This window comes from Caenorhabditis briggsae (genome assembly GCF_000004555.2).
Source record: "Caenorhabditis briggsae complete genome, chrX, whole genome shotgun sequence".
Lineage (NCBI taxonomy): Eukaryota > Metazoa > Nematoda > Chromadorea > Rhabditida > Rhabditidae > Caenorhabditis > Caenorhabditis briggsae.
The window spans coordinates 958,493-1,019,440 of NC_013491.2; the positions used below are offsets into that span (position 1 = coordinate 958,493).

The window sequence follows — 60,948 nt, forward strand, 5'->3', positions numbered from 1 at the left end:
TGTTGCTCTGTCTAGCAAACTAGTAGTGTGTGGTGATGTTGGTCCCGTTGCTTGGTGTCAAGACGACTCCTCGTGGCGTCTCACTTCTGGTTTCAAACATCCTATTTTTAAAAGATACTTGCATCACCAGAGCACTAATCATTCAGATTTATGGTTTCGCTCTTTAATTGCGTTTTGTAAGAGACTAGATATCAAAGGGCTAGCCGTTAAACCCGTCATAGAATGGCCCTGTAACTTTTTTTTTCCTGTCAAAGATATAAAAATGTGGCTCACTGATAAATTAGTTGTCTTAAATGTTGAAAAAAATTCATCAGTAGATATATTTCTTACATCGTGCAGAGATGCCAGGAAATTCAGCTCAAGCGCCATAGTGTGGGGGCCATTCTTCACTTATTACAGGATATTGAACAATCCAAGTATGTAAATTTTTTGTAATCAAAAATTAGCTCGAGAAAAAAAAACTGACTTTTCTTTCGAGTTTTTCATTATTTATAACTCTGAACTTTCTCGGATAATGCAAGCCTACCAAAAAAAATTATTCATATCCGATTCAGTGAAACAAATCATTTTCGATATTCCCTGGAGTGTTCTTTTGCATTGATCTATCTAGGAAAATAACGAATCCTTTTGGTAACGCAAAAATGCGTTTTCCCAAATATAAATTATTTTTGTCTTCTCCCAGATCCCAGACCCTATTTGTCAACAACACAGCTTGAACCAGGCGGTTTTCCCTCACTTCTGGAGACGTGTGAGTTCTATTTGTCATTCAACGGTAATGGTGACTATTCGTTAGCGTAAGATGCCGAGGTCACCCGTTGTGAAGTGGGCAAAGCGAAATTCCCTCCGAGTGAAAAATTAGTTTTTCAAACTTTCAAACTGTATATGTGTCCGTTCTTGTTTACATAGTAGTTTTTGTGAATAAATCGTTTTCTTATTGAATCTGTCGAATAATGATAGAATAAAAAATCTAGGACCTTCAATTTTTTAAGATTTCTTCATCTTCTCAATTTTCCTATGTGATCTGCTCATTAGTCTTTCATGTTAAGAGCTCACAGGTGACATTCGACCGTTACCCTTTTCTTCAATAAAAATGTATGCTATCTCATTCCAATCCTTTCAAACAACCACATCATCTGGTAGGCATCTGGTCCAATGAATTTTTGATTGACAGTAAAACCAATTTACGCAACACACTCAGATGCCGTACTGCTCTCCAGTATCCTGCAGTGATCGGTGTACCGGAGTTTAGTACCATATTCTCTCTTCCTCATTTGGCTGTGGAACCATTTTTCTCTAGATCTTATCTCCCTGTGGAAACATAAATATTCTGATAACCAGGTTAACTGGACACCTCAATTTTACTTTCTGGTATATGCTTTGGTGTCAATTCATCATCGTGACATAGATTGTTAAATGGGGTATTTAATTCATTAAAATTTGTTCCGGGATATTTTAGGATAATCGTGATAATCAGCGAGGCACTCATTCAACATTTAAAACGCATTTTCCGTTGTACCTGAGTACTAAAAACTATAAGTTGTGATAGATTCAGGAAGTTGGCATAATTTTAATGAGTTACAGTGCCCATTTTTTCGACGTCTTTTCCAATTTTAAGACCTCTATCTAGAAGTGTTTAGCTTTAGTTTTTTTCCATTTAATGGTATTCACTATCGTGTACTCCTTATTGATCTTTTTTAATGCTGAACGAAAAACATTTACTGCGATTTTGCACAGAGGAAACCGAATTTTGTTAGGGAAGCAGGATTAAGGGCATTGCTTCTTCGTTTCAACAAAGCATTTTAGTACAATTTCAAATTTAAAAAGTCAGAAACTTTGATTCCAGTGAGCTTACTGAAACTCACATTAGTCTATCCATATACCACCTGCAAACCTTGACTATTTATTGACCGTACCCTCTGGGAAAAAGTTATTCTTTAATCTAAGAGACTCCTCCACATAAACGGCCCGCATTCCCACCTGGACAGCCCTCCTCTCTTGCTAATCTCGGAACCACTACAGTCATTTTTTTTGTGTTTCCTCACTACAGCTCGTCTTGACCCGGACCTGTCTTGCAAATAGTCGTTTACATTCATTTTTTGTAGCATTTTTTGCTGGGAATTCCCAAAATATCTTTGACAAAAAGCACATGTTTTCGGTAGCATGAAAAATGTTGATAATTTGATTTTCGAAACTTAGGAAGGATTGAAATTTTAGTTCTTGTTTGTAGGAATCCGGTATTCAAAAGTAGTACACTAAAACTCCAATTTTGAAAACTGGTTTTCTTTCGTCAAAAATAGCTTCCTCGATTTGAGTTGCTCCAATGGTTTTCAACGACCTATGTTCTCAACACAAAACTGCATTGATTAGTCATTTACTGTGCTCGCCGCTCTTTCGCTGCGTCTCTCTAATAATATAAACTATATCTTTGTCTCTCATCGTTTGGCCTCCTTTACCCCCGGCAAAGGTCGCTCACACAGCGCGCATACCTTCAACATACACATACAATCTACCATTCTCCCATCGCCCTTCTTCTCCTACGCCTTTCGTCTGTGTCTCTCATTTCATGTGCACTATTTTCTCGGTGGGCCGTCAGAGGCATCCGTTTTAGTGTTACATTGTGAAAAGAAAATTTTGTTGCAAACGCGCTCAACTGTATTCTGAATATTTTTGACTTGAAATAAGGAAATTTTTCCGTGAATCATCATCTCTATATTCCTAGCTTCCAAAATTCTGGCAGTACTGGTACAAAAATATGAGAGTGAGGAAGAAAGATGAAATGGAGCAGAAAACGTCATAGAAGATTTAACTATGAAGTGGCTAGGCGGAGAAAGGTATTTTTCTTAAATCATGTTTTTTTTTGCTTCAATTCAAATGTAAATTTCAATTAAAGCTTATACTTAGTATTTTCATTTTTCAGCTTTTCCAAATGGACAGTAAGAAACTTATATCGGGTCATCAGTTCGCTGTTCTCAAATTGCAAGACTCTTGCAAGAGCATCGTCAAAGATTTCGGGTTCTCTGCGGTCTCTCCAGCTGCGATCAACAAATTATCTGCGATATTGAGAAGTAAAATGACGGAGCTTTCACAGCAAACACGGTTACTAATGGAGCATGGTGAGTTTCTGAACAAAACTAGGACAAGCATTCATAAAACGTTTTGCAGCGGGTCGTTCACAACCAATCGTAGAAGACGCAATATCAACTTTAAAATGCAAAAAGATCAATATGGCGGATTTGATAGAATACTCGAAACAAGTCAGAGGAGAACGATTGAATTCGGTGAGTATTTTCTGTTTACAGCAACCCTTTGATGAAAAATTTGTCTTTCAGCTACCAGTATTTCCCACCCCCGACTATGAGCTAGCAAAATCAGCTGAATATTTCTTCCACGCAATGTATGGCGCAGTACCATCTGATAGAGAGCTTGAAACACGACCAGAGCACATTCCACGCCATCTCCGTGCCTTGCACCCAGATTGGATTGAGGATGAGAATCGAGCAGTGGTTGACAAAGTCACCAAAAAGGTTATCAAAACTGCAGAGGACCGTGAGGAAGAGGAGTTTGACAAGCTGAAGCGAATCAACACCTATCGTCGAAATGAAACTCCAGAAGCTCAGTTGGCCAGAGAAGAGAAAGAACGTAGAGAGAAGGAAGAAGCTGCGTATGCCAAGAAGCGAAATCGCGAGCGGTACGCGTTGGGAATCACTTCGATGAAAGACACAGATCTCCCAAATTTCGAGGATATGGATTATGAGGCGATGGGATTCTTTGCCGATATTGCGGAGACCAAAAGAATGGAAGAAGAGCGTGTGATTGAGGAGGAAAAGGCAAAGGAGTTGTTGGCTTTGATCCGACCAAAACCAAATGTCACAACATCTTCGTTCGTCAAAGTCACATCGGACAACTTGGTCAATAGCGGATGGCTTGGCACATCAACATCTCCTCCAGTTCAGACATTTGTATCAGAAGTTTCCATGCCGGTAAGTTTTTTTGAGTAGGGAGAAGAATCTCATAACTCAGTTGATCTTGACGTAGTTACGATTCATGGGAAAGTCGAATAATTAAGAAGGAAGAAGTGATAAAAATCATCAATGTGTGAGCCCAGTACTACCCAGAAACTAGAAAATGAGCACGAATCTGAAACGAACAATAGTGCAAAATAATGAAAATTAAATAATCACTTTCACGACAAAAATAGTCGATCAATGCAGTTTTTTCGGAATTTTATTGTGAACTTTCTGCCTTTAGCATATTTGCTCGCCACGAGTCAAATAGAACTCATTGCGCAGCAAGCATGTGCTAATGCCAAAATGGGCGCTACGAAACTGACAGGGAAGAAGAAAAGCGGGAAGAAGCATGGAAATTGCTACGACCCCAGTCAGTGCAGCTGTCCTTTTTTGTCATCCCAGGCTGGCCGTTATTGATTTTCGTTCTTTCGCTAAACAAATTCTATTTTCAGGTCTTCAAACCCGAGATCATCCCACAAGAGCAGATCGTCACTTCCTCAGTAATCACCACTGAAGATGTTGGTCCAACTTTCAAGATGTCAGATTTGGTCAAAAGCAAACCGCTTATCAAGTTGTCGGGAACTGCTTCGAATCCTGGCTCAGCACCGACTTCAAGACCCGGAAGTGCCATGAGCGGTACAGTAAGCAGCACAACAGGAATGACAACAGGCACACCAGTCAAGGTGAAACTGGCAGTGGGACGTCCGAAGAAGCCAAAGCCAGAAGGTGCTGATGCTGTCGTTAGTGTTCCAAAGCCAAAAGGACGACCACCGAAAAAAGCAACGCTTGAGAAAGTTGGTTCATTCATTAATTTTTTTCAAAGAATCGAAAAAAATTGTTTATTGGTAATATCGAAACTAAACTCCATTGTTTACAGCGAAAGCGACTCAGTGAGCAAATCATCGCTCAACAACAAGAAAAAATCGACAAGTTCAAGGAGGAGAAGCCGGAAAAACCTGAAAAAGCTGAAAAGCCAGAAAAGAGAACTAAGAAGAATTCACTCGCCGAAGAAATTCGTGACCAGCTTCTCCGTGCCAGGAGCCAGATGGTTTTGCCAAATTCTGCGCTTCCTCCACCTCCTCCTGTTGTGATGCCGGTTGTCGAAGCGCCACCACCAATAACTCTCCCACCTCTCATCATTCCAAAATTCAATTTTGACGCCATTGCAACAGATGTACCAGAAGTTGGAGCCACAATGGAGATTGACGCGGCACCAATCTTGGAGTCACCGATGATGGAGATCGAGATCACCACCGATGACCCGAACGCTCCACTGTCTGCAGTTTCTGACATCATCCCTCTAGACTTTCCAGAGGTTGGTGAGAAGAAAAAAAAGAAGGAAAAGCGTGATAAGAACTCGGAAGAATACAAAGAGTATAAAAAGCTCAAAAAGGAACGGAAACGAAAAGAACGTGAAGAGCGCAAAGCAGCCGAAGCTCAAGAAAATCCTGAGAAAGTTGAGCAAGTTGTGGAGGCTTCAGTTCCAGCCACAGTCACGGCTCCAGCCGCTGCTCCAGCCGCTGCTCCAGAAGAGACACCTGCAATGGTTACTGGTGAGTTCTTATACATTTATATCTATTGTATTGCTGGTTCGATTCAATTTCTTCTGTGTATACTGGGAGGCACGCAGTTGTCGGAACTCTCTCGTCTGTCTTTTCTTATATCGTTTCGATGATATTCAATTCAAAAAAGTCTATCTTTGATCGCATGTACTTGCCGACATGATTGGGCCGTCCGGCAGGTGATCAGCTTCTACTGTAGTCTTGTTTTCCTTTTCTATCATCTTTTCTCACCCCGGTCGTGGACTTGTATAACACACTCTGCTCAATGCTGTCATAACGGGAATGATCATATAACGCTTCTATTTCAATGGTTATGAACTAACACTGTGAACTCTTTCGTGCTGTTTTTTCATGCAAGAAATCGTTTCTAGATCAACACAAAGGCCTGCGTTTCCGGATCAGACTCTACTGATTGTTGGAAGAATCGAGAACCTCTAATATACTAATTCGTTAAAGAGTCAGAAAGTGAAAGAAAGATAAAAGTCCAAGTTTGGTTTTTCCTGTAGGCCGTCAATGTTTCTTTTTGCTGGTAGGTAGTTTTCTTTTTTATGCATCTGATTGTAATGCTAATTTTGTGGTGGTTGGTTTGCAAACGAGTGTCGTGGCGTAATCTCATAAATAACGAAAATAGTATCTTCCCTTTCAAAGCAAGATTTGAAATAGTAATGGTTCATTCCAAATCTGAGTTCAATATAACATATCCTTTCAATTCGTTTTATGAGTTTTATGTGAATCAAGACGAAAAAAGATTAGTGGTCATCTATGTCAGATAATCCATCGGATGGTCTCCTTTTCTTCTTCCTCATCTTCCTCCTCTATTCCATCCCATCTCATTCGCATTTTCGTGTCTTGTTACTCTCATCAGTTTTGCCCTCATCGTCTATTCAAAATTACTTTTTATTCAACCATCAGCTCAGCATGATGTAAATACACAGAAAATAGACACAGCTCTCGCCCCATCCTCTTGCTCCTCCTCCCGAAAAAAACCGATGTGGAAAAAGAGCAATACTGAGGGATAGAGGAAGAAAAAAGAATGAGACACAAAAATTGTAGGAAGAAAGAAGTGTAGGATGAAAAAAAGAAACAAAAATACTTTTTGCCTTTTCCCCTCCTCGACCCCGCTCTTCTCCTCTCCCATCATTCTTTTGCTCATTCTCCGCTCCATTATGATCCCGAAATTGCAACAGAATTTACTGTAGCTCGAAACAATTTTTCTCGAACCATATGACTCATGACTTGCTTTTCTGCCGTCCAGCCACCAACACAAATCTTTGAATTGTTTCCATTCAGTCATTTTTCATTCACTCGAAAAAAAAACACTCACAAGACACTCACAAACCTAACTCCCACATTTCACACTCATTCTTTTTTTTATCAGCTTACTAATTTTTTTTTCATTACATAGATAAGCATCTCAATTTTCTTTCTCTCTGAAAATTTTCGCAAGAATGCTTTTCCGTCTTTTGTGAAAACGAAACGTTTGGTAGTCATGTTTAAAATGCAATGTAAAAACCGACGAAAGGAAAAAGAGGTGAAAAGAATAGAAACAGCAGCTAATTATCGTGTCGTAGAAAAACAAGGAGGACGGAAAAATCCATCGTTTTTGTCTCAAAATGAGAAGAATCACTTTTTTTGCTGTTGTGTGGAGTGATTCTCAGAGTGTAAAATGTTTGGATTTATGACTTTAAAAAAGTCTTATGACAATTTAAAAGGTCGAATTTGCTTTTGAATGAAAGGATTCAGTATAAAAGTTCAGTTTTGGGAAGCAGAGCGGTAATTCAGCTATCATCGTTTCCGGTGAGAAGATATGAGTTCATTCACTTTTTTTTAACTGTTCGCCATTTCGCACACCTTTCAAAAATTTACTGATAAGCTTCTGATTTGCAACCCATCCAATACTTTTTGAGAACTAAAATTTTTGAGTCATTCTCTAATTTAAACTAGGAGATCCAAAAGGCTAACGTTCTTCAACCCTATCAAAACATTGACCATTCGGTTTTCCAATAGTTCAATTTCAAGTCACGTGGAAAATGTTCTCTGACAGTAGGAAATTTGTCCGCCACCACTCAGTCCTCAAATAAAAATATCAAATTCAGCACAAGATGTGTGTAGTGGTCCACATAGAGATATCCAGTGTGAGAGAGGAAAAAGATATTCATTCGGTTCCCAATGCCCATGTCCTTCTTGTTGGTCCTCGCTCCGTTTTTTTTTTGCGACGTCGTTTTTTGCCTCAATCTTGTTCTTCGAGGTCCCAAGTATGTCTCTTTTTCACGTCTTGTTTGTCATTGTCTCCTTTCCATGCAAACCAAGACCCTTTCGTATATAGCAATCCTTGGACACTAGGTATAAATGTTTTTTTTTCCGCGTTAACCGTTGGATTGGGAAATACTAAGCCCGTCAAAAACTTGAGCCATTTTCATATTTACTGCTCCAAAACGAAATCATCTTCTCAGTTTCCGTCTTATTTCCAAGACCTCTCACATTTCTTATGAATGGGAATTGGAATTGGAATTGGACGTGTTGTGGAGTATAGAATAGAAGAAACAAGAAGAGTGAAAGGGCATTGTAAAATACGGCCATCCGTTTCCATGTTTTCTCTTTTGCCCAAACTGAAAAAAAGTTGAAGATGTTTGTTGATTCCTTGTGGCTAGTTCTGTATGCCTTCAATTTTTATGAACCGTTTTACACTGCAATTTTGTTTCAGATCCCACCACCAAGAATCCAAAGCTTAAGCTGAAAATCAAGTTTGGTGCCAACTACCTCCCAACAACTTCGTCACCAGCCAAGGAGTCACCAATGCGCCCAGATTCCACCAGTTCTGCAAACCGACCACCTTCATCAAAAGGTCACTATCAAGACGAACCACCAGCAGCTCCACCAGCGAATCCATCAACGTTAAAGTTCCGATTTAAGAATCTGTTCCATTTGTCGGAAAAAGAAGAGGAAAAGAAAGAGCGTTCAAAAACTCCAGACACCTCAAGACCAGGATCGTCGTCTCGTGTTGAGGTGAGTACGATTCCCATATACTTTGAAAAACGGAAAAGTACCTGAGAAAAAACAACGAATTTCAAGTGACTTTCTGTCTGAAACTAACTACTTTGTGTGAATATAACTGAAAAAATCCCGCAATTGCTTTGTCTCTGCTACACGTTCAGTTACATTCTAAAGAAACGATTTCCACGCGACAAATCTAGATATCTTTTATAAATCTGCTTTGGAGAAACCTCATTTCCCGAGAACAAAACACACTATGCTTTTTGGCGATGATAACACACATTTGTAATAATTCTCCAATCAAAGTCAAAGTTTCCGTTAAAAGTTCCTATGTTTAACTTCTCTTACAAAGGTCATGAACTCAGTTCTGTTTCTTAATCAAATTAGCTGGGACCTTTTAGATCTAATTGACTGAAATTTTCAATTCCAATCTATTTTTCAGTCGCCGTCCTCAGGCTCGTCGAAACATCATCATAAGAAGGAGAAAAAGGACAAGGAGCACAAGAAGCATAAGAAGGACAAAGAGCGGAGCCGTGAGGAGAAACAAGAACGAGAGGAGCGGAAGGAACGAGAGCTCCAGAAAGAGGAAGCAGCTCGGCATGAAATGTTAGTTTTCTTTTAAGCCAAAAGAGTGTTGTAGACGTCTGTGCTTTCCATGCATATATTGTCTATTCAAAATAATCGCGCGGGTGAACGAGTAAAAATGTCTGCGTCTCTACAGCGCCTATACAGGTTTGAAGACTCTCTACACGTTTTTTTACTCGTTCACCCGCGCGATTATTTTGAATAGACAATAGATATTTGATTCAGTAAAAGAGCCAAAACACGCGCTCTGAAAAAAAAACTCTGTGAAAATAATGCTACTGATTGCAAGAAGAATTAGAAACCTTTTATCATATCCCATATCATAAATCCTTAACTTTCGAATTTTTCAGAGAAGAAAAAGAACGTCGTGAAATGGAGTCACGCCTTAACGCTGAGGAAGAGGAGGAACGTCGCCGTGAGAAAGAACGCCGTCGCGCTGAACGCAAAGCTGAAAAGGAACGTCAAAAAGAGAAGGATCGTAATAAAGAAAAAGAAGAGCGACGTGAGCGCAAAGAGAAGGAACGAGAAGCTGAACGTGAGCGTGAACGTGAACGTGAACGAGAGAAGGAGCGTGAACGAAAAGCCGAGGAGGAAGCACGTAAACGGAAAGAAGAAGCTTCTGCACCTCCACCACCACCAACTCGTCAACTAATCTCGCAAACCGATGACGATTCCAATGAGTCGGAGAGCGATGACGAGGAGATTTGGATTTGTCCAGTGTGCTCTGTGGCTTACACTGATGGTGCAAACATGCGATCAGTGTCAGGATTGGTTCCATTGGTAAGTAGAGGGTAGCAAAATGTTGATCCTTTTTGCCTAGATTCTAGGATATGAATTCTTTCTAGTTCATCCTACATTTCACAACTTCACATGTTACTTTTTAGCCTTTTAGCCTTTTAGGAACTCCTTTTTTTCGAAAGTTTCATTTTTTTTCTCCGAATTTCCTTTATCTCACATCAGGAGGAATATGAACTATCCAAGTTTTTAAAAATTACTCTTTGAAGGAACAGACAGGTGCATTTCATATGAAGTTCACAATTCTGATTTTTTGACACGAAATACCTTTCTGCTTCACCTGTTCCAAATCCTTCTGTTGCTCAATACTTGCTAGGAAAATCAAAATTTTAAACAAGTTTTTCATAACATTTTCATCACATGGTGCGGCTAATCTTAATGAGCGGAAAAAGTTTTAAATAATAAACATTTTCAAATAAAACAAGTTTTCCAGGCATTGCGTTGGCATCACCGCCGAACCTACCGACTCCAAATGGTTCTGTAACCGATGCTCCAAAGGAAACAAGAGTAAAAAACATGGCAAGCGAGCTGGTGGTCCACACGATTCCGAATCGTCCGCTAAGCGGAAGAAGAACTGAAACTTTTTTTGACTTTTTTACCTTTTTTAAACATCACTTTCCCGAACTCTTTCAAATGTGTCACATTCCTCTTTTCTCCCCGTCATCTAGTCGTTTTCACATGTGATTTCTTCTACCCCTCTTTCTAAGTCATTAACGTTTTTTAAGAAGGTAGGACCAAATGAATGAGAATAACGGTTTCTATTATTTTCCTTCAACGGTCCGATTTTCTCAATCCTCCTATATCACTGAATAGTTTCTTTCCCTTCACTTTTTTTGAACTTCTCTGCTTTTTCATTCAAAAATAATGTTTCTTTCTGTAATTTTTTGTGCCCTGAATTTTTTTTAAAATCTGAAACTCCTTCACATTTCCCATCATACTATCTACTTCTACACCTTAACTAATAATCTCACATCTTCCCAAATTTATTATGCAAAGTCTATTTTTCATGTCACCCCTTTTCTCTCTAACGGAAAATCTTTATCAGTCGGTATTATCTAAATGATGAATTTTCACTATTCGCAGAAAACTCTGAATCCAATTCAGTTTTGTAGCCAATAGTCAATATTCACCGTTTTGATAATAATTTTTGATGTTTTTTTCATTTTTGCGCATGCACAATCTCTAATAAAGAGCTTTTTTGTGCAAAATAGTGTTTTTGCTGCGATTTTCAAAATTTTTTCATAAAAAGTTATTGGATTAGAAATGGGTTCAAGAAGTTTCCACTCTGAATTTTAGTCTTTAGAGTTTTATTTGGAATTTTGATGATTTATTAACAAAAGTACAATATGACTCCTGCGAATGAGTGTACATGAACTTTTGAAACTGAATTAATTGTTTAGAATCCAGAGATTTTGAAACTCTGACGTTTTTTGAAAATAAAATTCAATTTGCACAGAAAAATTATTTTTGGGAAAAAATCCAAATATTGTTTTATTCTTTTTTGCCTGCTAATTGAAATTTTGAGATAATTAGTCGATGTTTATTTGATTTCAAACATTTATCAACAAAAACCATTGATCATTTATCACCGATCAAAAGTCAAAGTTTACGTATCAACTAAACTTTTTCAGTGCGCCTGTCTGATGATACATTATCTCTCATAATGATGATCATCATCATCATCATTATCACCAGCACTAATCGATATGCGTTCTTTTCTGGTTTTGTGATGATGGAAACAGAAGAAAGAAAAGGCGATTCCTCAAACGACACGTCTTCTTCTCCTTTCGCTCCTCCCTATCTCGATTTTCTCTACCGGAGAGGGAAAAGAGAACTGTTGGAAAGGACCGAAAGAGGAATGTCATCAGTCGACCGCCAAACACCCATCATATGCCTAGTTTATCTGATTGTTCTATGGTTTGTTGAACTCGCAAATAAGTTATGATTGCTCATTTTCTTGAAATGTATTTACTGATTGAAAAATATGCCAAAACATCTGAAAACTGAGGACTTTTCGAACGTATACTATAATCGATGTGAAAACAAACCATGGTTTTTGGGGGACGCACTTTTTGCGGAAAAACAATACAAGGAAGCATTGAGTTGAAATTGGAAAAAAAAGACAGATACCAATCTGTAAATACGAAAAGTAGAAATTTAAAACAATCTAAAAAAGTTTTTATTAGTTGTTATATCTGTGAACATTTTTTGGAATTCTACCATTTTTGAGAATTTAAAGGGGGACTCCGACCAGAAATTTTTAGGATTTTCAGTGAGAAACCTAGGCCACGGCACCTGACAGCCTTTTTTTCAAGTCGCCGACAGTAGTTTTTTACGTTTTTTACCTGCCGGACATGAAATTGAAAAAAATCCGGAAAATTTGCCACATAGGAAAGGCGCCCGCTGCCATGGCCTAGGTTTTTCACTGAAAATCCTCGTCCCCCGGCGGCACCTTTTTTTGAATTTTCTTTCTTTTCAACGGCGTTTTTTGGGAATTTCGGATTTTTTTTTGAATTTTTTCGCAATAATATTCGGAAAATAGATAACTTTTAACACATTTTAATGCAATAAAAATTTTTGGTCGGAGTCCCCCTTTAATCGCTTCACTTGAAAAGTAATTTGAAAGTTGAGACTTTCTATATCTTATCTCAACAAGTCCATTTCTCCAAAATATATCATTTAATAGATAGGATAATGTTCTGATCTTTCAGTATCTTAGCTCTTTTATTGAGTTTTCGACATCGTTGTTTTTGTCAGTCGTTTTTTGTAATATAAATGTTTCGATGATTTTCAAATTTTGTATGTATAACTGCGCTTCTGTCGTCAACTTTCTTTTGTTTGCAACGTAAGACTGTTTCAATGAAGTCTCGTCTCTTTTTCTTCTCGTTTGTGGCGGCGCGCGCACGGGAGTTTCCCGCCTGAAAAACTAGTTCATGATCTTTTGAACTATTTTTTCTACTTATCGGGAAACTTTATCTTTTTCAAAATTAATATTTTGATCGAATTGGTATTTGTCAAGTTAACTGATTTCAGTGGACGTAGATCACAAATTAGTAAAAAAGTTGTTTTTGGTCATTAATACAATTTCGAACTTCTTTTTTTTAACCGAATCAAGTTTATGCGCTGGTTTCCGAATTCAGATTCTTGGTAGTGTACTCTTATTTCATGCGAGGGCGGCTAGACTTGTTTTCCGTTTTAGAATATCGCGAAAAAATTATCCCCCACCCGATTCAAATTAATGGAGACTGTCTGAAAACATATAAAAACTAGTTCCCACTAAATTTTTCTCTTTTTCGTCCTTCTTTTGTTTTTTCATCACACAGAACATTTTTCCTCGCAGCCGTTGCAATATGATCTTAGGATGAATTACTCAAAATGAGCTCATGATTTAGAACAGCTCCTGAAAACATTACGTTTTTAATAATCCTTCTTATGAATAGTCGTCTAATCTTTTCCTATTATGACACTAACTTTACAAAGGAAATTTCGTGTGGGAGTTAGTGTGCTAGGAAAGTCGAGAAAATTCTTTTGATATTTGGAAAATTAAATTTATATTTTGTTTCTTTGAAATTTGCTTCCGGTGACCGCTTGAATAGATTTACATCAATTTTCGGAAAAGTATTTTTTCAGGAATAACTTCAAACAGTTATATTTTTTCTGTTTAACCTCTGAACCTCATAAAACCTAGACAGATTGGTCTACCGAGTAGAAATATCACAATTTTTCTCGCTATTTTCTTCCTTCTAGTATTTGTTAATGTAAAACAGATTCCAAATTGGCCAACATACAGAAAGAGCAAGTACAGGAGTGAGAAACGAGAGAGTATGTTTGCGCCCTCCCCGCGAGCTCAATGAGCACCATCCAGTTTTCACTTTTCGAATTTTTGTACTTCCCCCTTCTTTTCCCTCTAAAATGCACTGTGTCTTATGTCTGTCTGTACAGGCGGAGAGTTGGGAGAGAGAAACAACACGAAGTAACTTTTACACGTGATTCTTCTTCTACTTCTTATTGTATTTGAAAAATTAAGTTACAGTTAGAGTTTGTGTTGTTATTGTGTAACCTTCTTGCAGTTTCTGTAGATACCAATAACCAAACCATAGGATGAGAAACAAATATTTAAATAAAAAAGTTTACATATTTTTTTGCTGAGCAATGACATCAAATTTCTGACAAAATAGGTATAAAATGAAAACATATTCTTGTTCTCTTTTTTTGTATTTCAATTTTTTCCTATAACTTCGTTCCGAGAACATTTTTCCAAGAACCAATTTTTCATTTGCAATGACACCTGGTGAATATTTGTTAATAAATTAATTCTCAGTTCTGAGTGTGATTTGTGCCTGCAAAATGGGAAAGTATAGGTGCCAAGGATTAAGTTCAGAAAACATCATTTTTCATGTTTATTTTCATTTTTTCAAATGGTATATGATCTTTAAAAGAAGAAGTAAATACTTAATTGTCATCATGAAAACTATTGAAACATGATTGGCCTATTCATCATGATCATCGTCATTCCGAAAAATGAATCGTTTGATTTTTTTTTGTTACACCCCTAGTTTTCACTTTATCAAACTTTTGTCTTTTCCTCTCTCTCTCTCTCATTTTTTCTCTGTTTCCCCGTTTTTATTGATCGGTAAGTAAGCCTGAACTTACATTATATTTGTTTTTACTGATGAGAACTTTATTGAATCAATTTGGAACATAATACGTGTGAAAAAACTAATTGAATGAAAAATCGATGAACACCGAGTTTTCCCTCCAACATATGTCACCAGAGCAAACAAAAACTCTTGGCAAAAACCCAAAGTCTCGAGAACTAACTTTTCGGTCATTCTACAGTTATTTCTCACTTCTCACTTTTTCCATCCTCATTCTCTACTTATAATCAGATCCCAGATTATTCCATCTCACGCACTTTTTTACTCTCAATTCTCGCCTATAACTTTGTTCCAGTTTTCGTTTCTACCAATATTATTTTCACATTTTCAGATTCAATGATAATTGGTAAAAAGCCGTGCAGTGTGTGCGGCGAAGCTGGCGATGGAGCACATTTTGGAGCTGAAGCGTGCAGGTTGGTTTTTTTTCTTTGAAATAACGCATCATTAGAAATCCGATTTTCCAGAGCCTGTGCTGCATTTTTTCGTCGAAGTGTCGCTCTTAACAAAGCATACGTTTGTCGAGCTATGGGGGCCTGCATTATTCAAAAAAGTATGTTTTTATGATTTAACAGCTGATTCAAAAATATTGTCTCGACACGAACCACATAGTCTTTGAAAATCCGTTTGTTATTCTTCTCCAAATTTCCCCATATTATTCTAATTATTCAAAGATGACAAATAAAGATTATCCTCCCCCAACCAGTAATCGGAGAACTTGAACTTTTCCTTCGCCGCCCCCACGTCGCCATAAACACTCCAGTCATATGACACAGTTCCATTTTTCAGATGTTCGATGTATGTGCCGCGCATGTCGTTTTTCAAAGTGTATGTCTGTCGGCATGCGAAAATCAGGTGTGTTTTGATTGAAAACAGAAATTGGACAGCTACAAGGCTAGACTTTAAAATTCAACAAAACTGTGTTTTTCAGCTGTCCAACGCCATCGTGAACTATTTGGTAGACAAGATTCTTCCGATGGATCGAACCCGAGAGTCTCGCCGAGCACCAGTTGGCCGATGGATGTCTCTCCAGTGAACATTGAAGAACCAGGAATGGCAACATTGAACTGTCTAAACGAGAATTATACACATATGAGTAACGTGAGACGCGTGATACACAACACTGGAAGCGGTAACATATTCAATGTTAGTTTTTCGTCTTTATCTTTTGTCATCTAAATGGGTTTTTCAGCCTCGAGAACCGAAAGCGGTGGCCTACACTGACGCGCATTCTGTTCATTTGAAAGAAATTGGACTCGTTGCTGATTGGATAATCAAATCGTATCCAGATTTTCAGAAAGTGCACCAAGAACAGAAGGTGAGGGATTTCCGATCATTTTTTACATCGTTCTATTTTTAGAAACTACTCTACCGAAATTTCTTTCTACCATTCATGATTCTGGAGTGCGGTTATCACTGTTGCCTAAACGACAGAACGGATATACTGTTCTTGCCGTCTGGGGACTTTATCGACTGCAGTCGACCGGAAACGTTTTATGGTAGTCACATCAACTCGCACTTGATGAGTCCGGAGGAAGCTATTAGGTATGGTCAAAACACAAAACTCAATTTTTTAAGTTTATGACGCTACAATAGTAGACATATTTCGCTGAGAATAGAGTTGAAGGTTTGTCAAACAGAAAGAGAAATGAAAGAAAGATGTGAAACCTTTTCAGTTTTGTAAAAAATTAGATAAGCATTTCAAGAAAAGGAGAACATTATTTTCGAATGATGACACTCAACAAATCATCAGCGCCCTAACCCAACCTCAGTACTCCCTAACCTGAAATACGTTTTTCAGAATGTTCGTGCCATCCTTCGAAATCTACAGACGCAACGTGCTAGACCCAATGCGTCGTGAAAAAGTGGATAATTATGAGTTCTTCACCTTATGCTCTTTAGTTCTTTGGGACCATGGCCTAGAAGGACAAATCGATGAATGTGTCAATATGGCTCGTCATAATCGGGAACGAATCCTTCGTGAAATCCTTTACTACTACAGACGAGTTAAGCAGATCCCCGACCCATCCATGAGACTTGCAAACCTCTTGGTGTTGTTGCCAGCTCTTCAGGTAGATAGATATTTTGCAACTGCATTCATACGATGTTTGTTTCCGTTTCAGAGATCTGTACGAAGGTTTCAGGAGGACGTTGAAATCACACATGTTTTTAATGTGTACTCGGTAGAAGAGACATTCTACGAGTTGGTGAGTGGAAGATTATCTGATGGTTTCTTCCAAAAAGCAACACAATTGGATGCAACTCCAGAAGAGATGAAGGAGATCAAAAAAGAAGTGGAATGTGTTTGGTGAGTTTTTTCTCTCTTAATCTCAAAGATTCGAAAAAATAGTTTCTTAATTTCAGGGATCTGAATACCAGTCAAGTGGTCGATTTGTATGATCTTCCTCCAACTTCGTTTCTCACTCCAACCAGTTCAACTCCGTCGTCTACTGAAATGTAAATATCTTTCTGTGAACTGCACTTGTCTTCTGCCATATCCTTCGGTAAAATTCCCTCTTACAAAAACTCAAAATGTTCCATTGTACCAAAACGGTTATTTTCCTAGCTTTAAAAATTTGTGTAGTTGTATGCTAAAACTGTTGAACTGTACTCGTATAAAGTTCAAATTATTATTGTTTTTCAAACAGTTGAAGTATCCCCTTTATTGTTAGTTTTCTGACATGAATCTCTTTTTGATAATTTCTTGCACTCAGGATACCATAACTAATCAAAATCGTACTTGTGGTCTGCAAAAGAAACTAAGAGCACGAGTAACACCTGTTGATGGGACTCATTTCACTTTTTCTTCCAACAAAACAAAACGAAATATATAAGAAAAGGAAGGAAAAAAAGAAGATACGAAAAAGCGGGTGCGATTTTTTGAGTGATAGATTGATGTGCAGATACAAAAGAACAGATAGAAATTAGTTAGCTTTTTTCGCAGACGATTGATCAAGGGATGAGGACCAGCTTCTTCCTCAAAAATACTGGGGCCACTTGATAGACGCTGGAGCCTCCGGGCGGGCCCAGGCAACTGTCATGCTCCCTGCGCCACCGATTGGGAAACTCTCGACAAAAAGGACGCAAAAAAAAGAGAAAGCATGACGCAAGCAACCTGGAAGAATGGTTATCTCGTGGTGGCTCCCGTCCTTTTCTTTCAATCTTTCACTTCTTCTTTTATCTCTTCAAACGTAATTGTTCTGACTTGTCAGATCATCATTTGAGCTGTTAAAGATAGGTACGTGTCGTTCAAAACCCAATACTGCTGCCACTGACTTGCTCATTGCGTCAAGTATCAACAAACGATCGGAAAACACTGACGGGAGGGCAAAAAAGAGCTGTAAAGTTAAGAAATCAGGTGTCCGGAGGTTTCGACTCGTTATTACTCGTCACAATCATTTGGTACGAACACTTAGTGACATGTTTGCTTTGATAGCCAGCTGGGTCATTTTGAAATATTTTTAGACTATGTTCTTCAAACTAAGTATTCAACCTAGAATGCCTGTTCTTAAGAACCTGATGACTTGTCTACAGAATAATAAAGCTTGCGAAGCTTTCAGTGCTAGTTTGGAATTTTTGAAGTTTTTGAATCATTATTTGTGTGTAGATTTGTGAATCGTTCAGAATACCATTCAAACTATTATTTTCAAATTACAAACCTTGATAATGTTAATCAGATTGCTTTTGTTTAAGTTTACTATTTTCCTAAAAAATTCAGGATCAACTACAGAAAATACAAAATAGTTCACAGCAAAAAACTTCTGAAAAATTGTTGATTTCAGAGATTTCGTTACATTGGGATATTTCAAATTCAATAACTTTTCCAAAAATAACTTATTTGACCATTCCCATTGTTGCCGAAATCTCACGATGCATTTTTTAAAACGTTCCATTGTTTCAAACTATTCAGAAAACATTTTTTAAACTAATCAATTACCATTAAATTTTCAAATTGTTTGCCTTGACAATACCAATCAGCAAATTGTGTCCAATTAGACGCAGTATTTTATCAATTGATGATAAAAAACACAAGTAACCTGTTTCACATCTTGGTCATGTCTTTTGAAGACTTTTTCAAAAAAAGTATACAAGTGTAGGCACAAGCAAAAAATCTGTCTACCTCATTTTCCCCATTATTCCATTAATTTATTGTCGGGCCCTCTAATTTGTTTTTTCAAGGGACAGGGCAGAACAAGTGTTTCCTCCCGTTCTGGAACTTTTCTCACTCTTTTTTGGGTCCCTCATTTCCGGTGCCATCTTTCTCTTATCCCAATTGATAATACCGGAAATTGGATATTCTAATTCTGTCCACCCCGCTCTTTAAAGCTGTTTTCCAGCCTCCAAGTTCTGACCGCTCTGTCTTCATCCCTATCAATTTCCACTCGTTTTTCTGTTTATCCTGTCGTGAAACTTCTCAGCTTACACACACCAGGACCCTCTTGAAGACAAGCTAAACGACAAGATGTCGAGTCTTTTAATCACAAAAAAAACCCCAAGGAAGATGGATAGAAATGAAGGCAAAGACTGATAGATCCCATAGAGTTTTGAAAGAAAAGTGAAGAGAAATTAGAAGATTTGGAGAGAGCAAAGAGAGGGGACCACAACTGTTCTACAACATATACAACGAAATGTGGTTGGCAAGAGCCCGGACGTGTGTGCTTGATCTGTTCTTCTTTTATTATCTTTATTTCCGAAATGTACTCCTATCACTTTCAAATTCTCTTTTGACTTTTATCTCATCCGCTTCTCTGAGAGCCAAAGATGCTAGCGTGCAAATCAACTACTCGCCAATGAAATATGGCCAAATTAAAAATAACTTCAGTTTTTTTAAGTGTAGAAACGTTCGTCACGACCTTTAAACTGAAAACGTTGCCCCATCAATAGGGTGACAGAAACAGTGAAAAAAAACTACGTGACTAGACATATCACGTTTCGGGTACCTTTTCTTATCTACTACTTTTTTCACAACTGATAGTCCCCTCTTTATCAATCTCCGTCCCCGCTAGTGGTCTTGTCACTCGGGGCTCCCGGGAAGAAGAAGAAGAAGAAGAAAGCAAGAAGAAACTACTTTTTTCTTCTTTTTCTTTCTCTCCCATCACACAATAATATCTATCTTCACTGATCTCTACTTTTTTCTCATGATCCAAATCACATCATCTTCATACATTCGACTGTTCTATTCCGTCCAACCATATGGATCATGAGAATCGGAGGAACGATCTCTTCAATTTTATGATATTTTTATGCTCACATTTCTGCCGTTTCATCATTCTCCGATTTTGAGGAAAGCAGAAATAAAGTGGAGGAGATAAAGAGTCATAAAAGAGTCTTCTTCCGTGGAGTTTGAACCAGAAAAATAGATGGCTGTTGTATTGATTAGATTTATTGTGATGCATTTTCTGAACCGTTAAAGCTTTTCATTTTGAAGTTAATCTGATTTCATTAAATGTTATTTTTGAGATTATCTGCCAATTTTTCACCAAATTTACAAGTTGTAGCTGATTATCGCTTCAATTTCCTCTACCGTATTTTTTCCATGTTTTTTCTAATAAACCCATTTCTGATAAGAGCACACCGTTCGACGTGCTGAAAAACATAGAATTGCTCCCTCTTTAATAAAATCTTGCAACTAGGAAGTGTAGTTCATACAATGCAGTACGTCTACTCGGTTCGTCCAGACATTTTCTTTCTTTTTAAAAATTTTCTGGTAATTTCCTGAAAACGGTATTAAGAAATACATGCCCATTGGCCTCAATTAGGGAAATAACGGTAATTGTTAAAACGCAAAAAACCAGAAAATCACTTTTTTTCAAAATTTATTTCAAAAAAGTGTTCTTAGAGTCAGACTTCTTTTTACTCGAATTTTTCAGTGAATTTGTATTCAGCGACATGTTTAATCATATGAATTGTCAGTCTGAACGTTGTTAGTCTTTTCAAGTGAAAAAGAGCCCAAACAGGATTTTTTAAACATCTGTGATTAAGATATTGATAAATTGTAATAGCAGCGAATGTGTTATTTTTCCAGATGACAATTTTTAGCCAGCAAATTTTACCGGTTGTAGCATATTTTCATAATAACCAGTTTCTTTTTGCTGCCTGACTTATCTCTTCCCATTGGAAAAAAAACGTGTTCACAACATTCCATTCCTCCAATCATTCCGACCCCAAAACCATTGCTCATTTATCACTCGTTCTTGTTTCCCCCCTCCTCAACCAAACTCTTCCTAACACTCTCCACCGCTCAGCACACGATCTAACGTTTTCCGGCGGTAGTGACATTCCGATTGAGATCAGTTGGATGAAATATGAGAAATCGAATGGTGCCCCCATGATATGTATTTACAACACAAAGGTTAAGAGGGAGAAACTTGTAACTTTGAAACTGATTTTGAGAATGTCATAGAATGAATAAGTTCATAACTTTTCAAAATACGAAAAATGAAATCTAATATTTCGAACTCTTTCTACTGTACCGTTTCGAACATGAGTTCTTCTCAACCATCACGTGCCTTTCGAGCAGCACTTGCATATTTTGTTTCGAAACGGTTATCAAAATCAGTGTCTGGTTTAGCTCGTATGTTTGCAGGTATACCTCCGCTCAATGGCGGATAGATAGATCAAAAGTGTTGTGCACACATGTAAACTCTCCTTCGACTTTATCCACGCTCTCTTGTTCCACAATTTTTCTATTGTTCACTTTTTAAATTTTCCTGCCCACCAACTATTTTGAGTAGGTCAAAATATTCAGTCTCGGTCGCAATTACATGGAGCCCATAATGCTTTTTCTCTTCGTAAAAGGTTTTTTTTTATTCTATCGGCTCGTTTTGCGGGAGTTAATGGCCCGGAAGATATTCTGGATGCAAAGAATGGAAAAGAAAGGTTCGAATGCTCTAAGAAAAAGAAGGTTATGACGTGGATATGTTGAAAATCAACCCATTTTTATGATATTCCTTCCTTCATTCTTCACCTCATATTTTTATGACCCCTTCTATTTTCATATTTTTCCTTCTCTCACGTTGTCTTCTTCTGTCACCATCGTTTCAGTTTATCCGCAATTCCAGATGGTCGAAATGGACCATTAGGATTATAAAATGTGACTTGTCGCCTACTCCACATGTGCCGAAACTTTCAACTTTTGTTTATATTTTCAGATTTCTAGTATATACACACACTACTAATAAAATTGCTCCTGGGTCTCCCAAAGCCATCTCGGCGGTCCGACGATTATGATTTGCTGAAGAAGCATGCGATATTCCCTATTATTTTTCATTTTTCTGCCCTGTGTAAGTTGATATTCTAAAAGTTCTATTATGAAATGTAAGATTCATCCAAGTTTCAGGTGATAACTGCTGTTGATCTCATACACCTTCATGATGGCTCACCGTTATTTGGCGAGGAAGTACTATCTCAGACTGGAAAACCGCTCACGAGGTTTCTAGGCATTCCATTTGCAGAACCACCCATAGGAAACCTGAGGTATCCATACTAAAACTGTTACAAAAGTAATCGAGCTTTCAATTTCGTAGATTTCGAAAACCAAAACCCAAACAACCATGGCGAATTCCATTCAATGCAACCACTCCGCCGAACAGTTGCATTCAAAGTGAAGACACCTACTTTGGAGATTTCTATGGATCGACCATGTGGAATCCGAACACGAAACTTTCCGAAGACTGTTTGTATCTAAACGTGTACGTGCCTGGAAAAGTTGATCCAAACAAAAAGCTAGCGGTGATGATTTGGGTGTATGGAGGTGGATTTTGGTCTGGTACATCAACGCTGGATGTCTATGATGGAAGGATATTAACGGTGTAAGCGACGTTTTAGAAGTCACAGCTCAAGCTAGTATTTTTAACAAAAAAGTTACATTCCAGGGAAGAAAACGTCATTTTGGTTGCCATGAACTACCGTGTTTCAATTTTCGGGTTTCTCTACATGAATCGATCTGAAGCACCCGGCAACATGGGAATGTGGGATCAACTATTGGCTATGAAATGGGTCCACAAGAATATTGACCTTTTCGGTGGTGATACGAGCAGGATAACACTTTTTGGAGAATCAGCAGGTGCTGCGTCAGTCAGCATTCATATGTTAAGCCAGAAAAGTGCACCGTACTTTCATGTGAGTTTGTTCTCATAGTTTCATAAAATTCTGGCACAAGTGTTTTTGAAATCTATCACATTTTGAAGTGAACACAAATAGACATTTCTAGCGAGCTATCATTCAATCTGGCTCAGCAACCTCACCATGGGCAATTGAGCCACGAGATGTTGCTCTGGCAAGAGCGGTGATCCTCTACAATGCGATGAAATGCGGAAATATGTCACTTATAAGTCCTGACTACGATCGAATATTGGATTGCTTCCAGAGAGCAGACGCGGACGCATTACGGTTAACTAGTGAAAACAAGAAAATTTTCAAATCCCAAATTTACAGTGAAAATGAGTGGGCACCTGTTCGTGAATTCGGGGATTTTCCTTGGGTGCCAGTGGTTGATGGTGATTTCTTGCTCGAAAATGCGCAAACGTCTCTCAAACAAGGAAACTTCAAGAAAACTCAACTCTTGGCTGGAAGCAATCGAGATGAGAGTATCTACTTTTTAACTTACCAGCTTCCGGACATTTTCCCTGTTGCTGACTTTTTCTCCAAGTCGGAATTCATCAAAGATCGACAAACATGGATCAAAGGAGTTAAAGATCTTCTGCCGAGACAGATTTTGAAATGTCAGCTTACGCTGGCTGCGGTACTGCATGAATATGAACCACAAGATCTACCGATTTCGGCTCAAAACTGGTTGAATGCAATGGATAAGATGCTCGGAGACTATCATTTCACATGTAGTGTGAATGAAATGGCATTGGCACACACAAAACATGGTGGCGATACTTTTTACTACTATTTCACACATAGGTGAGTTTTTATCAAATTATGGCATTGTTCTTGAATACTAAAAAGTGTAAAGTGAATTTATGAACACAAGTTTGTATTTTCTATATCTTCAAATTTTTATCACTTCAGAGCTACCCAACAAACTTGGCCAGAATGGATGGGTGTCCTGCACGGTTATGAGATTAACTTCATTTTTGGAGAACCATTTAATCAAAAACGATTCAACTATACGGACGAAGAAAGAGAGTTGAGCAATCGGTTTATGAGATACTGGGCGAACTTTGCAAAAACTGGGTGAGACTTTTTGAATCTTACAACATCAATATGACAAATTTTATACTGAAGTTTTCAGAGACCCCAACAAAAACGAAGACGGCTCCTTCACTCAGGACATTTGGCCGAAATATAACTCGGTGTCTATGGAATATATGAATATGACTGTTGAGTCTTCATATCCAGGCCAAAACCGGATAGGGCACGGTCCGCGGAGAAAAGAATGCGCATTCTGGAAAGCATACTTGCCGAATTTGATGGCTGCAGTAGGTACGTAGCGTTTTGAAACTTATTGTAATTTTTAAATATCTATTTTCTAGCGGATGTTGGAGATCCCTACTTGGTTTGGAAACAACAAATGGATAAATGGCAAAACGAGTACATTACCGATTGGCAGTATCATTTTGAACAATATAAACGGTTGAAAATGAAGCAGAAGAATTAAAGTGACGAATACTATTTTTTCAGATACCAAACATATAGGCAATCTGATAGCGAAACTTGCGGCGGATAAATATAGACAGAACGACTCTTTCTGTCAACAAGTTTCTCTTTTCCTTTTCCGTATTTTCGATTCCTCATATTTGACTTTTCCTTGAGTCACCCTGTCAATGTCCCCCCACTTCCTATTCCTTGATTCAACATTCCGCATATTCAAATTCTCTGTAGGTGAATAACCAGAACCCCGCCTTTGTTCATTTTTCTTTTTTACCTGTTTTTGGTCACTAATGAGCTTAGATTAAAAAAAATAATACTGGTTAGTGTACTTGTGGTGGCAATGGATGTTCCAAAAACTACAGTCAATTCTTCCCTTCAGCAACAAGTACAACTTCTCCTCTATTTTCTCCTTAGCCATCTCTCTTCTCTGTTTCACCTATCTAACTCACACCTTGTACATTTTTTTTGATTGAAAACAATTGCCATTTGTGATGTGATTTCGGACGAAGATTCCTCCCAAATTTTCTTTGTGTCCACTATTACAACACTAGATTTTATGAACGTCTCTCAAAACAAAAACACTTCAAAACCTTATTAAAATAAAAAATTTTAAATTTTTAAAAATTTCTTCCTCCAATCCAATCAAAACGAATGCTAGCGATGGTTTTGGAATTTATTCATTGACATTCAAACACACGTATCCCTTTTTTTAGTTTCAAAAAAAGAATACTGTACGAATACGGTTGCTGATAACGTCAGGTGATAAAACAAAAGTTCCCTTTGGCATGATACAAAATAATTATCGAAGGCTTTAGAATCTAGCCATCAGAATGAAGCCATCAAACAGGAAAATACATTAAACAATGTTTTCGGTATAATATTATGAATTTTTTCAGCTACTTCATTCTGGTTTTCAACATACTTGTAAAATTCCGGGCCGGCCTGAGCCCGATCAGAAAACGTCGAAAAAACTCGAAAAAATTTTTTGATCGACAAAAAAAACACATAAGGGCCCCCCCCTTATGAGTTTTTTGAAATTTAAAAACAACTTGTAAAATGACGGGCCTCCGAAGTTCGGAAAAAAGCCCGGCCGGCCCGTTACAAGTATGGTTTTCAATGAATTGTTGATTAATTAAAAATCGGCACAAGAAATGATAATATAAAAAGCAGACACTAGTCCTTATACAAAGTAAAAAATTCCCCACGAAAACGGCCGCTGAAAACAAGAGAGTTGACCAGCGTACAGAATTACTGCAATATCAGAACTTCTTAAGATGCAGTCAGACTTTTAAACCGTCCTAACCTTTCTCATCCTTTATTACAACGCTTGATGTAATAGTTTTTTCGTTTCGTATTCTTTCGAACACTCATTTTACCGGCATCGATGTTTTCCAGCCAAAATTAATGACGATTCGCGTTCCACTAGACAAAAATGCTAGTTTTCTCCTGTTTTCTCTTTCAGATCTGTTTTTTTTTGCGTGCAAAAAACGTTGTTTTCTTCCCCAAAAAATAATCAAAAAATCAAATGTCATTCTATTCCTGGAGCATATCTGTTTGTTCCTGTCAAAATTTCGTTTTTTCGCACGTTTTTTCTTCCTTGTTCCCTCGACTAGCATGTTGGTCGTCCCATTCAAACTAATCAATTAAAAAAAAACTTGGACTATAAAAAATGTCATATTAGTTTCTTTTGTCGTACTTTCCCAGTATTTCGTTATCAGTTTTATGGTGAATACCGTCGAGGTTCACTTCGCAATTTCGTTTTTTCATAGTGGTATATTTCTGCCTCTCAATTGAGATGAAATTTTATTCGGAAATTGTGAAATTTCTTGTTTTTTTTGGCGCATCTTCCTTTAGAGATCCGGCAGCTCTCCTTGACCGCGTATTAGCCGTGGAGCGCACTTCAATGCCATGGCCGGGAAGAGGGGGACTAGCGTCCGCCTCGATGGCCGAGTGTGTCCCCGCTACTCGTCCACCACCATTTCTTTGTCAATTTATTGTTTTTTGTTTCTTTTTCAGAAACTTCTCTGGTTTTTAATAAGCAACAGTTCGACAAATTTTCGTTTTTATAACTATTCGAAAACAATAAAAGTACATATTGCAGGTACTTAACCAAAAAGAAACCAAATTCACAGCCTGCTACTAAAATGGATACTGCTGACGCCACTCGCGGACTTCTCAACAATCGGGAACTGGTTGGATCTAGTCTTTATGTGAGGAACGATGATCCAGAAGCTAATCGAGAAAGATTTCTTCGATTCTTGGGCCTCCTTTTGTTGTTGCTCGGCATGACAGAGGTGGGTGTCGTTATCGCCCATTGCAAAAATCAATAAAACCGTTTCAGTACGTCTTTGGCATCATGGTTCACTCGCCGATGCTCAGTATTCAATTTGCCGGATCAGTTTTAGCTGTCGCGAGTGCTCTTGAGCTGACTCACTACCCAAATGTGAGATACTTGCAAAGCCATCAAGCCATCAACCTTCTTTTCAGGTGAGTTTTATAAGTTTTTGAATTAGTATGAGATGAAAAAATGGTTCAGAACATTCGGCACCATCTTCTACATCGCCTGCATGTTCCTCAATCTGACTCATTGTTTGGAGGATATTAGTGACATCAAAAGCTCGGAGCATTCTCACGACGTGAACGAAACTGAAAACTCTGCACACTCTCACGGACCTGATTTAGCAGGTGAGATAGAAATTCAGGATTTTTTGCTGTAAAAGCGCTGCTGATGGGTGGTAAAAGTTGTGAGCTGACAATTTTCTATTATCGCTAAAAAAGTCGAGTTTGAAATTGAATGTGATAGTTTGAACAAGTAGTTCAGTCATTTTTTTCTTTCTGATTATTCCAAACATTGCGTTTAGTGATTTCTCGCAAACATTGATTCGTCGCAGTAATTCTATCAAAATTTCACAGTTTTGTTTTCTAATAAGTTCTACTATGATAGCGGCTTAATATAATTCTAAGAATAAAACTGTGACTAGCCAGGTCTATGCAAACCTAGGAATCCTTACGCAACTCATTTGTTTGCAGTAAACGTCTTCTACATCACCATCGCCGACGTTATTGTCAAGTCAGTTTTCACTCTGGTCTACAACCCATTGTCAATTCATTTTATTGGAAACTTCGTAGTCCTTGTTTCGCCCCCAGCCATCGCCATTGCACTGTACTTTTACAACAAATTAGAACTTCACTTTTTCTTCGATTGGCTCGACCATCATTTGGAGCCAGTGACTGCGATCGCTTTGACGTTGATTTGCATCGTAATCGCCGTTTTTTCTTGTAAGTTTTGCATGATACAGTTTAAAGAACTTTGATTTCCAGTGCATCGCAAGAAGCAATACTTGTTGGCAGAAGGACCGAAAAATTTCAAAATCGACGAGATTAGTGAATCGGTAAAGACAAAGAACTCGAGTTTGGACAAAGTTGATCATGTGCATGCAAGTTGTGTCTGGCCAGATGGTTTCACAGTTTCGTTGAAAGCTTATATAAAGGTGAGATTTGGTTTTGAAAAAATCCTATTAATGTTTATGATGCCTGTTTCCATCACGGCGTAACCACCAGGAAATAAATTACACCTTTATTACTCTTTTTTTAAATTCGAACTCGCTAACCGAGTATATAGTTTTCTGGATGCATTCACAATCAACATCTAAAGCTCTATAAATAAGCGTGAAGACTTCAAGAATTGATTGGTTTTTAACAACCTCTTTTTTTCCTTGTTCCACTTATTTCAAAACTTCTGTATGAAAGGCTAGTCTGAGCCGACCGCGCGGCTCTATTTGTTCTGAAGCCGTAGCCGGTTCAACCGTAAACAAAAAAAACCAGCCGTTTCACAGATATGGTTTCGAGTATTTTATCTTAGCATAATATTGACTGAAATGAATTCTGAAGTTTAAAAAACCGCTAACCACATATTGCTAGTTTCGATTTGCAGGTTGAGAAGAACAACAAGAACTGGGTCGCACAAGCTGCTGATGACTTCTTGAATCTCAAAAGTCTTCTTCACACCGAGATCAAAGCCAAGGGTGCTAAGGATGTGAGTTTTAAAACAGGCGGCGGATGAATAAGTGGGAGAAGTGCTGTCAAGAAAGATAATTGAGCAAGAGATCGCTCCGATCGGAAGAAGCAGTGTAAAAATATAAATGATGGACAATTTATTGACACCAAAGAACTCAGAACTCAACAATCAAATAATTCCGTTTTTCAGGTTATTGTCGAGCCAGTTTTTGTGGATCAAAACGAGCTCAACCCCGCTTCCGATCCGATTTGCATTTCAACCAGTTGTCACAATGAAGACGTAGGTTGCTGTACAATTCCAAAGACTGCTGACAAAGCCTAAGCCCCTTCGTGGCACATTTGCAATTTAATCTTGTATGTAAAACGCTTTTCTACCAATTCTCTTCACACAACACTTTGAAAATCATTATCATTCCCCACTTGCGGTTTACTTTGAAATGTGCAATTCCATCATCTCCAAACCTGTTCCCTCCCCCAATGTGTTACTTTAATTTGTCTACATTTGAACCTAATCGGTGTCTTTTGCATTTATTCTGTATATGCGTGTTTATCTCGAAAACTTTCAGATACCAACTTTTGAAAATAAATCATTTTATTGGGTTTTGTGAATGAGTTTTTCGAAAGCGAAAATTTTCAAATAGATTATGATTTTACAAAACAAACAAAGAAGAGATTAGCGGATAAGGGCGGGGCAGTATGATTTTTGTGTTTTTTTTTTAAATTGGATTGTGTCTTGAAATGGGGCTTGCTTAAAAAAGGGGTTGTACATCACAAAGATGGAGGGATGGCAGGGAGTATAGAAAAGTGCTTTAATTGTTTTTTCTAGACAATGTTATATTAGTGGAGAACAGAAAAACAAATGAAAAAGAACATTGTATTAGAAGAAAAAAATTGAGAAGAAAATATTGGCACATTATGAGTGTGATAATTAAAGAAAAATTGCAACATGTAATGTCTAAGTAAAGTGAGTAGGCACTTAATAACGTCCGTCGGTGGATTTGACACAGACTTGGCATCTGGAGACGCGGGTGCGGAGATTTCCTGACTTGAGTGTTTGACTCTCCGGTACCTGAAATTGGATGAGGTAATTTTTTATTTATTTTTGAAGTTCAAGTTAAATACACTTACCTTGAACTCAGAGTCATTATCAATGGTGGTGAGCCAGAATGAGAACTTGTTGGCAAAGTAGTGGCAAGATCCACGTGCTCCGTTGCACTCGATGAATGGAGTGGCACGGAAGTCTTCCAAGCAGGATCCTGGAGAGGAAAGCGATTGACCCCCTCCCTCGGCTCCGGCTCCGGTGTGCATGGCGAACGAGTAACCGATCCACAAGCTGCTCCATCCGGCTGGACAGTTTGGAATTTGGATGGTCTGCGAGTGGACAGCGATGACGTTGGCTGGAGCTTCGCAGACGGCACAACGAGAGATGTATGGCTCGATTTCACGCTCGTTGACTGGCATCATTGGGATGGCTTCAGATGTGGAGAGCCAGTAGGACTTGTCGTTTCTGGAGGCGTAGTTGCATACGTTGTTGAAGTCGCAGAACAAGAACGGCATGGTGGAGAAGCGTTGAAGGCAAGATCCCGCGTGTCCTGAAATAAAACGAAAATAAGAAGAATTAAAGTTTCATTGTTGTCTAGTTGATCTACAGAACATAAGAAAAACTTACCAAGGTCTTGGTTGTGGGATTTCTCGTTTCCTTCAATGTACAACAAGGAATATCCGTCCCAAAGCTTGGTTTGACCCTCTGGACATCTTGGAACTTCGGTGGTTTGCGAATGCTTGACAAGTACGAATCCGTCTCTGTAGGCTGGTCCAGCTGCTCCTGGGGCACCTGGAAGTCCTGGTGCTCCTGGTCCTCCTGGGAGTCCGTCAAGCCCTGGGAATCCTGGAAGTCCTCCCATTCCCTTCTCTCCTGGAAGTCCTGGAGCTCCTGGGTATCCGTCGTTCCCGCGTTGTCCTGGAAGTCCTGGTGGTCCGTCGTTTCCTGGTGGTCCGTCAAGTCCTGGCATGCCCTTTTCTCCGCGAAGTCCTGGAGCTCCTGGAAGTCCTGGAAGTCCCTTCTCTCCTGGCTCAACGAGATTTTGTGGTCCTGGTGGTCCTGGTGGTCCTTGTGGTCCGTCGGATCCTGGGAGTCCGTCTCTTCCAGGAAGTCCTGGAAGACCTCCGTCTCCCTTTTCTCCGGCGTATCCTGGAGCTCCTGGTGATCCTGGGAAGCCTGGTTCTCCCTTGGCTCCTGGGAAACCTGGAAGGCCTCCTTCTCCTTTGATTCCTGGAAGTCCTGGGAATCCTGGTTGTCCTGGAAGTCCAGCTCCTCCGATTTCTCCCTTGAGTCCTGGTGCTCCTGGCTGTCCGTCTCTTCCTGGCACTCCTGGAAGTCCATCATCTCCGCGCTTTCCTGGAATTCCGTTTGCTCCTGGGTCTCCTTTAGCTCCTGGGAATCCTGGGAGTCCAGCGTCTCCTGAAATTTCAAGTCTTATTAATCTGATCTGCCTATTCACAGGTATTACCCTTTAGTCCTGGGGCTCCTGGAAGTCCGTTGAGTCCAGACTCTCCCTTTTGTCCTGGCAGTCCTGGGAATCCGTCTTTTCCTTGGAGTCCTGGAGCTCCTGATGGTCCGACTGGTCCAGGGATCGATTGTCCTGGCTGTCCTGGAAGTCCTGGAAGTCCTCCCATTCCCTTCTCTCCAGAAAGTCCTGGAAGTCCTTCTTGACCTGGCTGTCCTGGATATCCAGATTCTCCCTATAAGTTACATCCTAGTATTATCACAAAATTAACAACTATACCTTGAGTCCTGGAATTCCTGGAAGTCCATCCTGTCCTGGGTATCCTGGGGCTCCCTTAAGTCCTGGGAATCCTGGAGTTCCGGCGAATCCTTTCTCTCCCGCAAGTCCTGGAAGTCCTGGCTGTCCTGGATATCCATTTTCTCCCTTCTGTCCTGGGAATCCGTCCATTCCACGATCTCCTGGAATTCCTGGCAGTCCCGATTGTCCCTTGTCTCCGCGAATTCCAGGCACTCCTGGTTGTCCATCAAGTCCTGGGGCTCCTGGGAGTCCTGGTTGTCCGGAATCCCCAAGGTCTCCTTTCATTCCTGGAACTCCTGGGAGTCCATCGCGTCCTGGAAGTCCGTCTTGTCCTGGGTATCCGGCTTCTCCCTTCATTCCTGGGAATCCTGGAAGTCCATCTTGTCCTGGCGATCCTGGTGCTCCTTGGCGCCCAGCCTTTCCTGGAATTCCTGGAAGTCCCTTTTCTCCTGGAAGTCCTGGTTGTCCATATCCTGGAAGTCCAGCGTCTCCCTTGATTCCTGGTACTCCTGGAAGTCCGGATGGCCCGGCAGGTCCACGAAGTCCTGGCTGTCCTGGAAGTCCAGCCTCTCCCTTCTGTCCGTCTCTGGCAGCTGGTCCCGCTTCTCCCTTCTCTCCTGGAAGTCCGTTGAATCCACGATCTCCCTTTGGTCCTGGTATTCCGGCGAGTCCGTCACGTCCTGGAAGTCCTGGCAGACCACCATTACCCTTCATTCCTGGGGTTCCTGGCATTCCTGGAACTCCTGGCTCTCCCTTTGGTCCGTTAAGACCTGGAAGTCCTGAGAGTCCGGCGTCTCCTGAAAAATATTTGTATCTATTCCTGTTCGCTGAAAATTAACTTACCCTTGAATCCTGGAACTCCTGGGATTCCAGCATTACCCTTCATTCCTGGATATCCTGGGGCTCCTGGAAGTCCTGGGGCTCCGGAAAGTCCTGCAGCTCCAGCATCTCCCTTCAATCCAGTAACTCCTGGTAGCCCTGGAAGACCATCTTCTCCCTTTTGTCCTGGAACTCCTGGGAGTCCATCTTGTCCTGGGAATCCTGGGGATCCTTCACGTCCTGGAACTCCTGGAAGTCCGGCGTCTCCCTTCTCTCCTGGATATCCTGGCTGTCCAGACAATCCTGGTAGTCCGTTCTCTCCCTTGAGTCCTGGGGCTCCTGGGAACCCGCGTTGTCCTTCAAGTCCTGGCGCTCCTGGAAGTCCTGGAAGTCCAGCATCTCCCTTGAGTCCTGGGAATCCTGGAGCTCCTGGTTGTCCTGGCACTCCGACTCCTGGCTCTCCCTTTTGTCCATTAAATCCTGGCATTCCTGGGTTTCCGACATCTCCCTTTGGTCCTGGAATTCCGGGAAGTCCTGGTACTCCTCCGAATCCCTTGTCTCCTGGTACTCCTGGGTGTCCTGGGAGTCCTGGTGGTCCTGGCAAACCAGAGTCACCCTTCATTCCTGGTAATCCTGGGAATCCTGGCTGTCCGACTTCTCCTGGTCGTCCTGGGAATCCAGACTCTCCCTTAGTTCCCTGAAAATAAGTCATTTTATACTTCTTTTGATCAATATTTTGTTAAACGTACTGGAAGTCCTGGAAGTCCTGGCTGGCCTGGTGGAGCTGGGTTGACTTGGTTTTCTGGTGCTGGCTCTCCTGGCAATCCTTGGAGTCCTGGGGTTCCTGGAAGTCCTGGAAGTCCAGCTTCTCCCTTAGTTCCTGGGAATCCTGGCTGTCCTGGTTGTCCGTATCCGGCTTCTCCCTTGTTTCCTGGAAGTCCTGGGAGTCCGTCTTGTCCTGGCTTTCCAGAGAGTCCTGGCAGACCAGCGTCTCCCTTTTCTCCTGGGTATCCTGGCTGTCCTGGTGGTCCGACTGGTCCTGGAGCTCCTGGGAGTCCATCATTTCCTGGTTGTCCTGGGTAACCGTTCTCTCCCTTCAATCCTGGATATCCTGGTGGTCCTGGACGGAGGACTAGCTGAGTTGGTTCTCCCTTTTGTCCTGGAAGTCCTGGAAATCCGTCTTGTCCTGGTGGTCCTGGAGCTCCTGGACGTCCGGCTGGTCCCGGAAGACCATCATCTCCAGCGTCTCCAACAGGTCCTGGCATTCCTGGCAAACCACGATCTCCTTGTGGTCCTGGCTGGCCTGGGTATCCGGCCAATCCCTTCTCTCCCTTAGTTCCTGGTGCACAAGCCGAGCAAGTACCTCCACGGTCTCCCTTTGATCCTGGCGCTCCTGGAAGTCCATTGACTCCATCACGTCCATCGTATCCCTTTGGTCCTGGAGCTCCACGTGGTCCTGGTGCTCCTGGAAGTCCGTTCAGCGAGTCTCCTGGTGGTCCTCTAACTCCTGGCAATCCATTCTCTCCCTTTCTTCCTGGGGCTCCGTCAAGTCCTGGCTTTCCGTCCTTTCCTGGGAGTCCTGGGATACTTTGTCCTGGGGTTCCACGATATCTATAAATATCAAAAAGTTTATAAAGACCATTCTAGTGTTGTTCATTTTCTTACCCTGGCTCTCCCTTTGGTCCAGAAAGTCCAGGCATTCCTGGTGGTCCAGAGACTCCTGGTGCTCCTGGAGTACCACCATCTCCCTTATCTCCCTTTGGTCCTGGAAGTCCTTCATTTCCTGGGTATCCTTGAAGACCTGGTCCTCCTGGGTTTCCTATTGGTCCAGCTGGTCCTGGGGCTCCTGGGAAACCGTCAGTTCCTGGTGGTCCTGGGTTTCCTGGACGACCTGGCAATCCTTGTGGTCCTGGAGCTCCATCGTTGAAGACACCTCCCTGAAATTTAGAAATTCGGTTTTATCTCTAACGCTAGTTTTGATCTAGTTGAAAAATATTTCAGATGTAAACTCACTCCTGGTGGTCCTGGTGGTCCAGAGTTACCCTTTGGTCCGTCTCTTCCTGGGTATCCAGCTTCTCCCTTCTGTCCTGGAAGTCCTGGAATTCCGCCAAGTCCGTCAAGACCGCGGTCTCCCTTGAATCCTGGTGGTCCAGCGTTTCCTGGCCGTCCTTCCTTTCCTCTTGGTCCAGCTGGTCCGGACAATCCCTTCTCTCCCTTCATTCCTGGGAGTCCTGGCTGTCCTGGAAGTCCTCCGTTTCCTGGGTATCCTCGTTGTCCACCCTCTCCTGGCTCTCCCTAGAACGTTTGAGCAATTAGAAACATTAGTTAGGAGTAATGGGCAATCACACACGAAAACGACTATGCAGTTATTTTTTCTACTAAAAATAAAGGTGGTGAGTTTTTTTTCCATATTATCACCGATAGACAGTGATGAAAGATTTGGGAAGATTAAAAAAATGATAGAAGTTTTGAAAAGAAAATTTTTAAATCTAATCTAATTGAACTCTGGGTAGAGCATGCAGTAGAAGTATGAAAGGCAAGAAATAATAAGAAGTAACAGCTAAAAATTGAGGCAAAACTGTTAAGGATTAGCGAAAATTAATTGATAAAAAATGTTGGTTTGAAAGAAAGTTAGCCTTTAGTACTAGCTACATATTCTTGCCTTCTCTCCCTTCTCTCCTAGGTCTCCCTTAGGACCGATAATGGTTCCCTTGGACATGGTGGAGGCGATCGGGCCTGGTGGACCGGCCGGTCCCATGCCACCAATGTCTCCCTAAAATGGAAAAAATTAATAAACCAAGTACCTTGTCTCCCTTTTCTCCAGGGTTTCCGCGTGGTCCGACAATCGAGCCGGATCCAGTGAACTCACGTGGTCCTGGTGGACCTGGTGGTCCGACCAAACCTAGATCTCCCTAGAATTTTGAAAATACAAAAATTGAAAAATATAATGGGAGTCATTAAAGTGAGAAATTCCTGAAAACTACAGTAACCCCATATCAGCCCTATTTTCTCACAGGATCTCCCTTTGGTCCGATGCTTCCGATTCCTGGGTTTCCTGGTGGTCCAGCCTCTCCTGGTGGTCCTCTTGGTCCCTAAAAGGATCATTTTCAAATTTCAGCTCTTTTCAAACATGAACCATACAGCATCTCCAGTATCTCCTCGGTCTCCCTTTTCTCCTGGGTATCCATCACGTCCTGATGGTCCTGGAAGTCCTGGCATTCCTGGCATACCACCGTCTCCTTTTTCTCCTGGAGCTCCGGCGTATCCGATAGCTGGCTCTCCTTTCAATCCGTCCATTCCTGGTGGTCCCGGGAATCCTGAAAACGCATTTTGCATTGTTGTTCGCAGAACTTTGATGTTTTAAAGTTTTTGTTCCGCCTAGTTATTTTGAACCTATGCTCATAAAAACCCTCCTGTTGAAATGAAATGGCATCCAACGCATTCATGCAGGGACCCAAGAAACCAACTGTTTGGTGTAAACTGAGATGCTCAAAAAATATGTGTTTGCGTCTTCACCCGCTGTTTTTTTTCAACCAAGAAGAAGATGAAGAGAAGAGTTTTTGCTCTGAGACATTTCGTTGATTGACCGCAACAACTTGCGGGAAATAGGATGCCTATTTTTTCACACGACAGCTGACAGTAGTACTGATAAGTCAGACTCTAGACTATTTAAAAGCACAAGTTTCATTAAAAGAGTAATGGAATTCAGAAAGTGGGGAATTTCAATACTTTTTTGAAAAATGGAAATAACAATGTAATCACAACAAATTATTTTGGATCTTTCTAACTCCCTAAAATCACAAAAATTTAGTATGCGTTTCAGTAATCAACTAAATTAATACTGTCATCTAGTTTTTCGCAATATATTTCAAACAACTTGATTTTCACTTACCTGGCATTCCTGGTGGTCCTGGCCGTCCTGGAATTCCTGGTGCTCCGTCAGTTCCGTTGCATCCATCCCATCCAGGGGCTCCTGGTGGACCTGGCTCTCCCGGTCGTCCGTTTCCACCATCGTTTCCTGGGAATCCAGGCACTCCGACGGCTCCACGATCTCCCTTGATTCCGTTTGGTCCGGGTGGTCCTGCAAAATGAATGATGAGTCATGAGTTTTCTTTCAGTTTACAACAGTGGGCTCTTGCAAGGAGCCCACTCAATTATTCTATCCAATCTTATACTACTGAGGGAAACTTGGATGAAGAAAGAGAAGAAGAATAAGAAGATAGCAGTGACCTGGCACGCCGAGAGATGATTAAAGATTTTGATTGAGTGCCGCTGCTAAAGAGACGGAAATATGGGATGACAGGATGATTGAAGAGTTTCACCTTTTTGAAAGTCGAGAGAGGGGACATAAAACAAAACTCCTGTACTTTTCTTCAACTTTACCTTGAGCTCCTTTTTGTCCTTTTGGTCCAGCGAGTCCTTCTGGTCCGGGGAATCCGCGGATTCCTTGCATTCCAGGTGGTCCCTGTGGTCCTGGTGCTCCCTGAAATGAGATTCATAGTTTTTTGATTGTAGGTCGAACTTGATTTTACTAGACCCGTAGTTATCTACCACATGATTCTACATAATTATCACAACTCTCATAAGTTTTCAGTATAATTCAAAACTCCTGTCTATACTATTCTTTCAAGGTGCTGATTTCTACAAACACTTGCTATGTGACCCCCGTTGACCCTTTCGTCCTCCTCCCACGTCTCTTGGATGGAGGTGCCATGGTATGGAGAGATATAGGTGACAGCTGTGGCGCATCGCTCCTCTATCTGCCCTGCTGAAGATTCCTCCACGGAGGAAAGGAGAGGGGAATCGCCGCAGCACTCAATGTTATAATCTTGTCCAAGCTTACTCAATCAATGAGATTAAGGTAGTGTTAAGTAAAACGATAACTTTCTATATATGTAGTACAAGATTTTGAAACATTCGAAACAGTGTAATAAGGCATGAATTCAGCAAGATTGGTCTAAGAAGAATTTACCAATCAGAAAAAGGATATAACGTCAAGATTATTGAACATATTTTTGAATCTAAGAAATACAGACAAGTTTTGAAAAGGAGACAAGCTTCAAGTATTTTTCCCGTAGTTTTTTTTTGGGACCACACACTTGATTATCAATAAAAACCACCTTATATGGATTCTAACCCCTATAATAAATTCTGAAAGTTCATTTTCAATCTAGTAACTCTTCATGAGCCCCTCAGTCAATTTTATAAGTTTAATAATAATCCCATGGAACTAAAGTAACCTAGAAACTAAAACTGATATTTTTTCCATTCAACTCACCATCGATCCTTTTTCACCGACACAGAAACATCCTCGGTTGGAGCAATCTCTGCATGTCGCTTGCTGAAAACCGCAAATTACTGTTACATATTACAATTTTTAAATTATCCTGAATTGTTTTTCAAAAGCCGACAGCTTCGAAGTGGGATAATTTAACATTTTCTACAGTATGAAACGGATAAGGCAATTAACTCACCGATTGTACATAGCTCACAGCAAGTAAGGCCAATATGGCCAGCCGCAACACGGGCCTGGAACGAAAAACAATTGAAAATGGAGATATGAAAGAACTCTTCTGGGGAGTACTGTATTTTTTTGATTTTCGAATTTCAAAGTTTAGCTGTTTAGATTCACAATCTGTAGAAGATGTTACTTCTTCAGAGTATTAAATATCAAAAAGTTCAGAAGAAAATTAGATTTCAGTACCGTTACGCCCATAAATGGCTATGGAAAACTCACCCGAGAGCCGCTCGTTGCTTCATGTTGGTAGGCAGCCGTTGGCTGTGAGAGCACCAGTAAGAAGAAAAGAATCAACTCTTAGAGAAGAGGCGGGGCCTTCTTCGAAGATCAAAAGGGGAGAGCGAGAGAGGAGGGGCTCCGTCCGTCTTCTCCTTCACTCCGAGGCACAGACGACAGGCGAGGGCGACGCTGTAATAGTGAAAATAGTGAGATGGGTTGTGTCGAATCGGAAGAGATTGAGAGAATCGGAGCCAAGACGAAGTGCCCGCGGGCAGACAGCCAACGCACCGAAGGGATCCAGGCGATGATACAGAATCAACTGAACTTTAGAGAGAAAAAATAGTGACACAGAGGATTTGTTACGAGGGACCGACCGCAACTTGGGCATATGGTCAGTAGATTGATCGAGAGAAGAGCATCGGGATGAGGCGAGTAAAAAAAGTTCGGATGAAGGAGCCGAGAGAAAATGAAAAACTCGCGGTGGTTGAGATAGGATAGAGTGTATGATAATAAATTATTGCACTTTTTTAAAAGTGGGATTAGTCATATCGATTTATCAGAAAAACAATATTTTATCTTTCGATTTATTCAGAAAAACAATATTATATCTTTCGATTTATCAGAAAAACAATATTGTTGGTAACTAAAATTGGTTGAGAAAGTTCAGCATATCTGACTTGGGTCATCAAGCATTTGTCCATTGAACATCATGAACTAGAATTTTTTGAAGTTGTAAATTTTGATGAATATGCCAAAGGAAGGGTATATTCTTTGGACAATCAATGGTGTAAATTTCAAAAGTTTAAATCGATTGACATGCGTTACCGTGAAAGGAATACCTTCGGAAGGTAAAAATATCCATTATTTCCCGCCATCTAGCTCGTTTTCACAACTATTAAGGATAACCAAGCTCTTGTAGCTTTTCACAGTTTTTCCACAGTATACCATGCTACCACAATCCTTGCTCATTCTTTATCAGATCTGCTTCATCCTGCTCCGCAAAGAATTCCCATCCTATCCATCAAGGATTGGTGCTGTCTATCGATCTAAATCCATCTTTTCCCTCCATCCAATTCGCTTTTCTCTTATCAATCTGTTGTGACCCTTCTTCTGAGAAAACTTTGATAAAGTGCACAAAGCTGTCAGAATCTGATTGATGTTAACGGATGAGATATTTGAATTGTTTCAGAAAACTTGGTGAGCAGAGTTTTGAATTGCAAGATAAGTACAAAATTTGGATAATATCATTGTGCCTTCATCGAAGCTCAAAACTTTCTTTAAATTTTATTTTGTTCATATAAACTTTTTAGAAGCTCTTTGCCGCCAACCGATGTCATATATAGAAGCGTCAAAACAGCGTCACGATGCGTGGACACGGAGAACTGTGCACCGCTGTTGTCATGTCAAACTTCCTAACCTGACTACAAAAAAATTCTGAAAAATCTTCCTCCGCTCAAGCATATCTGTTAAATTTTATTCTGTTATAACTACTAAAAAGAATTTTTGTTTCGCCGCAAAACCCTTCTATTTTTTTTCATCACAACATTACGGCTATTCTTGACCACGGCAGAACGTTGTGATAAGGATAGCAAGAGTCTCCTGGCACCTCCTGACGCTTTGGCAACATTATTGAAAAGAGATCTTCTTCTCTTTCTCTCTTTCATAGAGGTCATGTTGTTCGTGCAGCTTTCATTCTAGAAAACGTACTTTAAAACACAGCTGTTACATGATATAACCGACACTGGCCAGCACTATTAGAGGTCGCAAACTTTTTTTCAATACTAGTTCAGCGAGAGAAGTTCATGACAGATGCACGAACATCTGGAGTTTATGGAGTCTCATGACAAATGTTTTCATTCCATTTTCTTTCATGAAAAAAAGAAAAAAGGAACAACTAGACCAATGTTACTGCAAACCGTACAAAAAACTGTCGAATTCCTTTTTTCTCGATGTTTGACGTTTAGTGGTCAAAAATAGGCTTCTTCTAGTTTTACTGTTTCATAAACATTTTTTATCGACACACATACACATCAAAATTTGTATACACTTATTCACTTGGTGTAAGAAAAGCATCAAGAAGATGAATCGCACATATGTGGTCTTATAAAAACTCCAAGGGGACGAAGAAACTTGGAAGATGATGAAGATGAACCCATTTGTTTACAGGGGCCTCTGAAAGTGTAAACAATGCTTTTCTTGTCCTTTAGTGTTGCACAAAGTGCACAAGATGTGAGCAGAGGGAGCTGTTTACAAGCAGTTGTTCGTCAAAAGAAAGGGATTGATGATTACTAGTTGACAGCAAAACACATAGTCTTGATTTTTTGAGAAATTTTAGAGAATTAATATATTTTCAAATGTGGAGTTTCTGCAGAACACTTTCACATCGCAAAGTAATAATACTTAGTTCTTAGCAGGTCTGAAAACTTGAATTTCTGCAAAAAGTGAACTATTGAACAAATTATAAATTTTTAAAAGTGCATTATAACAGGTGTTGGCCGTTGTGAAAGTAAAGGTTTTATGCGAAATTCGGAGAAATAAAAATTGCACTTTAATATGTGAAATGTTATACGATATGTACTAAAAGTAACCCAGTAATTTATATAGGGTTATAAAATACAGGGATTGGTAGAGGAAAAAATAATTTCAAGAATTTTCCGATTTTGCACATAAATTTCAGAAAAAAGTTTCACAATTTCAAAATTGAGAAACTAATAAGTTCTTTTCGATTTTCTTTTCTCTAAATTTATCATGAATTGGTATTTCAAGGCATCTTAACCAGAGTCTCCTTAGCCAGAGTTTTTCATGTTTTGGTCAGTTTCAAAAATACTTCGAACCAAACTAAAGTCGACTACGGTAATCCATTTTGTTACATTTAAAAAATGATTTCCTTCGTGTTTTTTATGATAAAAAAAATCAGTAACAGAGTTCATTTAAAATTATTTACCAGCGCATGTGTTTTTTACAACATGACATTTATCAAATCCTAAGTTTATATTTCATTTTGACAAATTAATTCTGTTCCTCTTCCTTTCCCCCACCTATCATCTCTTATCTAATTTTATCTAAACCTCTCATTCTTCCAACTCTCTATTTCCGAATCCACACCCAATCATCCTTCATAGCCACTATCCTCTCGTCTTCCCCGATCAGCAACATTTGCTGCGAGAAGGCCCCATTCAAATCAGTGACAACCTTGGAATTCTATGGGTATATAGATTGACGGTGTGCCCCGTAAGTATTGAGTTGGAGAAGAAGACGCGGATGAAGCAGAGGGCAGCTGTTCGTCGCAATGACTCATCTCTTCTCACTCTACTGCTCCGGGCCGATTTGCCGTGATGAAGAAGAAAAGAGGGGAGAAGAAGAAGACCCCAGCCCCAACTAAACATTGTAACATTTTCCTATATGCTTCTTCTGCCTCCGACCGAAACGTTTCTGGAGGCTGTATATCTGACGATTTGCACACGGCTGGCACTCTCGAGAAAGAGAATCTGGTCTCAAGATCTGCACAAATTGCCGAGGGATCTTCCACAAACTCCAGTTTTCATGTACCGCGTTTTTTTGGATCTTAATGCCATAATCTTTGAGGAACTCGGAAAACTCAGGATCGAAAATCAAGACTATATGGAATAGGGAAAAAAAAGAGAAATCCAAAAAAGACAATCCAATTACAATCAAGCGGGGCTTTTACAACAGGGTTTTTTCTTGGAAAAAGTGAACTAATGAAAAAAGTGTGACGACCGGAAGAAACTCGGAACGTTTTAATTGAAAAACCTCAACCCACAAGCAAAGATACATCCGACACATATAGACAATTGTTTTCTTATTTTGCTCTTTTATGGGAACGAGGAAACGTCAATCCTAGGATGGATGCCCTCCGCGTCAAATATACAAACAAATCCCGTTGTTTCTAGACATTTTTATTAAATCTAGACGACGGTTTTTCCTAGAAATACTACGGTAGCTACCCATGAGTTTTCTTATAAAAGGCTTTCAAGATAATCTCCGCCTACATATTTTAGTGCTTTCGACCTTTTGCTTTGTATTTTTTGCTTAGCAAATCGGCCAACTTACACTCTAGCAATGATTGAAGCTTTCTGAAATTGAAATATATTTGCAATGATAGTCTGTAAACTTAAGTTCATCGCGGTCCTCAATCCTCGTTTGATCTGGTTGTTTTTACAAAAGAAGATTCTCCCTGTAATTGTTTAACTCATATTTTGGATTGCTCTTTCAGACTTGGGCGTCACCACCATCAACCATGCGAGCGACAGAGTTGCTCCATTTCCTTCTGGCAACAGTTTCATTTGCACAAGATATGGTACGTCCCATACATAGTATTGAAACTTAACATCCCAATTAAATTTTCCAGTCACGAGACAATAAACATGTCGAGAATGGGATATTCGCCATAGTTGGTGCTGAACTTCCTCATTCTGAAGTCCCAGTTCCAGACTACTACCACAATCCAGCAGAATTACTTCTCACTAGTGTCCTCGAGGCTAGAGAAGACTCTGAAAAGCGTAACTCTCTGGAAACGTCGAGAGAGTTCCCACCACCACCTACGATTTCAACCAATTCCATCGAGACTAGCTCTGCGGAACATGAGTCAATAGTAAAAGCTCATAGAATAGATCATTCTGGGGAGAACCTCATCAGATACCCAATGAAACTGTGGTTACATGGAGGAATGGAGGAAGTCATCATTTTCGATTTTTGGAGATTCAGTGACTTGAAGGGTATACCGGGACGTTGAGATTCGATAAAATAAACTTGAATTTAGGTCTTTTTATCTCTTGTGCCATCCTGTTCGTCCTCGGAGCTTTCTACGAAGCTCTGAAAGGTCTTCGACTCAACCTCGCTGATGTCAAAAAATGGAAGCGGAAAGACTCGGTGAGCAATTCAGACGATTTGTGGTGTGAAACTGAAATATTTAGTTCAAACTTCCTACTGTAGTCACCGTAACTGATGGTCGTGCATTGAGAGACGATTTCAAAGATCTGACGAGTAGCGTTCCATTGGTTACCAACCCTTTCAGAATAGTCGACAACCAGGAAGAAAAGGATGCAGCTAAAACGTATTTTCAAAAGTTAGAGCTTCGAAAAGTAGTTTTGTTTCAGACCCGGCTGCTTTTCCTTGGTTCGTATTGTTCAGGCTCTGGTCTACATGGTTCAAATGGCTTTGGCTTTTGCACTAATGTTGGTTGTGATGACTTACAATGTTTGGCTCAGTGAGTCTCCTCATAGAAATGTTCAGGGATTGATTAATTGTTTCAGTTCTTGCTACTGTCCTTGGTGCTGGAATTGGACACTGGATGTTCCCTTCGAAACCTTCTGTGGTTTGACCACCACTTGTCTTTGATATGTTACGTTTGGACCATTCTAATTATTTTTTCCATCTTTGTGTGTAAGCGAGAATACAAAAAAAATGTTGCCCGTTCCTTTATATTATATTTCATGTTATTAATATCAATATAATATTTAGACACACTTTTTTGACACCCAAATGTCAATAAACCTGTTAACCTTGTTAAATTAAAGAATTTTGAGAGTATATTTGATCATCACCAGCATGCCATTGTTCTAATCAAGTGGTTACAGTCAATGAGACAAACTCAACTTATGATACTTTTTCTGAAAAAAAAACAAAACAAGAATTCAATTAATTTTATTATATCACAAGAAATTGATACGGGCTTTTCAACGTGTCTGTGTTGTGTTTGTGTGTTTGTGGGATAGAGCTCTCATCGGAGCATCTTTTAATATACCGTAAGCAAATCAAGAAAAGTAAGGCCTCGGGATGGTGGTTGGGAGTGATGATTGGTGGAGGGAGGGATAATAGTACAAATCGGGCAAAATTGATAATCAACAATCATATAGTGAGAAAAGGGGACTACACAAAGTTTTGGGATGGAAATGGAATAAATTATAGATGAGCTACCAGATTGAAATGAACCAATTCCTTAGAAAATTCCTGCTAACAAGATCATTTTCCTTGGAAGACAATATAAACTAGCAATAAGGTCAAAAAATAAAGAAAAATGCTGCCGTATTCTAAAAAATGTGGAAGCAAACGATGTGAAAGCACTGTACAAATTGGTGGTGTTTTGGAACTATATTACGGAATAAGTTTGGGCGATTGGGCAAAATGAGGGTAATACCGTCAGAAGTGTGTAGTTGTTGAGAAATGAGTGGAGACAAGGGGATATTGTGCATTGGGAGAAGTTTTGTGTCAAATTTTGAAGAACCACGTATTTACAAAACACAGGGTGAGGAAAAATTGAAGGCGGGCAAAAAATATGAAAAGTAAAACACATTTTGAGAAAATCTAGGATATGTCTAGCGACCATCAGAGAGTTGAACACCCGAATCAGTTGTATCGTTACCATCGTTGAGTTCCTATAATAACTGGGGCAAAGTTTAGTGTGAGAATGAATCACGAAATTTTAGGTTACCTTTGGACGCAACTCGTCCGTCTCGGTAGCCGATCCTTCTTCGGCCAACTCGTCAAGTGTTGGAATGCGGACTGTCATGTCGGCGATGAGAGCGTTCATCTCGTCAGAAGCCATTGAGAGATGGTCTACGTTAGAGCATATTGAGCCGTGAGAATTCTGAAAAATATTGAGAGTTGTTATTTTTATTTTTTTTTCAATTTAAATTATGCTTATGGTCCCAAACAAAATCAGTCATTTTTCAAAAACTCACCGAATCTTCATCCAAATCGCATACGCTGCTTCCTCTCAACTGATTCTGCGTCCATTTCTCTGCTTTCTTGAGCTCCAACTGTGAAATGCTGCTACGAAGATCTTGAATCGTCTGCATCGCTTCCGAATACTTGAGCCGGTCGTTCATCCGTTGCTCGCTCAATTCGCTCTCCTTGTTATACATCTTCTCCTTCTCCTCCTTCAATTCATCTTCCAACTCTCGCCGCTTCTTGACCAACACGTCAGACTCCTCACGAACTCTCTTCATCTCCTCATCCTGTCTTTTCAACTGATTTGTGCAGACATGATTTTGAGTCTCTAGCTCCATAACCTTTTGCCGCATTTCCTTCAGCTCTGCCAGTGTATCGGCTTCCTTAATCCTAACACCCATTAGTTGATCCTCAAGCTCACGAACACCGATGCAATGCTCTGGCTCTTCAGTAGATCCTCCAATCAAAGAAGCCGTGATCTTAGCAAGGCGAGCACGAGCAGAAGTGAGCGGTGGAGATGGTTGTTGTTGTTGCGCCGAGTGAGCTTCGGATGTGGAGTCTTTCTCGATAGAAGCAGAGGATGGGTCGAATGCACGGACGTGAACATATTTTGCCCAGTGCTGTTCCAGCTCGGCGAGACGTTGACGCATATCCTTGAGAGCAAGTGAGCTTTCAGCTTCACGCATTTTGACAGATATAAGCTCTTCTTGTAGTCCGGCTACATCTTCTGACGGCTCGTGTTCCAGCAGTCGTTTGTTGGCCATTTCTAGTTCCTGCAAATTGGGAGGTACACTTGCATTATAATGAGCGTCATTCGTTGCAGCCATAATGGCTGAATTTCGACAGCTTTAAAATCTAAAAAGCTTAAATGAGTTGAAATAGTTACGAAATTTCAAGCAGAAGGATATATGGGATATTAACCAATAACTTTTTTCAGCACATAATTTTTTTTTGTTTTTCGAACGATGTCGGACTTGAAATCAGTTTTCTCCGCTCCAATTCTTACCGAGACTCTCAACTTGGCGTCCCTTAACACATTCTCACTATCCGCTTGTCTGGTGTGTGCTTCGATAAGCTCTTGCTGAAGCGAGTGAATGTGCTCAATCATCGACGTATCGTCTACTTGTGTTCCCGTATCCATGATGTTGTCGCGTCGTGTGCTGGACAGCTCTCTGAAAAGAAATGACAACTAGTACTTTTTTGCGTTATCTCATATATCTTCAGTGTGGGGGAGTTTTCGTGTGGGATCCAATTACATTTTCTGTGTTCAGATGATATATGTATACGCGTATCAGTTGTCTTCTTCCTCTTGCTGACCGCAGAAACGACAAATCAATCAAATTAGAGTGAGATTTCGAAATTCTAAGATATGATAACATCGAATTGAGGATCTTGACATTTTGAAAACGCCGCATCAATCAATTTTCTCTCTTTCACCCTCCATAGGAACTGCACTAGCCGCAAATGAAAAATGAGAGGAATAACGAGAGTATGAAAAAGAAAAGGCTTGGTGGTTTTGCCGCATTGTTTGTACACGTCACAGGGCTTCTCATAGTATTCCGCGCGGAAGAATGACAATCTAGTTGAGGTTTAGCAAAAGTTTTCTGGTAACAAAGTATCTCACTCGGTTCCCGCTCACCTGATAGTCTCATAGGCGCCCTCTAACTTGCGGTGAACATCAGAGTTCATGTCGCGCAATTTGTTCAACTCATGTGCAATGTTGATGTAGTTCTCGGCTTCCTGAGCAAGATTCACCTGAAAAGGAAACGTTGAAAATAATAGTTATTGGGGGAAAGAAACGGAAAACGAGTTTTTTTGTTTCCTGAGACTGACTAATTGTGTTGTTTTTGATTTCTTCCACTTCATAGAAAACAATTATTCCTCACCTGTCCCTTCACAAGACGATCTGCAAGTGCCGACGATTCCGCTTCCAGATAATCGATTCGTTGGCGCAGAAGACGATTCTCGGTACGAAGACGCTGAAATAATTTGATAAACTTCTCGCTTTCCAATTTTCAGTCCCATTAGAAAATTGTTCTTGGTTTTTCGTGACCGGGTGTTCTTCTTTTCTCTCCCCTTGTTAACCCATTGTTCCTGACACATAATATTTGTTGCGGGAAGTTGATTTAAAATGTGTATGTGGGTTGGCGCGGGAGCGTTCAAACAGAAGCACCCCCTTAGAACTCCTGGGGAGAAGTTTCAACATATGTGTATTTGTATGTTGGGGTGTTTCTGGGAGTTGAGATCAAGAGTGTAAGGAAGCGATCAAACTCGCTTTATCATTGAGAAAGATAGAGAGCGTGTCTCTAATAATTAATGATGATACTTTGTCACACGTCGTCTCGGTGGGAAACCCTTCTTCTCATAAGCAATCCTTGGGACCCATTCATTGTTGGGTTCCTTAGGCGCTGCTCCTTCGAAAACGTACTCAATGCATATGGAATTAGGTGCTGGTCCCTTCTCATCAGTCATCCTTTCCTTTTTTGAGACAATAGAGAGGAGAAGTGACAAATTTTAGCCCTCACCAAAAATAATCTTTTTTTTTGAGATTATGAGGGCTGAATATTGTTCATTTATCCGCTCTCTCCATGCTAGACTGGTTTTCACGCTCATAGCCATACAAAACTGTCTATGTATGTACAAGTACACAAAAATGATGATGATGATGGTGATGAAAGATGAAAAGGGAGAGAGGGAGAGGCAAATTTAGTTGCCGGTGACTGAATTCCCCTTCTTGTGGAATAATGGTTTGCATATAACCTATACGAATTGACAGAACCGTTCAATTTATTTTATTGTACTGTTGTACTTTTGACAGTACTATTCCCAAAAAATTGGCGAGGAAAAGAAAAAAGCACTCGTGGAGACCAACTTCTTTTTTCTCTTTTTTCCTTGGTTTTTCATTTTATTTTATTTTACGATCAAATGTCAAGACAAATATTTCCCGAGGAGAAAAAAAATTGGAAAAAGGCAGGACACGGTTTTTTGGCCTTCTCTCTCTGGTTTCAATAAGTATGATTGGCAGCAATTTAGTCAAACATTTTGTATAATGGGATGGGGAGGAGAAGGAAGTTTACCTTTTTCGTCCAGATAAATCGCTGTTTTCCAATTTGGGCACGCGTTTTCATGACTGGAAAGAAAAGAAAAATAGGATAGTTTTGACGAAATAAGAAAAACGATGAAAAGTGTGAAAATGGAATCGAACAATGGAGAGCGTAACGGGTTGGTCACTCAAGATGAATGAAGTAATATTGAAAGAGAAGAAAGAATGGAAGAATACCAAGACACTAGAGAGGAGAATAGAGAGGTGACGGAATGATAATTAGTAGCAAAAGTAGTGAAAGAAAAGAGGAAAAACGGACTCAATGATGATGGAAAAGCTAATCGAAACAGGACAGAACGGCGCTTGGTTTCAGCTAGAGAGCGCCCACCCGGCCCGGGTCGATCTATGAATCGAGAAGGGCGGGTGGGAAAGCTCCGCCCCCTTTTCTGCGCTCGCGCCGTTTGTTTCTGTTTTTGGAACAGTAAAAGAACACTTCGAAACTATCAAAGAAGACTTAAAAACAAGTAAAGACAAAAATGAGGGAGAGAAAAAAGAGTCTTCAGTGTTACAACATTGTAGTTCGATTTTTCTTTTTGTCTTCTTTTTCTTCTTCGTCCCCAGGGCCTGATCAAAGCGACACGTAACGACTAAAAGACTAGCCAGTTAGTCACCTGGGGGCGGGTGAAGAAAATAAGTGAGAGACGACGACGAAGAGGGAAGAAGAAGATGATTGAGAAAACGAAGACCGGAAACTAATCAATGACTGTTATGGTGATTGGAAAAAAAGAGGAGTGACTCAATTTTTATTATTAGCCTTTTTATTGATAACTGACAAAAAATTGGTATGGTGAAAACACGCAGAGAGTGAAAGAGCCATATGCCTATCTTAAAGCTCTTGCCTGTTTTATTGCCCGTCAAGTGGGAGAGGTGGTAAACAGTGACACTCAATTCACTTTTCTACCGGCATTTTGATTTTTTTCAGGAAAAAAATGCAATGGGAATTTGAGGAACACGAGAAAACAATAGGCACAATCACGAAACAATGAAATCACTTCCTTTTTTTGTGTATCAAACGAGAAATAATCAAAGGAACGTCACAGTTGCCAATTTCGAGAATAATCTACGGTTTTTTATCAATCATTGGAGAAGAAGCGAAATTCAAAAATAAACTGTTTTAAAATTTCTAATGATCGCTGAGAAAGAAGAGAACTACTTTAAAAAGGTGTATGAACTAGATGGGCGTGGTTTTTGACCCACCCATATATTCTACAGTTTCGAAATAAAGGACAAAGAAAAAGGTGAAGTGTTTCCCAAAATGTGAACTTTTCGAAGATAGATATCAATGATGGAAAGATTACAAGAAGAGTCAGTACGTGTCAACTAGAACCTTTTTCTTCACCAATAAAACAAAATGAATAACTGACTACTGGCATCATAATCATTAAGATTTTATCAAGAAGTATTTCCAAAAATTAGTTTCAAGAAAATCAATCAATGGAAAAATTTCTGTCTCAGCACACACTCACACGAAACCAAAACTGAGAGTTGTCGCCCTCCCAAAACCAAACGATACAAAACAAGCAAGAGAGCGTAGAGAAAAAAGAGAAAAAAATCGGAGAGAGAGTCGATTTGCTCGCTTTTATCGCCTCTCACACATACTCATCATCACGGATTTTCATGGATGTGCATGAAAAATGCCAATGTAGATATGAGTGGATGTTTTTGCTGTGGGAGAGTTGAAGAGAAACACATGTGCTTGTGCATTTCGGAAAGCTCAGCTTGACGCCTCGCGCCGGTACCGCCGCCAACATCACGAAATAATGGAATGGGTCCCCCTACTCCCCCCGCGGTTATGATCCGTATCTTACACTTACCCTCAACTCGACGGCTTCCTCCTGTTCTTTTGTCCTCTTGGCCATATAATCCTTTTCCAGTCGTTTCATTCGTTTGGCATTCAACTGAACCTGGTTGGCGACGGCGAACAATAGATCCGCATCGTTCTCATATCTCTCACGGACTTCTCGCTGGAAATACTTGAGCATTCCTTCCATATCAAGTCGTAACAGCTCAATTCTGGCTTGTTGAAGAATAGCGATCGATATGCAGAAGATGTAATCCATCCCTTCTACCAAAAAACAGTCCATTATTCGATTTGCAATATCCAGTGGCATTGTAGTTGTGAAAAGTGTCAAAAACCATGAGGAGGCGTACATCGATGTGTCGAATCCCATATTATTGAAATGCGTATACAAATCTGGCATCTGATCCTGAACCAAGCATTCCAGTTGGAACATACATAGACCCAAATCTGTCATTGTTGGCTTGTAGAGTTCTCGGAGACGGTAGTTCTCCATAAGGCTGACAAGAACTGCGAACGCTTCTTCTTCTGGCATCTGGAGAAGCAGAAGGCCGACGATGAATGCCGATCCTTGACAGTAGCCCACTTCTTTGTCATGGACTGAGTATGCCTTGATTACGTTGAAGAGAAGAGATTGTCCACGTTCGCCGTCTTTGAAGAAGTCGAGCTCTGGATAGGTACGTGGAATATCGCGTTGGATGACCTGAAATAAATAACAATAGCACTGATAAATAAACGATTGCTGAAAAAAGAGCAAATTCCAGATGAGACTAGAATTCTATTTGAACCTCCGGTTTGATAAACGTATTCTACCATAAGCTTGTAGGAATTCTGGATTCACTTAGGGGTTTCAAAGCTAGAACTTATAAAATTACCTTGGATAAAACTTTAAGATCAGAACGTTGGAATGAAATACTGAAAGTATGGCACCATTTAAGTTTTCATGATTTTGAACAATTAACTGGAAACCAGATTTTCGAAAATGTTTCATAAATTTCTATATGACGGTTCTTCCTATATAACGATCTCCCTTGATTTGTTTATATCGGTGGGCTTGAAAGATCGTGAGTTAGTGAACATCTATTTTTAGCTCATTTTTCAACTAATATCTGTTTCGCACTATATTTTTCTGAATTTCTGCCAATACTGAAAATTTTGAGGCTTTAATTTTCAGCATTTTTTCTAGTGGCGGCCTGGAATTGATGGGAATTCGAATATGCCTCTGAGAAATTTTCATAAAATGACGATTTTGAGCTTTTTGAGCGTTTCAAAGAGATTTCTGACGGTTTTTTTGCCCGAGTTTGCTTGTAAACCAAAATTACCTTTTCATAAACCGAAGACTGTCTCATATAATCACTGTACAAATCGTGTACACTCGATACCGATGCATTAGACAGATTCTGCCAAGCAATCATTCGAAAATGCTGCGGTATTCCTTTTTTAACAAGCTCCTTGATGTGATTCGGACGCTTTTTGACTTCAACTTCCCAGTTGAGAATGAGCTCTCCCCACACGGACCATAGATCTTCCTGGAAATACTGTCAGGAGAATTAAGGATGGATTGTTTTCTTGGTTTCAGTACCTCATCTTCTTCAGGAGAGTGTGTATGTTCTCGAGCACCTTTCCTACTTCCACTGGATCCTGTCTTTTTGGAGGCCACACTTCGCGAATCTTCCTCATTTGATCTGAAAAATTCAAATGCTTTCGCAAATTTCAATTTCCATTGTCTATAACATCCCAAATATTCCGAAATGCAAACAATCAGAGGCAGTGAAAAACTACGGTATTTACTATTTTTGTTCGATTTTGAGAGTGTTTGGTCAATGTTTGGCCAACTGCTTTTTATGACTATACGCACAAGGAATCTTTTTCGGCTGGTACTATTTAAGGGATTTCTTAAAAGTTCAAGTCAAGAAAAAATCTACCGTACTTGTTTAGCTGTTCCATCTTGGCAAGCAAATCGACTTCATTGATTGGGATGGGGTCTCCAGTCTCGCACGGCTCGCCACACTCGGTGTCTGCGGATCCTGAAAAATGAATAAGGTTTATATTTATATTGGAAAAGTGCGCGGAAGGGGGTACTTCTTATTCTCAAAGTGTCAGTCAACTTGTAGAGAGAAGTAAAACCAAAAAAACCTAAAGAAGCTGGGAATGAAATGTGAGAGAGCAATCTAGGGAGAACTACATAACCCCACAAGTTCTGGCGATATACATACAAATGGCAAGAGTGAAAAAAAAAGTGGGAGGTCTCTAATAAACGTTTTTCACCCTCTGACGCCTCTCTAACTTCCATTTATAACAAAGCCACAAGAATCGCAACGAGTGGGTGGCAGAACAATTTTTTGTATGAAAGAACAACGATCAGTTAGTATATGAACAAAAGAGGGTCCGTCAAAAAGGGCGACGGAGTATCGGAATAGGCCTAAAATGGAGAGAAGTGTATGCAACAAATATGACAAATGACGACGACACCACTCGTTTTGTCGTCCCCGACTCTTCTTCAATTTTTGCCGCCATTCCGAAACGAACCCAGTTGTTGTGAGCCTTTCTCGGGACATGCTTTTTCTTGTGTCCTTTCCGGGAAAGAAAGAGATACCAACAAAGACAAGAACATATTAAAAATGAGAAATAGATGAAGGGGGTTAAAATTAATGCAAACCGATTGCTAAGGTTTTTTTAAAGACTATGTGGCACGTGCGCACGGTATTATTTTCAATTTTCTAAAATTCCAAAAAAGATAAATTAGGCTTTGTGACTTAAAGTCACAATTTCACCTCAAAATAGGAACAAATCAAATTCTGGTGAGTCGGCTCAGTTTAACACCTGACCACTAGAACCGAACAAAATCACTTGCTTTCCGTAAGGTTTCAAAATTTTCACCGCCATCCGCTCGGCGCCGACACTCTAAAAAGGTGTTTATTTGTTAAGAGGGCTCTTCCGAGCACTGTGCTTCTCGCAACAAGAGAGATAGAGAGAAAGGGACGAATAATCAGCTCTCTTTGTTGATGCAAAAGCACACAGACACCAAACACACATGACTTTAAAAAGGACGGTTTAAAGATCATAATTTGTGTCTTGCTCGAAAAAATTTTGAAGCGAAAATCTTGAATTTTAAAAGTTTTAATTTTAAGTCGTTTCAGCTAGGCTTGCAAAAAATCATTTTTCAAAAGTTGTCCCTTTGCAGTCATTTTCTATTCCCCAATTCCAATAGTCAATTCCCGCTGATCGTGTCGATAGATTATGCTGGATAGCCATTAATTCAAGATAATGGGCGCTAAAAAGATGATTATGTGTACACTTTTCACTTCTTCTCATATCCAAGAAAGAAAAAACAACAAACGCCGAACAAACACACAGGAAGCGATGATGTTCTACTTTATCCCTCGTTTCTATATTCTTTATTCACACTAAATCATTCTGGTTCTAGGGTTCTGATCTACTGGAGTGGAAGAAAAAGGACTAAAGTGCTAGTGGTCACTTTGGGTGGATGAGAGAAGGAAAAAAAAACGAAAAACCACGGAAGAAATGATTCGCGCCAATTTTCTGTGGATAATCGAGGATTGGCCTTGAGACACATTCATCGAAAGTTTCTCTGGTCTATTTTTACATTCGAGATAGGTAGATTAACAAGAATCTATAAAAAATGGCTTCATGTCTCAAGTAGCAAAAAAATGACAAAGGAGAAAGTTAGAAGAAAAACGATGACGGGAAATGAAAAGTCATCTATACTCGATAATCAAATCAGACTTTTTTCTCGCAAACATAATGATTGAGAGGGTCTTCTGGACAAGTTGGATTATACCCTAGATGTCTCGCATGAAAATTACCGACAGATGTAGAACGTAGAAAGATACGCCTTCGTGAACGTGAACTTTCTGTGATTGAAAATTTGACTGAAAATAGCCTAACCGGAAAGAACTGAAGTTTGGTAACAAGTTGGTCCACCTATGAAACGATCAATCAATAACCGTCAACAAGCGGGTCGCCGCGAATGACGAGAATTGTATGTGTACATACTTTTCTTTCTACTTTTACCGTTTGTTCAATTGCTGCGTCTCCTTCCGGTAAGAATCTTTTTTTCAATTTCGTGAGAAAGCAATAAAAAACAAGTTTTCATCGGTCATCTCATCGAATATAACCAAGTATTGGTAGTCGGGGACACAATTAAAGATTCCGGTGACCCCAAACGGACCACACAAGCCGTGCTCCTCCTTCTTTCTCTTTTCACAATGCATGAATAAACGAGCAGCTGAGCTCAGAATTACCACTTCTACTACTAGTTCTCTATTACTTCCCTTTTTTCCAAAAGATTATTTCCTAGTACTTCCGACTGCTAAACTATATATATTCAAATTTACAGGTGTATGTGTATGTGTGTTGTACGGGCGTGTACGCGTGGCTAGTGAAAATTGAGGATGCAAAATAGTGGTGGTAGTGAAAAGCAGTCAGCGATTTTTGTCATCGTATAACAATAGAGGCTCTGTTTGCATTGAATTTTCGCCTTGAATAGTAATACAAAACCAGAAGGTATATAATATTAACACTTATCATTCTAACTATACATCTTTTTGCTTTTTTAAAGCTATGATCACGTTTCTATCAGGAGCTACCAGTTTAAGAAATTGGTCGAATTTTGAAAAGCTTACCGTAATCTGAACTGCGACGCAACGCTGCCGTGGCTGCCATCGGTGGAGACAACTGTGACGGGGAGTTGCGTGGTGAAGACGTTGAGTTTGTGTTTGAGCGGGAATGCCTGGAAACAATTTCAGTATTAAGAAAGCTGGAAAAATTTTGAGTCATTCTGTATTAGAAAGTACAATAAGAAACGAGTTGATGAGCAAAAATGTCAACAGTGGAGAGAGAGAGCAAACCGGAAGTTGATCCAATCACTTCTTTTTTGGCTGGCACCAGTACGAAAGCAGTTAAAATGTCTAGAACAAAAAAAACATGATGAGAGCAAAAGAGAAGAGCGCAGAATCAAGTCAGAAGGCGTCATCTTTTAATTAACGTTGTCGTCGAAACCCAGATTTTATTTTCAACCCATTTTTGGTTAGAAAAACACCGAGAAAGTAAAACTTTTGAGAATCTAGAACTACTATGCAAATGCAAAAGGTGGGCGAGTCCTTGTTGTGTCATTCTTTAAAAGCTTTTTATAAATTTGCTTATCATTTAACTGTCCAGCCGTCAACGCCTCTACAAAATTTGATAACAGAAAAATGGAGTTTCGACGTGAAAAAAAAAGAAAATATGATCACAATTTGAGTTCTTGGAGTTAGTAGAAATGAAAACTACATGATCCAAAAAAATACAAATGAATTAGTTATAAAAGAAAACATTTAAGTTTTGCTAAAACTGAAAATGCGAAAAATAACCATCCAGCGTTTTTTTCATACTTGTAACGGGCCGGGCCAGGCTTTTTCCGAATTTCGGAGGCCTGCCCCGGCCCGGCGGGCCTGTCATTCCACAAGTTTTGAAATTTTCAAAAAACTCATAAGGGGGACCCTTATGTGATTTTTTTCGATAAAATTTTTTTTTCGAGTTTTTTTAATATTTTTTGATCAAACAGACAAACAATTAAAAAAAACAAAAAAAAATGGAGAAAATTGTATTGAGAGGTCTAAATTTGGCTCAAAATGACAAAATTTTTGCTACCGGGCCTTCCGGGCCGGGCCCGGGATTTTACAAGTATGGTCTTCTTAAGTTTAAAACCCCATGAATGTAATTTAGAAACCTTCTTACTGATTTTCGAAAGTGAAAACTAGTTTTGTTACTGGAAATTGAATATACATGCTAATATTTTTTTGGTTTTTCCATCACGCTATTAAATATCCTAAACCAAAAAACTACCCTAAACCAAAAAAAAAGTTTGAACGTCAACATAAACGTACGGAAGAAGATGAGATCAAACGATACAAGGACGAAAAGATGCGGAAAAAAGGTCGGGGTCGAATTGCCAAGTCTTAATCCAATCCGCGGCCGCACAATACCGGGGACACACACAGAGGCGAACGTCTCCATTATATACCGTTAATCAATAAATGAGGATAATAACGGAACTCTCTAGAACGGGGGCCAAAAAAGGTGGTGGGGAGGACGGGACCTCTTGTATCGCCCTTCTTGCGTGAGGGCCCCGGTGTGTTTGCGTGTGTTGCATAGTATGTATGTGTTCACTTTTCCCTGTATATCCCACGTCTTCTCTTTTTGCTGGACGGTCGGAAGAGAGGGAGAAAAAAGAAGAGATAGGCCGTCCATCAATGTATACAGGTTACCCCAAACATGTTTTCCGTGGTTGCTAATGCTGATACATTTTAGTAGCATTACGTGGAAACGCTTCCCCCTGTTATATACCAGACACAACACGTAATCATCAACACCAGTTCGTGGATCCTGGCTCTGACCTTCTCATCGATGACTGACCGATATTTGCTTGTGTTGTCACGTTCGGAGAGCATTTCACTTCTCCTTAGAGGTTTTTGTTAAGAGCAAATAGAACGGCTCGGAGTGTACTATCTTGCACACAGATCAGTTCCTTATTTTCAAAATCAGTTTTTTTTTCTAAAATCCTTTCCTGGTTCTATTGATCAAGGAGAAGGAGAAAAAACGGGATGCCATCACTCGAATGTTTGTATATAGTGTTCCAAATTTAGAACATTCGACGCGGACTGCCGGTTTTCCGTGTATGGTGGCGCCGCGCCAGCGGAGTATTTTTGGAACTGTCGATGACCAATCCGTGTGTGTGTGCGGGAAGAAAAAGAGACAAAAATGGTCACGGGTGAAGAGCATTGTGTTGTGGAAAATGAAGCAGAAAAGGTAGAAGAATAGGGAAAGCGAAGAAACAATGAAGTTTTTGTGTTTTTTAGAAGAATGGATAAATCAGAAAATTACTGTTTAGTGAACAAAACCCAGCAAAACTAAAGCATATGAATCAGTTGGATAGGTTACGTTTCAGCCAAAATACGGACGGATTGATTCGTCAAATAGACATACTACAGTAACTGTGTCGGAACTGCAAAATTACCTACAACCTGCTGGTAAATTGGGTGAAATTGAGATAATCCTTTCGAAAAAAAAGATACAGCAAAAATGATGAACTGTGAAAGACCGAGAACTAATGGAAGGACGAGATTCGAAACTACACTAACCCACAGAAGCCAAGTGAAATAGAAAGAAAGTTAGCGAAAGACTTTGTAAGATGTCAGCAATGTCTTATTCTGTTATAAACGGAATTGAGAGAAACATATTCGATAATTATGGATATTTGAAAGAACATCGAATAATTTTTTGAAGTCCCGGAACCCCAAAAAAAGCATTCTTACCATAATCGCTCCCAGTCTAGATTGAAGAAACTTGCAGTTTCTTGAAAGAATGAAGTAGACTGATGGTGTGGAAACACAGATGGGGTTCCGACAAGAGCCGGTGAAGGCACCATCGTTTAGAAATACTGTAGTAGGAAAGTGAAATAGTTGATTTTGTTGTGTTACTCTTGTTGTTGTTATGTTCGAATATATGGTAGGTGTTTATCCAGAGATAATCAGTCGAAAAGTGCTGGTCGGACAATTGAGAGCTCAGCGGGAGGCGGAGATAGGGGAAATGTTGAGCCGCGAGCTCCCTCCGTGTTTTGCGTCCGTCGCCACTACTGTGTCTATATGGTCGTCGCGAGGAAGAAGCGAAACAGCATACTGTCGTGGAGTGAAAAAAAGGAACGATATGGGGGAGAGATGGCGAGCGGGAGAAACAGAGGCGTTTACAGAGAGACCGCGCGGGCGCAGTCCGAAGTAGGCGTGACACAAAACGGTTCGGAAGACGCGAGAGAAAGAGTCTGAATCTGTGCCCGTAGAGGAGAAAAGAAGGAGCAAATACCGTGTTTTTTTCTACGTTCAAGGGAATGAGAGGAAAGAGAGGCATACTCTCCTTGGCTTCTTTTCTTGGGTTTGGTTTTAGTTGCTCCGGCGAAAAAAAAACAACACCGACGCGCGGGAAACACGAGACTCGCGGATTGAAGCATCCCATCGCTATTCAAGCCTCCTACCCTTCAGTTGATGTCATTGTTTATTTATATCGGTAATGACCATACCGTTTTTGGAGGGAGATGACCGGTATCTCACAAGTTCTTGAAGGTTGACCCTGGAAGAAAATTCAAATATTCCGGATTTCGAGACCCGAAGGCACACAAGCTTGTGCTTCTGACATCTTGGTTACTCTGATTGTGCCATTCTTTTCAACAGAACCCGTTGAACCTAATAGCGAGACTCTCCCGTTTCATTTCAGCAAATCTTGGAGCAGAGTTCAATTTCGAGCTTCTGGATCATAAAACAATGGTAAACTTAATGCATCGACTTATACTTCATTTGCTTTTTCTCCTCCCACCGTTAGTTTCTTGTCCATGACAGATGAGTGATTTTCTAGTCAAGACTTTTTTTTTCAAACTAAGATTCTGAAACGCGATAGCTTGTCACCGTCATTCAGCCCCAAAAAACTTATCTAATTCCCAATCTTCAATACCGCATGACATACCAGATGATTTGGTCACTTACAGTATCTTTTTTCAAGAGTTTTTTCTCGAAAATTCAAGAATTACTTTCAAGAATGCCGAAATTTAGATTTTCCTTCTTGATAAGCAGTAACCACTACCAAATTACAGGAAAAAAACACTTATCGCAAATGAATCTATTTCACCGGAATTTTCGTAATTTTGTATGACATTAATTTTTTGCTGATTCGCGGAACCAGTTCCTACCAGTAACCCAATACGAAACGTCCAAGAAAAGACAAGAGTCAAGTAACGTCTTCTTCATTTGTTGTTATTTGTATACTAACTATTTCTCACGATTTAGAAAGGCAAAGCGAACGAAAACTATTTGAGGAGCAGATTTTGATATTAGGGGGTGCGAGGAAAAAAATTGGTTTCTCGCTGCAAATATTTGGTTGTGAAAGAAGTACGCCCAATGACAAGGCAAAATGAATCAGATTGAGAAAAAAACGAGAAAGAAAAATTGAGAAAAATGACCCGAGAAATTGAAAAATTGGGTAAAAACTCGAACTCTCAGCAGGAGAGGGAATGTATGAGAAAGGGAATGAATGAGAAAAGAACGGGGAGTGTTCTGATGGTCCTAGGTTTATTTTGCGTGCGCAATTTTTTGATCTACCAAATTTGTTTAAGTTGTAGGAGTCTCATCAGTCAAAATTTCCAAAAAGACTTCTTGAAAACTAGAAATATTATACTTCAAAAATTGAGATTTTCAAAATATATCAATAAAAAACAATAAAAACTGTGGGCTAGTTTTCAAAAAAAATTTTTCATTTTTTAAGCTTTTGAAAAAAAACGAATACTTTACAAAGCCAGATCCATTCAAAAGCTATTGAATAGTATTTTATAATCCCAACAATATATCGAAAACTAACAAAATGTTCAATAAAATGCACACTGATCACTTTTTGGACTCTTCGTGACCCCGAAAACTTTAAAGCTGTACGAATTTACAAGAAAGAAAAAAGAAGGAGCGCATGGAGCATCTGTCCCAACAAAGTCACAGAAGGTTTTCTAAAATGCAGTTTTTGAAATTTCTCGGACAAAAAAAGAGTTTCAATCATAAGGAAATTTGAAAATCAATTAGAACCAGGTTGCAAAAAGTGTGGAGGAAAAATAATAGGCATTTGTTTGCGTTGCACTAGCCTGTTTGGCAGAAGCGATGCTCTAGCCACCCTCCGCTTATTTATACAAAAACCTTCGGAATACATTTTATGATATTGGGAGCAATATAATATACAAATCCGTTGACCAGAGACAGCCATCCGGATGCATATTTATGCATATATATCCACAATATATTTATGCTTTGACATGTTATTATGAGCGAAGACGTTCACTTTTTCTATGGTAACCATGAGAGAGGCAGAGTTCTGGGAATGTTTTCTAGAAATGAAATTTTTTTGAAAAGATTTAAAAAATAAATACGTTTTTTATAGTTCAGAATTTTTCAGAGAGAAATATTTGAAAAAAAAACATGTGCATGGGAAAATTAAATAAACTGATTTGTGAATTGAGCTTAATCATTCATTCTTGACGCATTTATTTCAACAGGTGGAAGTCAGAAAAATGGAGTGACTCAAGAATTCTAAAACTGAAAAATACCTTCCCTCTCTCATCATGTTTTTGGGAGTGGCAAGTGAAACCGAAAATTAGTCGGATTAAGACTATCGAAACCAGTAAAAAGTCATTAGACTGGGCGGGAGAAGAGAGGACGCTGATAGATTATTCTGTTGTCTTGTTCTTTTTGGTTCCGATTTAGACACATTTCGGCCGACCCAGCAATACTAAGACATTTTTGAGAATGAGTTTTTGGGGAACAATGCCCTTCTCGAATTTGTTAAGAAACGAAGAAAAGGAGAAGAACGAGAGGGTAGGATAATAAAAGTAGAGAATTGAATCTAAAATTCGCAAGTGAAAACAGAATGAAGAACTAGAAAGAAATGATAGTTCGTGGCGGAAAGCAATAGATAAAACTTGAAAAAAAACGTTGAAGAATAAAAAGCAAGTGCGGTGTTATTTTTCTGTGCGAACTGTTGCTGACAATGTTTATGCAAAGCATGAGAATGGAAATAGCCGAAAAAGTGGGAAAAGCACCTTTGTTGATAGAAAAAAAAAAAGAAAAAGAAGGATTAAAGAACAGATATAAAGCGAACAGAATATCAGAATCAGAATATTCCAATGACACATTATTTCAGAGAGGTCTTGAAGAAAAATGAGCCAAAACGTTCTGCTGAATTCTGAGAGAAGCCGAAAGTGCACAAACATAAAACAGAAATTTGTTTATTTTCTAGTAGCCCAAATCAAAACATAGAGTTTTTGATGTTTAATCGATTGAAAATATTTAGAGTCATAAGAAATTGATATTATGTTGAAATCAAGCATAGTTGACATTCTAAGTTAACAAAATAAATTATTAAAACTTTTTTCCGGGATTAAAGCTACTATAGACTTTATTTTCTAATAATTTTTGAAAACGAATGAGTCGGATCGTACAAATCTAACAGGTAGATTATTGTATTTTCACGAAAAAAACATATACTCACTGGTAATTCTCTCTGGTAAACTAACTAGTTTTTTTTTCATCTGTTGTGCCTGTCCTATCAACCTGCAGAAAAAAAAATCAGAACACAACAAATAAAAATTTGAAGTCGAAAACGAACGATTTTAGAGATTGAGGAGCGGCTGACCGCCATACCGGTCACTTCTAAAGTGTTTGCACTATGCGCACACCAAAAGAGGTATCTCAAGGTTACCGCATTATTAGGAGGAGAAAGAAGATGAAGTAAAGAAACGGATGGGGAGCAAATCTGTTTATATACATTCTAATGCTTGGAATAAGTAGTTGCCGCGACAGTTCAGTAGGAGGAAAAAGAGCAACAATCGGAGAGCACGGTCTACTATTATTTTCTGTGCGGATTGGGAAGCAGAGGCATATCCAAAACACTTGATATTTGTGTTATCAGACGGGAAGCGTTAGAAAAAAGATGAAGAACGGTTGAGAAAAGAGAAGGAGTTCGGCATAACTACTGTTTCATTAATAAACAGTTGGAAAAGAAAACTTGATAGAATTCAGAGAAGGGGTTACAAAATAATGCCAAGTAGGTCACTCTTTATTATTTTTCACATTTTGAAGTATTTCGTTTCAAAATAGTAACTGCATGAAGATCACAAGAAGCACAAGAAACGATCCGAAACTTCAAAGCAGTGCTGTTAGTTCCAGAAATTTCAGAATATTCATATTTCATTTTAAAT

General features: G+C 39.7%; 8 protein-coding genes across 8 annotated transcripts; 5 read left to right on the forward strand and 3 right to left on the reverse strand.

Moving 5' to 3' along the window:
• Positions 1-2,926: 2,926 nt before the first annotated feature.
• Positions 2,927-10,521, forward strand: Cbr-taf-3 (the record flags this gene model as incomplete). Its single annotated transcript, XM_045238766.1, has 9 exons — positions 2,927-3,113; positions 3,163-3,278; positions 3,330-3,980; positions 4,460-4,801; positions 4,885-5,560; positions 8,274-8,575; positions 9,006-9,169; positions 9,499-9,939; positions 10,377-10,521. 9 exons carry the CDS (start codon positions 2,927-2,929, stop codon positions 10,519-10,521), a joined length of 3,024 nt encoding a protein of 1,007 aa, XP_045095859.1.
• Positions 10,522-14,937: 4,416 nt separating this feature from the next.
• Positions 14,938-17,059, forward strand: Cbr-nhr-28 (the record flags this gene model as incomplete). Its single annotated transcript, XM_002643586.1, has 9 exons — positions 14,938-15,014; positions 15,066-15,151; positions 15,388-15,453; positions 15,530-15,744; positions 15,791-15,916; positions 15,959-16,143; positions 16,400-16,670; positions 16,722-16,906; positions 16,963-17,059. 9 exons carry the CDS (start codon positions 14,938-14,940, stop codon positions 17,057-17,059), a joined length of 1,308 nt encoding a protein of 435 aa, XP_002643632.1.
• A 4,783-nt stretch (positions 17,060-21,842) lies between these two features.
• On the forward strand, positions 21,843-24,274 carry Cbr-ace-1 (the record flags this gene model as incomplete). Its single annotated transcript, XM_002643585.1, has 10 exons — positions 21,843-21,881; positions 21,938-22,074; positions 22,125-22,409; positions 22,473-22,719; positions 22,811-22,989; positions 23,035-23,508; positions 23,617-23,781; positions 23,840-24,030; positions 24,081-24,180; positions 24,229-24,274. 10 exons carry the CDS (start codon positions 21,843-21,845, stop codon positions 24,272-24,274), a joined length of 1,863 nt encoding a protein of 620 aa, XP_002643631.1.
• Positions 24,275-26,342: 2,068 nt separating this feature from the next.
• Cbr-sur-7 lies at positions 26,343-28,537 on the forward strand (the record flags this gene model as incomplete). The annotated part of the gene is made up of 7 exons (XM_045238767.1): positions 26,343-26,492; positions 26,540-26,685; positions 26,735-26,883; positions 27,229-27,477; positions 27,520-27,689; positions 28,133-28,234; positions 28,406-28,537. The coding sequence occupies 7 exons, from the start codon at positions 26,343-26,345 to the stop codon at positions 28,535-28,537; spliced, it is 1,098 nt and encodes a 365-aa protein (XP_045095860.1).
• Positions 28,538-29,191: 654 nt separating this feature from the next.
• Cbr-let-2 lies at positions 29,192-37,598 on the reverse strand (the record flags this gene model as incomplete). The annotated part of the gene is made up of 16 exons (XM_045238768.1): positions 29,192-29,284; positions 29,338-29,807; positions 29,885-30,676; positions 30,726-30,957; positions 31,002-31,816; positions 31,863-32,535; positions 32,588-33,449; positions 33,504-33,775; positions 33,852-34,133; positions 34,643-34,750; positions 34,853-34,930; positions 34,980-35,155; positions 35,731-35,919; positions 36,222-36,321; positions 37,313-37,367; positions 37,576-37,598. The coding sequence occupies 16 exons, from the start codon at positions 37,596-37,598 to the stop codon at positions 29,192-29,194; spliced, it is 5,220 nt and encodes a 1,739-aa protein (XP_045095861.1).
• Positions 37,599-41,833: 4,235 nt separating this feature from the next.
• CBG16370 lies at positions 41,834-42,916 on the forward strand (the record flags this gene model as incomplete). The annotated part of the gene is made up of 6 exons (XM_045238769.1): positions 41,834-41,893; positions 41,945-42,311; positions 42,356-42,465; positions 42,510-42,649; positions 42,693-42,802; positions 42,849-42,916. The coding sequence occupies 6 exons, from the start codon at positions 41,834-41,836 to the stop codon at positions 42,914-42,916; spliced, it is 855 nt and encodes a 284-aa protein (XP_045095862.1).
• Positions 42,917-43,910: 994 nt separating this feature from the next.
• On the reverse strand, positions 43,911-47,393 carry CBG16369 (the record flags this gene model as incomplete). Its single annotated transcript, XM_002643581.1, has 7 exons — positions 43,911-43,970; positions 44,027-44,182; positions 44,277-45,038; positions 45,272-45,437; positions 45,905-46,020; positions 46,152-46,244; positions 47,343-47,393. The coding sequence occupies 7 exons, from the start codon at positions 47,391-47,393 to the stop codon at positions 43,911-43,913; spliced, it is 1,404 nt and encodes a 467-aa protein (XP_002643627.1).
• Positions 47,394-47,645: 252 nt separating this feature from the next.
• On the reverse strand, positions 47,646-56,595 carry CBG16368 (the record flags this gene model as incomplete). Its single annotated transcript, XM_002643580.2, has 7 exons — positions 47,646-47,681; positions 49,183-49,869; positions 50,489-50,695; positions 50,749-50,851; positions 51,097-51,193; positions 53,813-53,919; positions 56,483-56,595. The coding sequence occupies 7 exons, from the start codon at positions 56,593-56,595 to the stop codon at positions 47,646-47,648; spliced, it is 1,350 nt and encodes a 449-aa protein (XP_002643626.2).
• Positions 56,596-60,948: the final 4,353 nt, after the last annotated feature.